At 42.5% G+C, this 64,535-nt stretch overlaps 1 protein-coding gene across 1 annotated transcript; it reads right to left on the bottom strand.

The window, feature by feature from the left end:
* Window positions 1–6,184: 6,184 nt before the first annotated feature.
* Window positions 6,185–40,974, bottom strand: Dbx (homeobox protein Dbx). Its single transcript, XM_080268078.1, is given in 7 exon segments — window positions 6,185–6,399; window positions 6,507–6,565; window positions 6,696–6,907; window positions 17,385–17,460; window positions 18,064–18,214; window positions 19,351–19,464; window positions 40,407–40,974. Coding segments are annotated over 7 exon segments (1,395 nt in total).
* Between the last annotated feature and the right edge of the window lie 23,561 nt (window positions 40,975–64,535).

The raw sequence follows: 64,535 nt of genomic DNA, 5'->3' as shown, positions 1-64,535 counted from the left end.
TACCAGATGGTTTTTATTTTATTATTATTATTTTTTGCTGAATCATAGAAGCCTCTTGGTTTTAAGATTAGAGGTAAGGTTTTAGACAATATATTAAAATAAATTCTGAATGATAATAAAATGATGTACCAGTATGTGGAGAGATAAAATAGTACTTACAGAATATAAATAATTAATAAAGGTACAATTTTTCTGTATGGTGGTGGGGGATGGAGTACAAACGACAGTGGTAATTATGATATGTTTTATTTTTTGCAGGATGACAGAGTGGGTGGGGGCAGGTCTCTCTCTCTCTCTCTCTCTCTCTCTCCCTCTCTCTCTCTCTCTCTCTCTCTCTCTCTCTCTCTCTCTCTCTCTCTCCTTCACCATACACCGAGGAAGTGGAGGAGGAAGAAAAAAAAAGGAACTGGAAGAAGAACACGACTGCACACTTCACCTTCGAATGTAAGTACTATTCTTTATTTTCTATCATCATTATTTTTTCGCCTTCTTATTTTGTCTTAGTTTTTATTTACACGTACAATTGCAGTCAGTTATCTCGTTACTACTTTGGGATTCGAATTAATGAAGTGAGATGCCAACCTATTTAATTACTATTGATCGCATTAGATTTCGCACACTTACTGTCAGGAGTTTGTACAGTTGATATACAAATAATTCCTTTGCATGTTTGGTTTTCTAACTTAATGAAGCGAGATTGGGAAGGCGATTATTAATATTTCTTTTATGAGCAAGATGTCATCGTGTATTGTACAGCCACCGTAAGTAGCCTTTTTCCATCTTTGAAGTTCCGATATTAACAAAACCAGACTCCAGCCCGCTTGATTATAGATGGTTACTTCAGTCAGGGTCCGATTATATTTTGATACGGTTTCGAAGCAGAGTATCGGACTAGTTGACCACGACTGTACAATCAGCAATGGAGGAGGAAGAGTTGTGAGATACAGGTAATTTGTTATATTCATGAACTACATTTTGTTTTATGTCATGTCATTAAAAAAGTGGATATTTATTGCTCATGGCTAATTGTATCGAATCTGTGGGTAAGTACATGTATACATTTTTATTTAATTATTGACATTTTTACATCGAGACAAATTTGATGCCCAGTTTGAAATTTTGCTTTTAATTAATTTTATTCTTTTATTTGATTATTGCATTTTTTTTTCTCGTGCAGGTGTGTTGATTTTATAGATAGCATGGAGAATGATTTTATGGTAACTTATAATGTTTAATTATGAGAGAGAAGTAAAAAATTTTGTGTGCGTCTGTATTGTGGGAGGAGGAGGAGGAGGAGGGGGTAGGTGAAGAATTACTGGTATGTGGACTGGGGTATTGTGTGTGTGTGTGTGTGTGTGTGTGTGTGTGTGTGTGAGAGAGAGAGAGAGAGAGAGAGAGAGAGTCGCCAACCTCCATCATTCCAACCTCACTCCCCACTCCCATTCTGTCACCCACGCTTACACTTATTATTTACAAAAGTGGGAGGAAGCAACACAAGGATAATAACGAAGACAGTGAGCCGTATCCTCGGTGGCTCGGGAGGCTCCGTAGCATCTCGTCCTTAGCGATTTATTTTACCCTCAACACCTAAATATTCGGTTGTAAACTATGTGCATCTTAATCCCTTCTGTCTGCGGATTTTTTTTTTTTTTGCATCTTCCCATTTCCAGACGATTTTCCTCAGCGTAGGAGGAGCTTTAGAGACTGGAGGGGTTAGATATAGCCTTCAGCAACCCCTTCACTACTATAGCGCTTTCCTGGGCTGAGAAAAATCGTCTGAGAGCAACAAGAATGAAAGAAATGATGTCCTGGCTACATTTTTCATTAGTAAAACAAGATGATGATGATGATGATGATGATGATGTTAAGCCCTTCAGTGTGAGGACGCCTTTTTGTCGTTAATTCTTTTTATTGTCTAACGATTTCTTTCAGCGTAGACGATCTGAAAGAAATCGTCTGGTGGCAGCAAGGATTTAGCGAACATTAACGTCCTCGGGCTGAAGGGAAGGGCAAAAGAAATCGCTGAGGAATAGGTGTTAGGAAATTTCTCACGCCATCTGAACAACGGCACCGTAACAGGAGAAAACGGGAAGAGGCGGCGAAACGGGTACCAAGCGTAGAAAGATGATGATAAAGCCACATGATAAACTTGTATCACAATGTATTTTTATTGAAGTTATTTATTATTATTTATTAACATTGCCCTTTTTCTTTTTGTTAACCAGGGAACCAGTCCACACACACACACACACACACACACACACACACACACACACACACACACACACACACACACACACACACACACACACACACACACACACACACACACACACACACACACACACACACACACACACACACACACACACACACACACACACACACACACACACACACACACACACACACACACACACACACACACACACACACACACACACACACACACACACACACACACACACACACACACACACACACACACACACACACACACACACACACACACACACGGCAGGTTCAGGACAGGTATTCACGAAGTCAAGAATATTGCAGTAGGCAATCTGTTCGATAACATAATTTTGACTTAAACCCCCAGTAACTTCTTTTTCCTTTTTTTTTTTTTTCTCTTTTGGCAAATTATTTTCCACGGAGGGAACATTTTTGTCAGTGTTTTTTTATATTGCAAGTCTCGTGAAGAATACTGATCATACTTTCATAATGAATAAGAAGTATAATTTTTTTTTTTTTTTTTTTTTTTTTTTTATAAACTTTAGGCTATACTTTGGCACTGTCGATAAAACAAAGCTTCGATTCTTTAAACCAATCCTTTTTCAACATCACACATTAAGCGATACACTCTTCAACACTGCAAGTAAACATTGTAGCACTGCAGCTTCAACAACCCTGCTATAACGCTAGCCAAGTATACTACTGCTTCAGCCTGGTATAGTGGTGTGTTCAGCCAGCTTCGATATACCGCTACACATTTTCCACCCGTTTTTAAACATGGAAAATTTAACCCTTCGAGGAGTGGAGATTTCCTTAGGCAGAATTAAATCGTCTGGCGCCAATTAAAATAACCCGTCATTTTGCGACACCGATCCCGTAGATGTTAAGTAAATTATTTTAACTCCAGATTAACGTGGTCTGTGGCAGAATTGATCAGGGTTGATTGCTCCTTTTCCGTATCTACAATCAGGTTCTTGTGTTTTCCTCCTGTGCAGAAAAACCCAAACAGTTCCTTTTAACACAGCGAAAGTGTGCAGTTTTTATATATTTATATTTATTTGTATATTTCAGGAAAGTAAACCAACTCTACACGACTAGTTTGGCCTTGTAAATGTAAGCTCGGTATCGCCATACAGTGTTTCATTCGTGCCACCGCCAGACCATTACATACAATTTTAGAAAAGATCATGTGTGTTAATGGGGGATGTGCAGTACCCATTAACTCTTTAAGTACCATCAGGTCTTCTGTAATTTATTCTTCCTATCGCCAAACATTTTATTTAGCCCTGGAGTGACGCCTGTGACTGTGCTTATTCCAGATTTTATTTATTTATTTATTTTGCAGCGATTAACCCCTTCAATTCAGTGCCAGTATTATTTCTCCTGCCAGATAATGTCCTCGTTTTGGGACAGTGTGTAGTGGTGAAGGAGTTACGGTTAATTTCCATGAACCCCGTCAGCATGAGAGGCCTCAGTTAAGTCATGTGATATTGTTTAGTCCTAGCGAGGATAGAACTTAAAAAAAGGGATACTGAATGGATTAAATTAACTTTTAACTGTTGTACAGTAATTAAAGTATTCTTAAATTCTAATTTCAATAAAGTCATTTTAGCAGTACCGAATCAATAAATTTAAAGTAATGCAAATACTCCTATTTTAGTACTGCAGTATAATTTAGTCAATTTATCATTATAAATTAACTAATTCTTTATCATTTCAGAATTATTGTCTTACCATTCAAAATCAAGAAATTTTAACATAACTGAATAATGTAACTTTACGACGTCCGTGGCAACGAATGGGTTAAGGAACCATAAATAATAGGTATTTTTTTTTTCCCCATCAAAATTAGTGCCCCACACATAGCACTCTGTAGCACCCATCCCACCGTACCATAAAATATTAGGTCACGCCAGCACTGACTCCGCAACACCACTGTTCCATGGATATTTTACTTTGATATTGCTGTCTCAGTTTGCAGCGAGTCGAATAATCACCTGGTAGACTTGCCTTAGTATTACGTTGCCTCGTAGCTTGTATTTTCCATTTTGTCCCCTCCAGTACAAATTTATTCATCACACATTGGCATTCTTTTTGCGTGCCAATTGTTGCCAAAGTTGCATCCTGTTATTTCCCACTTTTTATGAAATTATGGTGATGAAGTAGTGCATAGCAATTTATTACACCCCCGCCTGCCATTAAACACACAAACACCCGCCATAACACCCACCCGACACACACCCCGCTCTGCGCTGCCTGAATTTGCGATCAGAGGGGTTAGGATGTTAGGCTAATTGAAGGATAGATCGAGGGGTAGATGACCGGCCTACGTCTATGGTGGCACTGTATGATCCCAAAGCCGCCAGTCGCCTCTTGAGTGGAATTGAGTTCTTCACATCGAAAACCGTAGCATCTATTGTACTAATGGAAGAAAATGAGCTTAATTTTGACCAGCCCTGACCTCTCTCTCTTTCTCTCTCTCTCTCTCTCTCTCTCTCTCTCTCACACACACACACACACACACACACACACACACACACACACACACACACACACACACACACACACACACACACACACACACACACACGGAGTACTGTTAATGTATGTTACAGTAATGGGGAATAACACTTTAAAGGGGGCACGTTCATAGGCCTTCACTATGTACATTATTAAGGACCCTGCTTCGAATGTGTGTGTGTGTGTGTGTGTGTGTGTGTGTGTGTGTGTGTGTGTGTGTGTGTGTGTGTGTGTGTGTGTGGTTGTACTTAAGCTTGCGTGTAGGAGTGCGTGTGTTAGCATGGAATTTATATACATAAGTGTGTATGGGTAGGATGATATTTGTGTGTGTGTGTGCATACCGGGCATGTATGTATGTACTGTGTATACTGAAATTCTTTAGCGTGTACATGTAATAAGTACATGAACCTGACGTAGGGAATGACCTGACCTCAGAAAGTACATAAAAAAGGGGTCACCTCAAAATCAGCCTTAAAGTTTAGGGTCACCCAATGAAAATCACCTATGTACACTTGCTCACTCTCTCACTTTAACTTGATCACTCGCTTTTGCATTTCGTTGTCCCTTCTTCACTCTTGTTTTATCTTAAGTCTGTTTTTAGTCATCGTGTTATTGTCTCTTATTTACACTTTATTTTCTTTTATATATTTTTGCCAATGTGGTTAAACTTCTCATTCTTTAATTATTTCATTTTTTCTTGCTCCGGAATCGTATTTCTTCTCCTTCCGTTGTATTTTTGTGTAATTTCCTGCAAAGTTTGTGTCTCTTCTGACACCGAGCATTTCCTGCGATATTTTGTGTGTTATTCTTTTTTCCTTTTTAGTATTTATATTCCTTATTCACTTCAGTTTTTTTTTCATTATTTTCACTCATATAATCATTTCCCTCCATACTCTGTTCCTTTCCTTTCGTCGTGTATTGATTGTTCATTTTTCCATAATTTTTGTTTGGTATACGTTTTCCTTTTTCATTTTTCATCTCAACTTTACATTTTCTTTTATCCCATTGCATTCTTTCATTCCGTTATTTTATTTATTTTTTTTATGCAACCCAGCGTTTGATCACCATTCTTCATTTTCAGTCTTTCTGTATTTTTCAGCCGTTCATTTGTCCTCTTCTTAATTTTTCCTTTTCCTCTAGAACCTCAGTCATTCCCATTCTCTTACTTTTTCCCACATTTTTCACCGTTTTCCCTGCCATCTTCCATATCTCACGTTTGTTTTCAGTTTCTTTTTATGTCTAACTTTCTCTGATTTATCACAGTTTTTCCATTTCTCGTTCTATATCTTTTGCCATATCGTCCTCAGTTGCTTTTATTTTCCTCTTTCAGAATCATTCGTCATTTTATATTTCTTAATCTTTCGTCCTCAGTCGTTTTTTTAAGCCGGTCGTTCCCATGGTTTTTCTGTTTTATTGGTTCATTTTGTCCTCAATCGTTCTCGCTGTCCTCGTTCGATCCCGCCAGTTCGTCCGTCACGTTAATGTCCTCGTCGGAATACTCGGCCTCGTGATCTCGAAACGCGGCTGCAGCGAGGCCGAACGAGACCGAGGCAGCCAAGGAAGTGAGATCCTTGATTTGGATCTTCGGGGGGAGAGTAGTGGAGGAGGGAGGAGGAAAGGGGTCCATCCTTCCTCCTGTTCCTCCACTTCTTCTCCCTTCAACTCCCTCCAACCCTCCTGCACCCAATCCCAGTCCTCTTGCGTCAATCCCTATCCCTCCCCTTCCCTCCATCCCTATCCCTCCCCTTCCCTCCATCCCTCCTCCTCCTCCTCCTCTCCCCTCCATTCCCTCCCCTATCCCTCCCCTTCCCTCCCCAAACTCAGCCTCCTCTGAATAATCCTCGTATCCATGGTGATGATGGTGGAGGTAAAGATCATCCTTATTTGACGAAGACGCAGAGGAAGATTGGGATCCAGGGGTAATGGAGGAGTTCGAAGACGGCTGAGAAGAGGAGGAGGAGGAAGAGGAAGAGGAAGACGTTGTGGAGCTAGGGATCTGGGTTCTGGCATCCATCTCGCCCACGTCTGAAAGGTCCGGGTTGGGGTTGTTCTTGGTGGGGAGGGTCTGCTCTCTGGTGCCGCCCGAGGCCAAGAGTTCTCGCTCTTTGGAGTTCCGCCACTTCATCCGCCTGTTTTGGAACCAGATTTTGACCTGTTTGGAGGAGAGACGGGTTAGCACGAGACAGACAGACAGACGCACAAGGTACATACAAACGCAGATCGAGAGAGAGAGAGAGACGCACAAGTACCTAAAAACCCATCGAGACAGAGGCGATCATGACGTCTCGGTTACAGGGAAAGCACAAGGCAATCGACTTTTCGAATCGTATGTGACAGAGAGAGAGAGAGAGAGAGAGAGAGAGAGAGAGAGAGAGAGAGAGATGAATATAAAATAAAGATTAGAACAATTTATCTTTTACTGCTATTATACTGATGAAGAATGTAATGATGATACCATCATCACCGCCTGAACTGCTTAATCTTCTCCAGCATAATCATCATCATCATCACCATCCTAATGACCATAACTACCCCACCTAGCAGAGGAGGGGGTAACGACCAGCCATCACCTCTTAACGACCCGTATTCAAGAGGCGATCATGACGACTCGTTAGCGCGATAAATTGGCTAGCGCTCGTTAAGTCCCTACCTGATTACGGCCAAGGACAAGGGAGGGAGGGAGGAAAAATTTGATATCTTGATTAAATGGGGTTAATTGAGGGATGATTGGTGTGGTCTGGTTGGTAGAGTAATGGGCTGCAGATCGTAAGGTTGCGAGTTCGATCCTGACAGTGGAATTCATTAAGATCTGGGGAAAAAATATGGGAGAGAAAGAGAGTGAGTTGGAACTTTTTTTTTCTAGCACTTCACTACGATAACGTCATTCGTATATTAATCTTTGCTATTCCCAGACGATTTTCTTCAAGCTGGGAGAGGCTTTTGAGCTGGAGGGGTTAAATGTCGGCTTCTGTTATCCCTGCAGGAAGAGAGGGCATGTGCAAGGTGAAGAAAATCGTCTGGAGATAGCAAGAATTAACTAAAGGCATCGGATACAGAGAATGCGAAGTAAAGTATGACAATTATATACGGGATGAAGGTACCATTGACGACCAAAAAATGAGAGAGAGAGAGAGAGAGAGAGAGCGTTATGATCGTCGAATTTAAACTCGTAAAAACAATATGGCCGTTATATTCAAATTCGTAAAACCCGTACGACCATTATCATCGAAGTAAAAAAAATCGTTATGACCTATATTATGAAACTTATAAAAAAGGCTATAACCGTTATCAGATAAAAGAATGGTATAATAAATTGGAGGAAATATTATTGGAGTTATTTTCCGATTGTGTGATGCGATGGAGGATAGGGTGTCGTGGCAAGAGGGGTCGTTACTGAATAGGGACAGAAACGCTTGGGGGTCCTTTGGCGAGACCACTTCTCTTAGGATGCTGCGTCAGACAGACAGGCAGACAGACACATTTAGATAGATAGGTATATAGACAGGTGGATGGATGGATGGATAGGCAGACAAAAACATACACCCGTCACGTCGCACCTACCTACATAAATACATACATATTCTTATACAAACACGTATTCGTATTACTGATAAAGATAGATACGTTTGTTGGAAGATAGATAATCAAATTACAAAAAATCCCGATGAACGCCATATTGAAATTTTAAAAACTCGGGAAGACCGGTATAATCACATTTTTTAAAAAACGTTATGACCGTTATAATCGCTCCCTAACCCCCTCCCCCCCTCGTCCTCGACTCGTATTCAAAAATTCTCGTTGAAATAAGAATGTGAAAAAGTTGAGAGAGAGAGAGAGAGAGAGAGAGAGAGAGAGAGAGAGTCCATGATTGGGTGGTAAGAAGCGGGCGGGGTGAAATGGTGGATGTAACAAGGACGCTGATTGGTGGATGAAGTTGTAAGAGTGGCGGTGATTGGTGGCAGGTGGTGGAGAGAGAGAGAGAGAGAGAGAGAGAGAGAGAGAGAGGCGGGGGAAGAAGAGAAAGATCACGAAAGACAGAAACCATCAGGAAGAGAAAGAGGAGATGGTGAGAGAGAACGTGAATTACCGACCAAGAAGACAGGAGAGAGAGAGAGAGAGAGAGAGAGAGAGAGAGAAAACCAAAGACCAAGAGAGGGAGAATCAAGAACGACAGAGACTAAGAGACGAGTGGAATGGAAAATGGGAGAATCCAAGAGAAGAGGGGAAAGAGTGAGTACAGGAGAGAGAGAGAGAGAGAGAGAGAGAGAACTAGGATTGTGTGGGAAGTGTTGTAAGAGGGCGGCTGATTGGTGGATGAAGTTGTAAGGTTGGGTGTGATTGGTGGCAGGTGGCGGGGGTGATGGAGTGGGGCGTTAACGGGAGAAAGGCGTTATTATGACTGGGGGCCTGATTTATAGCGGGGGCAGGGGGAGAAGGAGGAAGTGAGAGTGGAGGAGGAGAGAAAGGAGGAGGAGGAGGAGGGGCGGATTGGGGGAGGAGGAATGAGAGGCGGAAGGAAGGGAAGAGAGGAGATGTGGTGAGATGGAAGGAAAGGAGGAATGAAGGAGAGAATGAGATTGAGAGGAAGATGAAGGAGGAAGTGAAACAGTAGAGGGGAAGGGGCAAGAGGGGAAGAAGCAGAGGAGAGGTACAGACGAAGGAAAAGGGGGAAATGAAGCAAGAGAGATTAGAGAGAAGAAAAGGAAAATGAGGAGGAGGAGGAAGAGAGGTAACTATGAAGTAGAAAGTAAGGAAAGAGCGGAAGGAGTCTGAGAGGAAAGATAGGAGTGTTACAAGGAGAAGTAAACTGAAAGCAGAAGACAAGAAAGGGAGGCAGCGAAAAAGAATAGGAAGAAGCGAAATAAATAAAGATCGGATGCGAGAGCGATAAAAAAAAGAAAAAGGGAAGACTGAGAAAATTGGAGAGAGAGAGAGAGAGAGAGAGAGAGAGGAGAGAGAGAGAGAGAGAGGAAAATTAGTTCATAAAAGAAAAAAAGATAGAACGAAATGGATGATGATGATGATGACGATGATGATGATGATGATGATGATGATGATGATGATGATGATGAGGAGGAGGAGGAGGAGGAGGAGGGGGAGAAGAAGCAGAAAGAGAAGATGGAAGAGGAGAAAGAAAGATAATAGGAAAAAGAAAAAAAAAGAAAGCAAAGGGAGGGCAACAAGAGGGTAAACGAAAGGAAGAGAAACAGAAGAGGAGGAAGCGAGAGAAATTGGAAGACGGAAATGAGAATGAGAGGTGCAGGAAAAATTGATTCCTGGAAGAGAAGGGAGGAAGTGAGGGTGAATCAAGGGAGGAAAGGAGGGAGAAAAAAGGAGATGGAGTGACTATTAAGGAGACAGAAAGGAGGGGAGGCAGGGAGGGAGGGAAGGAGGGTAGGGAAGAGAGAGAGAGAGAGAGAGAGAGAGTGAGAGAGAGGATAAGAAAGCGGATGTTAAAGGAGATAAGAAGGCAAGATAGCACTGAAAAGAGGCAAAGAAAGCACCATGGGAGTATAAAAAAGAAAAAGAAACGCTTAAAAAGACGAGGATAGTGTCGAGAGGAAATATAAGACAGTCAGACGCAGAACAAAGATGAAGAAAAGGAAAATTACAGATTGATGGGGAAGATAACAATATTTATAGAGGAAAAAGAGAATAAAGGAAGACACACAAAATAATAGAATTTAGGAGAAAGGAAACACAGATGAAACGAAAGATTTTAAGTAAGAAATGAAAGACGGAAGAGAGGAAAACAATAATGAACATGAAAAAGACGACACTGTGCCAGAATATATGGCTGAAGAATGAAAGGAAGATAGAGGAAAAAAGACCACAGGAGAAGGAATGAAGAATGAGATCACGAAAGAAAAAAAAAAGTGAAGACTGTAGAAGATGAAGCACGGAAGAAACTTAAGAGAAAAAGCAGTGATACAAACCAAGAAAAAGAAAATAAAAACCGCCATACTAAAGTACCAGAGTCTGGAAGGGCACGACGGCCATTTTGAACAAACTTGCCAACCCTTCCCTGCCACACTGTTCTGCCAAACCCCGCCTTAAATTACACAATAACCACAACAACGCGACTCTGCAGGTGTGTATGCGTGTTGTGCAGCATAGCCAACTGCTATTGCAGGCACCAACACCTGTGTCTGTATGTAATTGTGTAATTTGTTGGGGCTGGTGTGGGGGTTGTGTTGGCAGCCCTGCTCGAGGTAAATAAAGAGCCTTGCAATGGTGTTATGAGGCAAGTTGTGGCGGGAAGCTTGCTCTCTCTCTCTCTCTCTCTCTCTCTCTCTCTTTATAGTCCACCTCTTTCTCTGGATCCGATCCTTCCTTTAATGTACATTTTCTCTACCTTGTGATTCTCTTCACCCCTTCTCTATTTTTTTTTTTTTTTCATCTTTCCTTCACTGTCATCTCTCTCCTCTCTCACTCCCATCCCCATTTCTTTTTAATTCCCCCATCCCTAGTCCTTATTTTCTCCCTTCTTCCTCCCCTTCCCCTCACCCCCACCCCTTCTTCCCTTGTCCCTCAACTCCTCCCTCCTGTTCTATCATCCTCTCCCCTCCTCCCATTTCTCTTCACCCCCTCTTCCCCATCATTTCATCCTTTCTTTTTATCTCGCCCTTTTATAACCCTTCCACGCTCCCTTCCTCCCATTCTCTCTCTCTCTCTCTCTCCTCTTCCTCCTCCTGCTCTTCCTCCTCCTCCTCGTCACATGATCCCACTTCAAAATGGCGGAATGTTGAAATTGCATTGGCTGAGTCGAGAGAGAGAGAGAGAGAGAGAGAGAGAGAGGTAACTTTTTAGAAGGGAAGGAGGGAGATGGGCGGGAAGAGAAGTGAGTAGGAAGGAGATAGTGGGGTGGGGAGGTTAGAGGTGTAAGGAGAGAGATTATGATGAAGGGAAGATAAGGAAGGGGAGGGGAGGAGAGGAGACTCGAATTCTGAGTAGTGAAGAGAAGAGGATTGGCAGATAGAAAAGTTGACAAGACAGAAAAAAATAGAAGTGGATATGTAGATAATTTGATACATTTATATATGCCCTATTTCCTTCATCCCTTACTCCATTTCCTTCTCTCTCTCTCTCTCTCTCTCTCTCTCTCTCTCTCTCTCTCTCTCTCTCTCTTCCTTGTCCCTCCTGTCATTTATTCCTTCTTCCTGTTTCCTCTCTCCTTTCTACATCTCCTCTTTCCCTTTCTCTTCCTTTCCTCACTTGTTTTCCCGTCTTCTTCCTCCTCCTCCTTCCACTTCTTCCTTTATTCTTTCCATTCTTCTACTGCCCGTCCTTTACTACTCCTGTCTTCCTACCTTTCCTTCCTCCTTCGTTTCTTCCCCTCTCTATTCCTTTCTTTCACTCTCCTTTCCCAGTTTTTTCTTTCCTTCTCTCCTTTATTGCAATTCTCCCTTCCTTCCTTCCATCCTTCCCCTCCTCCTCCTCCTTCCCTGCTCAATAAGTAGGTGGAGGAAACATCTGTGTCCTGTACTAATGATCCCTCCCGCTGTTACACCCACATCCACACCCCACCCACATCCACACCCCACCCACATCCGCACCCCACCCACATCCGCACCCCACCCACATCCGCACCCCACCCACATCCACATCCACACCCCACCCACATCCACATCCACACCCCACCCACATCCACATCCACACCCACATCCACACCCCACCCACATCCACATCCACACCCCACCCACATCCACATCCACACCCCACCCACATCCACATCCACACCCTACCCACATCCACATCCCACCCACATCCACACCCACAGCACCCACATCCACATCCACACCCTACCCACATCCACATCCACACCCACACCCTACCCACATCCACACCCACAGCACCCACATCCACACCCACAGCACCCACATCCACATCCCACCCACATCTACACCCCACCCACATCCACACCCCACCCACACCCACAGCACCCACATCCACATCCCACCCAAATCCACACTCTGCCCAGATCCACACCCCACCCACACCCCACCCACAGCCACGCCCCACCCACATCCACACCCCACCCACATCCACGCCCGACCCAGATCCAAACCCCACCCACACCCACAGCACCCACATCCACATCCCACACACATCCACACCCCACCCACATCCACACCCCACCCACACCCACAGCACCCACATCCACATCCCACCCACATCCACACCCCACCCACATCCACACCCCACCCACATCCACACCCCACCCACATCCACATCCACATCCCACCCACATCCACATCCCACCCACATCCACATCCCACCCACATCCCACCCACATCCACATCCACATCCCACCCACATCCCATCCCACCCACATCCACATCCCACCCACATCCACACCCCACCCCTCTCACACTCTACCCACACCCACACATTCCACCCACACCCCACTCACATATCCACATCCACACGTGACCTCCACCCACATTCACAGCCATATCTACACCTACATCCACATCTACACCATCACCTACACCCACACCTATGTCCACACTCACACTCACATCTACGCCCACACTCACACCCACATCTACGCCCACACTCAAACCCACATCTACACCCACACTTACACCCACATCTACGCCCACACTCACATCCATACCTACACCCACACCGACACCCACAATCACACCCACAATCACACCCACATCCACACCCACACCAACACTAACACCCAGACCCAGACCCACACTTACTCGGGATCCACCACATCCTCACCCACACCTCCACCGACACCCACATCACCACACCCACACCAACACCAGACTCACATCTACACCTGTATCCACCACATCCCCACCCATACCCCCACCCACACCCACATCAACACCCAGACCCACACCCACACCTGTATCCACCACATCCCCACCCACACCCACTCACTCCCACCCACACCCACTCACTCCCACCCACACCCACTCACTCCCACCCACACCCACTCACTCCCACCCACATTCACACCGACACCCACACTTACACCCACACACCACACATCATCATTAACTCCATCTCACCAACATACAAACCCATGTACACAAGCGCACACACGCACACGTCTTAATCAATACACAACACTAATACACAGACGCACACGGACAGACACGAGAGAGGGCGGACACACACACACACACACACACACACACACACACACACACACACACACACACACACACACACACAACCCAATAAAACCGCACGATATCTTGTTCTGAGAGAGAGAGAGAGAGAGAGAGAGAGAGAGCAGCGAACAACGAATCCAAAAACATTAACAGCCAATGTCATTATTTTTTCGCTGCGGATAGGGGCCCGAGGCTAGGCTTCCTCAGTCCGATCTATTTTTTGTCTCAAGAAACCAGTAACATTATTATTATTATTATTATTATTATTATTATTATTATTATTATTATGTTATCGGTGTTATTGTTACTGTAAGTAGTAGTACGGTAGTAGTAGTAGTAGTAGTAGTAGTAGTAGTAGTAGTAGTAGAGAGTATATTATTGGTATTATCATCATCATCATTGCAACTTCCAGATGATTTTCCACAGCTTAGAGAAGGCCACTTGTAATGAAGGGGTACGTGAAGGCTATATCTCCTGGGCAGAAGAAAAGTGACAGGAGATAGCCAGAGTGAAATGGAAGTCCTGGGGCTGAAGGGGTGAAGGGTAGGAGACCAGCCTATTTCCCTGGCAGCGTTTTACGTAGGAGGAGTCCATGAAATCATCTCCAGGTTGTTGGAATCATTGCGCTTATGGCTTGGGGAGAAGACGGCCAGATTGCGGCAGATGAGAAGCTTGTCAAATTTCTATGTCCGGATTCGTTTGGGGAGGGGAGTGTCGAAAATAGTCAGCCCCCCCCCCCCTCTCTCTCTCTCATGTGTTCGACTCTGGAGATGGCCTGTACAACCCGCTTACTAAGACCTACATGTCAGACACCTTCACATATCACTACTTAGATGCTTATACCCACAGTCCATTTACCGGGGATTTATTTTCGACATGGTGAGTGTGAAAATTAAATCACACTTCTTTGCTCTAGCGTTGGATCGAACTCGCGTCCATTCAAACAGCAGAATACCTTTCCTAACCACTTGATCACCTCTTACCCCATTTGCCTCCTCTCCCCCCCAAAAAAAAAAAAAAAAAAAAAAAATTACAGTTTGTTGAATATTAAATCCATCGGAGAGTCAGAGGGAGTTGTCGGGTTCCGGAAGAGAGAGAGAGAGAGAGAGAGAGAGAGAGAGAGAGAGAGAGAGAGAGATTACGAGGCCCTAAAATAAAGTGAGCCAGAAAAACGGTTAAGAAATCCACAGGTAGTATACAACTGAAGGGAGAAAAAAGAAAGAAAGATTGGGAGAGAAAGGAAAATGAGAAAGAAAAAGATAGACGAGGAAAGAGAATAAATGGAGAAAGAAAAAAATAGTATGCAAAAAGAATGAAAGCAAAAATGAAAGAAAATCGTTAAAACAGAGTAAGCAAATGAATAAATAAAGTCAAAAAAAGGAAGAAGGAAAAAAAATGAAAAAAGAAAAGAGAGTAGTATGGGAAGGGAAACAAAGAAAAAAAAACAACGAAAAAGAAAGGAAGAAAGAAAAAAGGACAAAGAAAAAGAATGCAAGACAGAAAGGAGGAAGAAAAATCGTCAAAATAAACAAGAAAACGAATAAACAAAACAGGCTAAGAAAAGAGAGAGCTCCTGAAAGTTGGTCTATTATTTAAGAAGGCTCAACAGGTCTTAATTCCCTTCTCCTTGAGCAGACCCCAACCAGCCCGCCTTTCTTTCTCCCCTCGTGTTTACATATTTGGGGTTTGTTTTCCAGGCCGTAAGGACAATAGGCTTTAGGTCTGAATTACGCCTAGGATGCAAAGGAAGACTGGTTCATCATCATCATCATCATCATCATCATCAGAGGGTTGAAGTGGGATTAAGAGAGATGGAAATATGCAGTGCGAAAATAAAACTACATAACAGCGTCTCCAGTTAAATATGTCACAAATATCATCTACACACCATCCAGCTCTTAGAAATTCTTGCATCACGTCAGAGTACAGAATTGCACGCACACACACACACACACACACACACACACACACACACACACACACACACACACACACACACACACACACACACACACACACACACACACGCTGGTGCAGTGGTAACACTCTCGCTTGCCAACTGGTGGACGAGAGTTCGCGCCTCGCTCAGGTTGCGAAAAAGTTTCACTGACGAAGTGGGTGGTTACTGTCCCCCTAGAGCAAGGAGACGGGTGTGTGCGTGTGCCCTTAGATCGGACTATATGAGCTCTCAGCTCCCTTCCGGGAGGGTAAAAGCTGACAATCACGACCATCAAGTGATCCTGACCGACCCGGACCCGGTGAATTAAAATTACACACACACACACACACACACACACACACACACACACACACTGTAGGGTAGAAATTCCATCGACTTTGAAGTTCAAAAGAGAAACACAGCCTTTGGTCTATTCTCCGTGGTTCCTCTTCCTTAGCGATTTATTTTTGGATATGGCTGGTTAATATGCTTGCGTATGTTATTCGTTATTTATGTAGAGTATGGCGATATTGGAGGGACTTGTGCAACACGAAGAGGACAGTAAGGTGTAATAAGCAACATAAATCGCTTAGGGAAAGGTGTTGGTTAGCTTCCACAACCAACGAGAGTACCAGCTGTTATCATGGGCATCTTCATGCATACTTCAATCACTGCTTTAGATCCGTTATCAATACCTAAGCTTTGTCAGTTTTCATACCTCGCATTTTCACACACACATTTGCGATATCCAGTTACCTTCTCGGCCTGCCACGCATCCGTCCACCTTCAGATTCACTCCTTTACATTTTCCAGTGTCCTTTTAAAATCTTTCCCGCCATATGTCCATACCATCAGAACACACACTTCTCTACCCTATCATCAGCAGTCTCCCGTACCCCGGATCCTTCACGAATCTTGTTTTTCATATCCTATCCAGCCCAAGTAGTGAAAAAAATGCGATGGATAGATTGAAAAATATACTGGAACGAACGACGCAATTTGATCAGACTAATGTTTGGGTAATACATAGCCTGGAAAGAAATGAAGGAGTGTAGCTAAGTGAGGATTAGTGAAAGGACATAAACTAGAAGGCTTAGATGGAACGGAGGACACCAGTTAAACCATGAAAAGGTAGAAGAGTATTATGCACTAGATCTGTTATGGATGGAGTGACAGACTGTGGTTAATTGGTCATGTTAGTGGAATGTGGACTAGGGTGGAATGGATGGCTGCTGGCGGGTCAGATTAAATAGGAGAATGCGTAGACTGGATGTGTGCGTGAGGCTGAACAGTTGGAGTTTAGCCATTATTATGCTCACTCATTTTTTTACACCAGTGAACTTTCAGGGGAGAGAGAGAGAGAGAGAGAGAGAGAGAGAGAGAGAGAGAGATCCTAAAAATTCTTGCTGTGTCATTTCTCTGATGATGATGATGAAATACCGTACCCATTTAATCACACGTCGTACACCTCACGGGAAAACTTTACCAGTGAAATGAGATAATAATGATGATGATGATGTTCGATGGCTTTAATAATGTAACTACTTAGATACCTGTGAGTCCTTGAGGCCCAGCTTCTCGGCCAGCTTCTTCCTGTCCGGCTTACTGATGTACTTTTGCACCTGGAACCTGTAAGAAAGTATTCATTAGCGATCTTAGCAAATTTTGGTAATAAACATGTATTCTCAGCTGTGCATTATTAGCTGAAATAGTTTTACGTGTTCATGTTTCTTTATAATATCTACACTGGTTTGGCTGCTGAAGATGAAGGATTAAGAAATTGAACACAACTTAAAATAATAATAATAATAATAATCTCGTGGTGATCAGGTTAATGAAGTCTACAGGTAAAACCTCCAGTTTCAGGAAGTCTCTCCTAAGCTGAATAAAATCGTCCGGAGGTAGGCATTTTAAAAAGATATAATTTGCTTTCTTGGGCTGGAGGGGATAAGCCAGAGTGAATCACAGGGTGGCCCATAAATAGCGCTCCACAAGAAACTCACGTGACGGTATCTTGTGTGTTGCGGGGACTGCTTGGCTAGTGTGGGCGTGGTTGTGGGAATAGGAAACGCACAGAACCGCAGGGTAGGTACTGATAACACTGACAGCCGTCCCCACAACACACGAGTACTGCCCAGCGGAGTGGAGTGGAGCGTTATATATGGATCGCCCTGTAGCAAATACGTCTCCAGTTTCAAAGGTTTAAGTTCAAGGGTAGTCTGAATACTGCACCTGTCTTCGAGGCCCTTTCGCTGGTAGTCGCTGAACACCGCCCGCCGCAGCATGCCCCTCCTCGGCTTTCCCCTCACGCCCACGCCCATCGCAGCCCACGGGAAGCTGCTAGGTAAGGGGACGCCGCCCATACCACCCACGCTACCGTAGACTGGGAGTGGGTGGGGGATAGATTGGTGGGTAGAATGGTAAACTGGGTTGTTAGAGATGGATGTGTGATGGTTAGGTGGTCAGAACTCGTTTTTCATAACAAGGTATTGGAGATGGACAGGGTATTGGTGTGATGGCTATAGAGCTGCCTGGTGACACAAACGTCCCTCACCTCCCTCTCTCTTCCCCAAAACGAGGACGGTGGGCTGCAGGAGAGGGACAGCTTCAGCCTGCAGTCCACTGAGTTCACATTCAGATGAACCTGGCGCTACAACTGCTACTACTACTACTACTTCCTAACATAAATAATATCATCTAATGGAATAATTAATGACAGATGGCGTCGTCGCATTGAAGGGGTTAAAGGTAGAATGGGTGATTAACGAAGTACTGTAATTTGAATGCTAAATTAAGTAACTGAGTTAATTTAAGTGGAGGAAAAATATGAAGGAAGCTAAGCAAGTAGATACAACAATTTGAATTTGAATGCTAAACTGAGTAACAAGGATCTGATGAAAGGAAATTTTAAAAGGAAAGTAAGTGAAGATTTTTGAAAGTAAGTAGGTACAACAGTTTTAATTTCAACGCAAAACTGAGTTACTATGAGGTAATTAGAGTCGAGGAAAATTTTAAAGGAAAGTAAGCAATTGGGTACAACAATTTCCCCTCCCCCTGAATAGCTCCGTGATTCCTAGGTTATGGTGGGTTAATGGCAGTTGTTAATGGGGCCAGGGCTATTAATGGGTAGTTATAGAGACAATTAGGGTGTAACGGTAGGGTGAGGCAGGGTAATGGGCGATAATGGTTGGAAGTGGTGTGCAGTTGATTACCATTTGTTTTGGAATTATTGGTTATTTCATTTATTAGTACTTGGATTTATTGTTTATTGTACTGCCTTTTAACGCCCATTTCATTTTTAATTATTTATACATAATATCCGTGTGTCTGGGTGTCTGTGTATGTTTGTCTATTTATCTGTGTCTGTATATCTGTCTGTCTTTGTCTGTGTCTGTCTGGGTGGCTGACTGTATCTATCTATTTCTGTCTGTCTATCTGTGTATCTGTATCAAGTTGTTTTGTACTTTTCTGTGTACTTAATCCGACTCCTTCGTGCTGTATGTGCTGCTGTGTACTCACCATTCAGGTAGGGCGGTCTGCATGAGAGGAGTGGTTGCAGGGGGGAGTGCAGGATGGGTCTGGGTCTGGCGAGGGGTGGTAGGGGGCCTCGCTCCCCCCCTCCACCCACACACTCTGCAAGGTAAAGAGGCAGGAACACTAGTTACGTAAAGACAGTACTCAACATCGCCGGCACAGAAACTTAGCTATGTTGCGTGTTTAAGGGAGAGTGACATCCTTAATCCACTCTTTCACGCATGCTATCAAAGTACAGACCGGGACGGATACTTGTAACACCGATTACTTAAAGACAGCACTCAGCATCGCCAGTATGGAAACTTAAGGGAGAGTGATAGCCAAGGTCCACTCTTTCACCCATGCCGGCAGTGTAAGAATCAAGAAGTGGTGTCAGTGGTAAAAGCAGCCGTGTCAGTAGGAGTATATGATGGAGGTACAGTCGTAGTCGAAAGTTGTGTCACAAGTCAGTTACAGTGGTGGCATGTAACTCCTGCCATCACTGACTTCCTCCACTGTAAACTCACTGGCGCCGCTTTATGCTCCGCCTGTACATTAAAGGCATCAGTAAACATCGAGGGTACGGAAACAGGTCATGTGTTGGTATTATGTCGAACAGAAATCCCCCAAGAGTATACAAATTTTGTGAAATATCTATCCGTACTTGTAAACATCAGGTGGGAGTGAAATATCTGTTGGGGTAAATCCTTCAGTTATAAGTGAACGCTGTCATTATTACTAAACAACTGTCGGGAATAAACATCGCAGTGGTGAGCATCTATCGTAAGTAAAAACTCTGTTAGTAGTAAACTTCAGTCAGTATTAGATATGTCAGGAATAAACATCTGTTAAGGTTCGATATTAATATAAACATCAGGTAACTGTGTATCCCTTATTATATTAAACACTTATCAGTATCGGTAAGCATTTCTTTAATCATTATTTTTTCCATTTTATATCATTCTTAAGTAGTAATAAACATTGTGGATAAAACCGTGTTGAACTCCTGTCAGTAAAAATGAACAAATAATCCTTTGTCATTGGTAATAAACATCTTATCAACATAAAGAAATTGAGCCAGTGAAATATGTAAATAGTAGTATCCATTTATCACTGACAATATCTGCGTTAGTTAACATTACGTTTATTAAGGACAACAAATGCATTTCTCCTTAGCAGTAAACATATACCGGTAGCTGCTATTAACAGTGGATGTATTATTTTGAAATTTCTCAATATACTGTATCTTTATCAGTAAACATAGAAATTGGTAGTTTACATTGGCGGCCAACAAAAATTAATTAATGAAACAAACATTTACATTTCTCTCTCTCTTTCTCTCTCTCTCATGATTAGATTAACCCCATTTTGCCGCGTCATGAGTGTTCCAATTAAACCTTTTGACAGAACGGGGACGGGAGGGTTAATGACAGCAGCTACAAATTGCTACCGGGGTAATTAAGCCCTGTTATCCCTCCGCTAATGACGCGTCGGGGCCCCATTAAAAGCATGCTGCCTCCCTAATTGCATAACTACCTCCAAGTGCCATTAGAGACAGTCCATCGTTAACCCCTTCAATACGGCGACACTTTATTTTTCCACTACCAGATAGTTTTTTATTTATTTATTTATTTATTTTTTATTATTATTATTATTATTATTTTTGCTGATGGAGTCTCCTAAGCTGAATGGAAATCGTGTGGAGGTGACAGGGGTGTAATAAAGAAGGTGTCATAAGTCACTAATTAAACCCGTGATATTCTCCGCTAATGAAGTGTCAGGGGGTCATTAAAAGGAGGCTGATTCACTAATAACTCGCCTTCTCCCTCCCTAACCACCGCAGTTCCATTAAAAACAGTCCCCGTTAACTGTCAGGCCATGAAGTGGCAAGGAAATCAGTCTGGCGTTAGACGGTGAATAATGTCACTCGTCCCACAAGGTGCAAGGGTTAAACGCATGTCAGTACGATGACATTAGTGTCTGCTCTGAATGGCCACAGTTTTTTTCAAGCTACAATGCTGAATATTTACATTGGCTTCGTCTGTGTACAGCCCAGAGGATAGCGCACTTGTTTGCCGGAGGATGCGCAGACCCAAACCTCGACTTAGTGTACAAGGAAAAGTAGCAAAATCTTCAATCGTCATAAGCAAAGCCAAGAGTAAAGTACTGGCACTACAAAACATACTACTTGGGGGACGGGAAGGAGGCGCCGACCATGACCCCAACCCCCCCAAGAAAGTAATCAAATATTCATAATTTTGTATGATAATGAATGTAGTAACTGGCTTGATGTATTATATGCTATGTGTATGCACTGGATGTTGACATAGTGAAGGAATGGATAGGCGCTCGTTTATCATGGTTGGTGAAGCGTCTGTTCAAGTAATTACCCAACAAGGATTTATCTGTTTAATCACTTTTATTAATTCACAGACACCCAGCAAAACACAGTAAGACCCAGGACAAAAGCTCTTGGGTGGTTAGTGGAATGTTGTCGATGGAATTAACGGCTTCACCAATTGCCCCTAACTTGAATAACCTGAGCCACGCCGGTACCAATGATTGTTATTGTGTTATTGTTCTCCCCACCAGACGATTGTGATTTACCTTGAAGTTCTTTTTTTTATGACTGTAGAGGTTATGTTCTTGTTACATCCAGACGATATTTTTAGTACGGCAAGATGATTTTTATTGCTTACCCCAGTTGAGATTTTCCTTTTTTTTTTCTTTTTTTTGCCTCGATCTTACTAACCCTAAGCGATTTTATTTGTAACGCCACTCGTCTTTGTTCTTGCTACTGCATAAATCTCTCTAGCTGGTCAAACATTTATTGTCGCTACTGTCCAGCTGTTTTATTTTTACTGCCGACAGATTACAGTTCGTTCATTTTCACTTGGTCCAGATTTTTGTCCCAGTGCAGCCTATTTCATGTGGCTCAGTGACAGGAAAAGACGATGCAATGGCTGTACATTATCGCCACAACACTTCTTCATGACTAGCACCATATTCGATTGTTCATCATTTTTTTACAGCTCAGCACTCAAAAAAGAAATGACAGTTTTAGACCAAGTTAAAGTGAACAGAGTAGAGTATTTTTATAGCTCTTGAAGTACTGCTCTGGCCACTCTCAGACCATTTCATTCAGAACAGTCGAAACTTTCACCCCTTCGGTAGCCTACGATGACGCTTTAATTCTTTATTGTCGGACTTAAAAGCGTTAATTTGGAAGTCCGGATTAAGAATAGGTATTTAAAATGTTCAGTTAGGAAACATAAATGAAGCCCTGATTAAAGTCCATATTCTCGTCGGGTAAGGAAACTCCATAACACATTTTCTTCAGCGATTTACTTTCGGATATGGGTGGTTGATATCCATTTGTACATTGTTTATGCAGAATATGGTGTCATCAGAAGGATTTATGCAACAGAAGAGGACAGGTGTAACAGGCAAAATAAATTGATTAGGAAAAGGTATTAGGGAGCTTCCTAAACGTACGAGAATAGGGAAGGCGTAATAACGAACCGCAAGTTAACTCTTTCCCTCCTGTGAAGTACTTTTTAATCTATTTTTGCTACAACCAGATGATTTTATATATCCATGTTAAAGAAAGTTGCCATATAGAAAAGAGGTTAATGAACGCTGTATCGAGTCCCTTTAATACGAAATGTCTTTTACGCTGAGGAAAATCGTCTGAAGGTAGCAGGAAGGTAATAAAGATGACGACCTTGGGCTGCAGGAGTTAAGAAGCCTGAGAAGAATAAGAGTAAGGTTAGAGCCACAGAAAAAAAGAAAAAGCGTAAAACAAGAGGTGCTCAAAAGATGCGTATATTAAGAAGCTCCTATAACCCACTTTTAGCGTAATGAATCGTCCGGCGTGAGATGGAACTGAATATTTGTTGTTCAGACGACAAAAAAGGGTCCTTTGGTACACTAGGCCTCCTGTGACTCCCTCTTATTGGAATAAATTCGCCTCAGGAATATATTACTGGAGTTGCCCCGACCACGAGAGGGTTGGTGGCACCGGTATGAACACTCAGGCTCCTATGACCCACTCACAGCTGAAGGAAATCGTCTGTGATAAGGCGAAAGCGCTAGAGAAGACCCGACCAAGATAAGGTTAAATTCTCTCTCTCTCTCTCTCTCTCTCTCTCTCTCTCTCTCTCTCACACACACACACACACACACACACACACACACACACACACACACACACACACACACACACACACACACACACACACACACACACACACACACACACACACACACACACACACACACACACACACACACACACACACACACACACACACACACACACACACACATATACACACACACACACACACACATATACACACACACACACACACACACACACACACACACACACGACTCGGAACCATAAATAAGCGTATACTAAGAAACGTGTTGCATAATTAAACACATGCGTAATGCAGTGTGATGCGTAACCAAGTCATTCCCTTCGCTCCTTAATACGGCGTAACCCAATTTCCAGCAGTGTGCGTGGGATGCTGCGTAGGTCAATATTGCGTCACAGCGGCCGTGTGTTAATGTTACGCAATATACGCCAGGGGGCAGCTGTCTCCGCATCAACTGGCCGGCGGGGGGGGGAGGGGAGATCAGAGGGTGAGGGATGGGGGATGGGAGAGTGGCGTAAAGATGGAAGAGAGAAGAGGGGGAGGAAATACTGTATAGTGGTGTATACAGACGAGGGGGGGAGGGGGACCTGAAGGGTGATATATTCGGAGATGAAAGAGAGAAGAGGGGGTAGGAGGGGGGGTGATTAGATGGCATATCCAGACAAGGAAGGTGGGGTTAAGGGTGGCGTATTCGGATAGTTAAGAGGGAAGAAGGGGGGAGGGGGGGAGGCAGTGAAGTGGTGTACACAGAGGGGAGGGGGAGAGGGAGGTAGGGCCAGTGTTGGAAGTAGGAAGGGAGGAGGGAAGTGTTAATAAGATGGCGTAGTTAGAGGGGGAGGGGGGGGGAGTGCTAGTAAGTGCCGTATTCGGTGGGGGGTGGGAGGAAGGAAGAGAAAGGGAGGGGAGGGGGTAGCAGTACTATAACTTGGTCAAAAAATTGCCGTCTTGAATGGAGAGCTGCAACAATAGATTACCAATTGAATATGGTGCTAGTCATAAAAAAGTGCTATAGGAAACGAAGAGCCGTAATTTTGCCCCTGAGCTACGTGAAATAGATGAAAAAAGATGAAAATTTGAGCCAAGGTGAGGTGAAAGAACGAAAATCTGGCAGTGTACAAGAAGAGGAGAGAATTTGTGAACGGGATGATTGCTATTGTGGTAAATTTGCGAAGTCGAGGAGGGTGTGAGAAAGAAGAGGTTAAGTTAAGATGGGCTTGGTTAATTTGAGTTAGGTTGGGTTAGATTGAGTTAGGTTAGGGTTTGTCTGGGGAGAGCTAATATACTGGAGTATCGAGAAAGGTAAATAGTGATACTGAGGAAGGAAGGAAAGAATTAAAGAAAAATGAATAAATGGATGAATGTATGAGGGAAGGAAGGAAGAAGAGAAGGAATGAAGTATTTATAAGATGGCGTACAGGAGGGAGGAAGAAGAGATAGCGGAATGGGGCCAGCAGATGCTTTGACGAAACAGGATGGAGGGGAGAGGGGAGCGGGGGGAGAGAGGGGGAGGGGAGAAGGTATACATGGATGCTTCAATGGTGTACCTTGATGTTTAGATCGAGAGGAGAGGGAGGATGGTGATGATGATGATGATTATATATTTACGGTAATGAAGATGATAGTTATACCTTCTGAATATTTTCTCCTGATATTATTATTATCCCCACCATTATTCCATGTGGTGGGGATATAGGAATCGCCCCTGTCCGTCTGTCTGTCCGTCTTTCCGTCCGGGCCTGTATCTCGGAAACTACCGGGCGGACTGGCTTCATATCGCAAAGGTATAGTATGTGTCGTAGTTGATGCCCGTATATGTAAATTTGCCATATTGTCAGTACTTTACGAACTTTGACCATATAAGGAAAAATCTATATTCTTTTATATTTTGGAAGCTTCTTGCTGGATTCACTTCATACTTGACAGAAAGACAGTATGAGTCCTAGTTTATGTCCTTAAATACGAAAATGACACATTGTATTTTACGAGCTATTTCCATATAAGGAAACAAATCTGTAAATAGCTGTATCTTGGAAACTACACGCTGGGTCATCTTCACATCCTAAAGAAAGATATGTTACGAGTCCAAGTTTATGCCCCCGTGAATGAAATTGCCATACCTATTAGTGCATATCTGTATATTCTTTACCATATGGTGGTGATAAATCTTTTCTAAGGGCTTATTATTATTATTATTATCATTACTATTATTATTATTATTATTATTAGTTATTATTATTATTATTATTATTATTATTACTGATTATTATTATTATTATTATTATTACTATTATTATATTGTTTTTATTTTTATTATGATTATGATTAATTATTGTTGTCGTTACTATCAAAGTAATTACCACAGCAAAGATTTATCATATTTTCATTAACTATCATGATGAAAATTTACCCTAGTAATTTGCCACGAATTTAAAATTTCTTTCATAATTTTTAGGTGGGTTATATTTGAGAGAGAGAGAGAGAGAGAGAGAGAGAGAGAGAGCGAGACACCATTGCCAGTATCCCTGTCCTGAAGTCTGCTCACATTAGCACATTTGCGCCTCTCATTAGCACTTAGCTCACCCCCCTTACTGCATTCTCTCTCTCTCTCTCTCTCTCTCTCTCTCTCTCAGTGGTTATAGCGTTAACACCCCGATCGGATGGCCAGAGGCGGGGTTCGAATCCAGCCGCGGGGAACATTGAAGGCCGTATTCATTGGTGGCAGAGGGGAGTTCCTAACACGTTTACTTTAGCGATTTATTTTGCGTATTACGTCTTAGCATTCTGTTGACTGATTTTTATACTCCTTTAAGAACTACATAGTTTCCATTAATAACTTACGAGAGAAGATTGACGCGTAAGATGGAGAATAAATTGCTTAAGAATATGTGTTGCGAAGTCTCCAAAACCACTTAGAATACGATGCAAATGTTGATTCCGTTCCAACCGATGACCTGCAGGGTGATCCGTAATTAACGCTCCATTTGAACATCAGTCTGCTGGTATGGGCGTGGGTATGTCAGTGGGAGTAGGAAATGAATAAATGATGATAGACATTAATAACGCTGAATACATCATGCAGGATAGACACTGATAACGCTGAATAAACGATGGAGGATAGACATTGATAACGCTGACTGAGCCGTACCCGCAACACACGAGAAATCACCCGGCAGTGGAAGAGGAGCGTTATATATGGATCACCCTATATACATCCCTTCCTGTTTCGTACTTTGTCAGCATGTGGAACAGAAAATTTTTGGCTGTCACTCTCCCTCATACAAACTGATACAGAGAACAGAGGAAAGTCTTATGCATTTAAAAATAATAATCGAAAGAGTATTAAAAATATAGTTGTCAAGCACTTGGTGACTGGCGTATTAATATTTCAACCATGATAGGTCAGTGTCAATTATTTCCACATTGATAAACATACATGGATAAAAGTGTGTGTGTGTGTGTGTGTGTGTGTGTGTGTGTGTGTGTGTGTGTGTGTGACATGAAGATTATTTTCAGCGGTAGATTTTTATAATTATGGTGATTGACTATGATAATCCGATGGGTATTGATGGGTGTTTGTGTTGATTATGGTGATCGGTGATTATGGTGAAGGGGATTGGTAATATTTTCTTCTTCTTCTTCTTCTTCTTATCATTATTATTATTATTATTATTATTTTATTATTATTATTATTATTTTATTATTATTATTATTATTATTATTATTATTTTTATCATCATCATCATCACCATCACCATCATCATCGGAGGCAAGTAACGGCACTTCATTACTTGTAAATTTACCAGCAATATTCATTTCTACATCCATACATCCACATAGAAGAGATTTTTTTTTTTTCCCCCGTCTGTCACGCTTTTTCTTCCCTTTTTCTCTGTAGATGCTGTCTCACCCCATTTGGGTGGAAACAAAGTGGGACGATGATGATGGTGTTGGTGGTGGTGGTGGTGGTGGTGGTGATGATTTTTACTCTTAACCCTTTCGTAAAGCGTGATCTCCCCTAAACTGATTCAAAGAATTGTCTGGTGGGAGTAGAATGAAATCAGTTATCTTGCTGAGGGATTAATAGATATTGTGCTTAACCTCTTCAGTGGTGACCATCATCCACTCACTCGATGTACTGTTGTGTCACGTACTTCTTTACCTTTATCATTCTGTGTCTGGTTTCCTCTCTTCCCAGTTCTCATATCCTTTTTTGTCACTTTGCATGTCCCGTCTTTTTGCTTCAGGCGGCTATACGCTGAGTAAAACGCTGGGTAGTAACAAGATAACCAACGACTGATTTCTATAAGCCGAATAAAATCGCCTGGAGTTAATAAGACTGTAATAATAATGATAATAATAATAATAATACCGTTCAGCCGTCCCACAAGAGAACTACATTTCCCAAAAGGAACTACATTTTCACTCAGCAAAATAAAATGGTCTAGCGTCGTCGGAAATAATACCCTTTACGCATTTCCGCATCTGCACGATGTCTTGATCAGGCCCACGATACAGAGAAGAGGCCGTGATTTGCTGGCAGTCGCAAAAATCATGGTGCTTAACCCATGTAGTACAGGAGGTAAATAAATAATGTAAGCAAATCGTATTAATGTAGATACGGTACTGTAGGATTATATTTGACTAAGATAGAAAAGACCTCTTGCGTTTAGGGTAGATAAGGACAGTATCTCATATCGTCTTCTCTACACTGCCTTTTTTCTGTCCTTTTATTTATTTATTTATTTATTTATTTATTTTTTTACTCTGGCTACTACAGGATAGGAATAGGAAGAACCTCTCATTCTCGGAGAGGAAAAGAATATTCTCCCCTTCACTGTGATCTGTCTCCCATAAACTCGATAAAAACTCAAAGATGCCAAGCCCGAAAAGGAAAAAGTAAGAAATCTAGCTTAACAGGCTGTACTCGCTCGCTCGGCACAGTTGTTTACTCTTTTATCCCCGCTGACTCCGGACGATTCATCCACCTAAGGAAAGTCCCTGAGAAGCGAAAGGGTCCAGCAGTCCAAAAAGTCTCACTGAATCTTAATAAAATCGTGTGGAGATTGCAAGACTGGACTAAGATGGCGTCACCATGCCGTAAGAATTAATCAAGACTTTATAAATCCATCGAATTCAATTAAATGTCTCCCAGTCTGAAGGAGGTTGTTTAGAGGTGGTGAATATAGGGGTAGAAAATATAATTGTGTGTAAGGGGATAAGGCTGTTGTTTAGGAAGACTGGTGAGTGTTTTATTATTATTGTTATTATTATTATTATTATTATTATTATTATTATTATTATTATTATTATTATCATCATTATTGTTATTTATTATTATTATTATTATTATTACTCCCGATATATCACAGAATCCTAATATTCCCAGCCTGCCTCTACTAATACAGTAACCAAAGCACATTATTACATTCATCTACATAAATATTACATACGGCACTCCTCCCTCCTTCCCTCCATCCCTCTCTCTCTCCACGCGGTCATTGAAGGGGGGGGGAGCGAGAAGAGGGGAGGAGGAAGTGAGGAAGGAGAAAAGCGGAAGGGTGACGGGGATGGGAGAGAGAGAGAGAGAGAGAGGGGGGGGGAATAATCTTATTTATAACCCTTACATTTGTAGATATGTATTGTTTTTTATCGATTTTTTCATTGTCATTTCAACAATTTTTGTCTGTGCCATTTTAATATTAAAATTCAACCCATTTTTCAAGTTACTATTTGTAGTTATTATTATAGAGCTGTAGTTAATTATATTGCCCTAATTATTATTTCCATCACTAATAAACCCTGAAATAACAGACATCGGTGAAGTTACTGTCTGTCTGTCTTTCTGTCTTAAGTGTTCGACTGAAGCTGTCTGTCTCTGTCTTCTGTGTGTGTATGGATGGATGTGCCTTTTTTCGACTCTGTATGTCTTTTTGCCTTTCCGTCTATCTGTGTCTAATTATTTTTTGCTCTGCACCAGTCCGAGTAAATGTCTCTGTCTGTACGTCTCTTTATAATTATGTCTGTGCGTCTGTATGCTTGTCAGTCATTTTGCGTCCCTATCTGTCTCGTGCCATCTTTTGTCTGTGTCTGTATATGTCTTCCTTCGGCTCTGTCTGTCTGTCTGTTTTCTGTCTCCGTCTGTCCTTATGTCTGTCAGTCTATATGTCTGTCATTTTTTGTCTGGATCTGTCAGTATGTCTTCTTTCGTCTCTGTCTGTTTGTATCATTGTGTTAGTCTGTCCGTCTATCTGTCTGTATCTATCTATCGGTTTTATTTTTCCTATCAATAGAGGGAATCAAGTTACAAAAGGCAAGGCAGGATTGAAGGGTGTTAATTGAGGCTTATTCTAACCTATTAAAAGTCTTCCATTGGTAAAAGAAAATTATATGGCGATCGAGAATAAAATGTGAAAGAAAGAAGTACTTAAAAAATGTATCAGCCAAGACCTCTTGTCTACTATCGTCCTCTTATCTACTATAAATCTATTATCTGCTAGTATCGTATCTACCGTCAACCTCTTATCTACTGTCAACCTCTTATCTACTGTCGACCTCTTATGTACTCTCAACCTCTTGTCAACCATCAACTTCTTATCTACTATCAGCCTCTTACCTACCATAAACCTTTTACCTACTACCATCTTATTTACTATCAACCTCTTTTCTCCGATCAGCCCCTTATTTACCATCAACATCTTATCTACCATCAACCTCTTATCAACTATAAGCCTCTTCTCTGCTATCAACTCCTTATCTGTTATCAAACTCTTATCTTCTGTGAATCTTATCTGCTATGAACCTCTTATCTTCAATCAACCTCTTATTATACTATCAACCTCTTATCATATTATCAATCTCTTATCATATTATCAACCTTTTATTTGCTATCAGCCTTTTATCTACTATCAACCCCTTATCTACTACATCTACTATCAACCTTTTATCATCTATCAACCTCTTATTACGAGTGAGCGAGCTGCAGCGAGCTAAGTGATATATATTTAATCTATGTTCAGCTGAGAAATGAGCGGCCCGACACGACATGGCCCGACCGCGATGGTTTTTAGAGGCTAGTAACTTTTATACTATGTGAGATAAAGAAAAGATTTTTTTTAGCAGGTAGTAGATACATTCAGTAAACTTTGTTTTTTGCTGTATATTTACTCATGAAACAAAAGAAACCCCTTGGAATCCCAGCTTTCCAAAGGAATGTACCGAGGGCTTCAATTGACATGCTTAACTATGAATTCGATTTAAAGCACTAAGAAAGTGACCCATGCGAGGTATGAGTTGTTTTTCACTTTCACATGTTGATTGAGCGCGCGCACGTGTGTGTGTGTGTGTGTGTGTGTGTGTGTGTGTGTGTGTGTGTGTGTGTGTGTGAGAGAGAGAGAGAAAGTAAATATTTTTGCTCAATTATTCTTCTGTTATTGTTCAGCTACCTCGCCCGATATGTTAAAAGTTTACACCAAAATGAAATTATGATGATAGGCGTATATACAACCGCCTGCTCGCTCGTCACGAGCATACACAGCGCACTTTACTGGTCTCCTATCGGCCTCATGTCTACTATCGCGATTTTTATATTCCGCTTTCTCTGCCAACAGACGGTTTTCTTTCTCTACATTGGGAAGACCTTTTGTAGTGAAGGATATGGAAACAGTGTCAGTATAAGTATGGCATTCGTACCTATCTCAATTACCGCCAGACGATTTTCCTCAGCTTTTATAGAGAGGGATGTAGAGTAAAATCCTTGCCTTTCTTAGGACGGTTAATATTCGAGTTTCATTCGTGTAATCTTCAGACGATTTTGATTTGCCTACGCGACACCACAAACAAAGGGTTGAGTACAAAATCGTCTGAGGTAGTCGAGAGAGAGAGAGAGAGAGAGAGAGAGAGAGAGAGAGAGAGAGAGAGAGAGGTAGCAGTGCTGTTAATTTTACTTTAATGAGATTTTCCATTTTACCAAAGTGATTATCAGACGATTTTTTTTTTTCACATTAGGAAGTGTTATTAGTGACGGGTTTAATGAAGGCTGTATCCTACCCCTCTCCCAAGTTCCTAACGTCTCCTTTAAGCTGAATAAAACCGTCTGGAGATAAGGAATTAGTTAAGAAATGTCGCTATCAGGCCGAGCGAATCAGCCCCTTCTAACCAATGACGTGTATTTCCTTCTAATCAGACCATCATTTAGACGATTTTATTCCGCCAACAGGAGGGATTTTTCGAACTGGGAAGGGGGGGGGGTTAGATGTTTCCGTCCTGAACCCTTTGACTTCAAGAAATTTCCATGGAGCTGAGTAAAATCGTATTTAGGTAGCAGGATACAATTAAAAAAAAAAAAGTGTTCTCGGTTTTTAAATTCTACAAGTCTGTTCGGTTGCTCTTCACCCCTTCAGTCCGATGACGTGTTTATCTTCTGTCTATTTCCTGTCTGATTTTTTTCACCTCAGATAGACTCTCGAGGTGGGGAGGATAGATATAGCCTTCATTAACCCTTCCACTTTAAAGCGTCTCCCCCAAACTAAATATAATAATAGACCGGCAAAAATTTACCAGTTAAGCACGACCGGATTTAAGAGGCTCGCCTTTATACACTAAGTCTTCCATCGTTCTGTCCGGGGCTCGTATTCCCTCCGGTTGAGGAAGCTCCCTAACACCCCCTCCTTAGCGATTTATTTTTGGATATGGCTGGCTAATATCCTTTTGTACGCTGTGTATGTCAGGTGATGCGATATTAGAAGGATTTACATAACAAGAGGACAGTAAGGTGTAATAAGCAAAATAAATCGCTTAAGAATGGGTGTTAGGGACGAGAATAAGGGTCCTGTGCTGAATACAATCGCCTGGACGTAGCAGTAGTAAAAGTAAGATGGCGTTGTCGTGTAGGTGGGGTTGGTGGAGTGTGTGTTTAATCCTTCAGCCCGAGGACGTGGTTTCTCTATAAATCTTGCCATCTCCAGACGATTTGATTCAGCTCAGGAGAGACTTCGAACTGGAGGGGTTAGGGACAGCCTTCGTTGACCACTTAACTACTAGACAACCCGCCTAAGATTAGGAAAACCGTCTGTTGGTAGATTGATACACACACACACACACACACACACACACACACACACACACACACACACACACAAACCCTGAAAATATTTTCTACTTTGTGTTACTTTCCTCTTGCTTCCGTCACACCGTTTTATTGCGTTCAAGGAGGCTTTACAGACTGGAAGATTTTTTTTTTTTTTTAATTTTCATTAGCCCCTTCAGCACAACAGGTTATCATTGAGCTGCGTAAAATCATCTCTCGGGTGATAAGAAGAAACAAGAAGAGACGAGGCGGCATTGAAGGTGAGAGTCTAGCCCGGCAATAACAGTTAGGAAAGCGGCCAGTCCAGCGCTGACCCCCGCCACACAGCGCTGAGCCAGGGTTGGGTTAAAGCTGACTCGGTGTCCTTGCCCTTCCCTACCTGCCCTCCCCAAAATTTCATCACCCCGTCCTTGGCTCAGTACGAACATCACAACAAATTTTCATCCTAATCATCTCATCATACAGACAGACAGACGCATAAAAACGAGACCTCTACGTAATTCGTTGACGGAAAACATTAATAAATTGTATCTTTTTAAACTACTTAATTCGAATATTTATGGGTGAAATAGTCAGTGGCAAAATTTCTACGGACTTTCGGTGTCTTTTCGTTCTATTACTTTTTTTTTTTTTTTTTTTTTTAAAGGAGAAATTTGAGGTTCCTATTTGAAATTCGAACCTGTTCAACAAATGAGGGTTTTCCTGTGCTGAATAAAATCGCTTAGATGTGAAAAGAAGAAAATTAGTAAACGTCATTGCATTGGTTAGGTTAATTGTTGTAACTCCCCCGACGGATAAAGAAAATAATAAAGTAATCGGTGAAAAAGAGAGAGTAATAATCAGGTAATCGGTGAGGAGCAAAAGTAATCAAAGTAATCGGTGACGAGGATAAGGAAATAACCAAATAATCGGTGCAGAGTATACCAAAAAATAAGGTAATCAATGAAGAATATAAAGAAATAATCAAGTAATCAATAAAGAGTGAAAGGAAATAATCAAGTAATTCGTGAAGGGTATAAAAAAGTAATAAAATAATCGGTGAAGGGCGATTATATTAGCAAGATTTCACTGTTTACATTATCTTCCCCCCCGTCCTCCCTCCCTCCCTCCCTCCCTCCCCATACGTCCCTTCACTGCCCCCCGTTTCCCCTACACCACCTCAAGTTCTCCTGTTTGTTTTTACCTATATTGCTCTCCTCCTGTCTGTTCCTTTTTATTCGACGGCTTTTGTTTTATTAGTAATTGGAGTAGAGTTTTGATGATGATGATGATGATGACGATGTTGATGATGATGATGATAATACTTTTTTTTTTTTCTTGCGGATCTGATTTTCTCTTGTACATATATCTTTTTTTCTTTTTCCTCTACGCATCCGCTTTCCTTTTACTTCTTTCCCTTACACGTTTTTTTTTTTCTTTTTCTGCTCGAATACCTTTCCCCCTACATCGATCCTTCTTTTTTCCCCACTCTCTCTTTTATTTTTCCCTACACGGTTTGGTTTTTACCCTACGCAGCTTCAGTTTCTCGCCCCATTGTTTTCGCTCTTTCTTCTTTGTTTTCTTTTTTTCTTTTTTACTGCGCATCGGACTTTATTTTCGTTAACCCCTAAAGTCGTCCTCACTTCCTCCCCTACACTTGACACTCTATACTTACGCTGTTAACCAACCCCTTCAGTCCGATGACGTACTGTTGAATTCTTGCTCGACGAGGTTAATTTATGTAGCTGTAGGGAACATGTAAGTGTAAAGTGGCTAATGAAGGCTTTTATCGAACTTCTTCCGCTTGTAAACTTTCCTGAGCTGAGTAAAATCGTCGGAGGTACCAAGAATTCACACAGAAATACGTCATTGGATTGAAAAGGTTAATTATAATCGTCTGACATTAGCTGGAATATAATGCTAAAGGAAAAGGCTATGAAGTAAGGGTAAAACACTTCTATTGACAATTAAATACCTCGCCGCGTATCATTTTCCTACATCTGTCGTGTATACTTTTTTTTTATCCTTCCTTGTGTGTGTTGTCTTCCATTTGCCTAATTGCGCATTTCCCCCTTCCCCTTCCAGATTCCCCTTACCCCTGCACGTCATCTCTTCGCCTACACAGCTACAGATTCCCTTTCCCTAGCAAATTTCCCCTCCGGTTCCGCATCCTTTTTCCCCATTTCCCCAACCCTCCCTCCATTTCCTTTTCCCCCTTTCCCCATCCCATCTTCCATTTCCTTTTCCCTTTTTCTCCCTCCCATTCCCCTTTCCCCTCCCCTAGCCCAGCGCTCTGTCGGCTGGAGTGCATGCTGGTGTGGGTACCGGGGCGTGTGTGTTGTGCTGTTGCGGTGAGGAAAAGTGTGTCAGAGTAAGGCTGCCAGAAAGAGGTTGCCGATAAGGGTGCCAGAGGGAGAGGGTGCCAGAGGGAGAGGGTGCCAGAGACGGTGCCAGAGAGAGGGTGTCAGTAAGTACCAAAGACAGGGTACTGAGAGCGTGTCACAGTATGGGTGCCAAAGAGAGGATGAAAGAAAAAGGATGCCAATAAGGGTGCTGCACTACGGAGGGTTTCAGTGAAGGTGCCACGGAGAGAGAGAGGGTGCCAGAGAAAGGGTGCTGATAAGGGTGCTACAGAGAGGGTGCCACAGTAAGGGTGCCAGTGAGAGGGTGTCAGAGGGTGCATCTATTTACACGTACACCCTCCTGTCTCAGTTTATTCGCCCTTTTATTTATTTTTTTTTTTTAGGGGGATTGTATTGGCTGTGTTGCGGTGGTGATTGGAATTCCGGTAGGGATGTCGATGGGGATGGCGCTGGTTTATTGTTTGGGGCAGAAACGTGTTTTGAGTTGGATTTATTAATTTGTATTTTATTATTTCGAGAATTATTCGATATATATATATATATATATATATATATATATATATATATATATAATATTGTTGCAGATATAGACATGCCTTACAGTAGTATGAATAAATAAATACAGATACATAATAACCCGAAACAGCCTGATTATTGTAATTCCATGCTGAACTAAATATTTTTTAAATTACAAGAATATTGTATGATGTGGATATTCCGCCTTATTCCCCAGTGCGAGAATTCAGAGTTCCGCAATACAGGCGAATGGAATGGAAATACAACTTTGAACTAGTGATTAATTTGTACCAGCATACTTAAATTATATGTATTGTACGGAGAGGGGCCCCTGCGCTGCGATCTGGTCCTTAGTCATGTCAGAACGAAACGATTTTATCCAAACCACAGGCATGTAAGTTCACAATGTTGCTGAGGAACAGAATCACCAGGGCCCCTAATGAACTCATTTATTTTCAGACACGTCGACATGCCTTCTGCGTCAGCATCAGTGGCCCAAGATTGAAAAAAATGAAAGTAAAAAGGACAATATACGTAGCTTAAAAAAAAAAAAAATCCTGAAAAAAATGAAAGTAAAAAGGACAATATACGTAGCTTAAAAAAAAAAAAAATCCTGAAAATATATGCAACAGGACCGCAAACACACGATTGGTAAGAGTAGGGTTCAGTCCTTCGCCAGTGTGGGGTTTCGCTGTGCGGGGTAAAATCGTCGGGTGGTATCCATAACAAAGTACCTCATTTCTACCATTGCAGTGACACCGATGATTTTTTTCTTCTGAATAAAATCGTCTGGCGTTAGCGAGAATAGAATAAATATGATTTTTCGAAGTGAAGGGTTAATCCATCTTAGAAATCTTGATGAGGTGAAAACGATACGCATGGAGCTTGTCTGATTCATGTCTTGGTCGAGATTAAATAGCCGTTACCTGTCATCATCATTAGACTACCGAAACAAAAAAGTTATGACGGAGCGTAACTACCATCTCCTTTTGTGGCTTCCGGTTCTTGTTTCTCGATCTTGCGGCCTCATTTACTAGCAAGAAATAGGAGTTGGGATGAGGATGATGGTGATGATGATGATGATGATAATGATGATGATGATGATGATGATGGTGGTCGTTTTACTGTCTCCTTTATTAGCAAGAAATAAGTGTTGGGATGTTGATGATGATGATGATATAACTGCCTAATTTATTGGCAAGAAATAAGGTCGGGATTGATGATGATGATATTACTGTCTCATTTATTATCAAGAAATAAGGATTGGGATGATGAAGTTGATGATAATATTACACTCCCAGTAATTAACAAGAAGTCGGGGTTGGCATAATGATGATGATGATAACTGACACCAGATGATTTAGGTCAGTCACAGCGTTGAAAAATGTGTGGCGTGTGGCGGTCGGTACAAAGGGGGAGAGAGAGAGGTATCCCGTGGTGGTCTGTGCAGTGTCGCGGAGTTGAGACCTTTGCTGTACTCTTTTTACTCAAAAACCTGGCCTAAAATTGCCGTCCCTCCATCTTCAATACTGAATCCTAGTAAGAGGTTAACAGTAGAATATGTTGCTAGTCATGAAGAAGTGCTCTGGAAAGGGTGTAGAGCCACAGTGAAAGATGCTGCGAAAGGACGAAAATGTGGACCAAGTTAAAGACGGTATTGTATCAACACTTAGCTTCGTATAGTTATCTTTCACTCCGATTATTACTATTTTTTTTTTTAAATATTCCTTTCCTACCATTCAGAGGAGTTTACTAATTGCTACCCCGTCACTCCGATGACGGATTTTCATATTTTTCTTGCTACTTTCGGAGGCTGTCATTAACTATATCCCTTTTTGCTCAGGTAAAGTTTTTTCCTTATATTTTCTTGCGCCTTTCAGAGACATGAGTTCATTATAAGAGACTGTTCGAACCGAAGAAATGAGATAAGGCATTCATTAATCGCTTGAGTACGGGAGGTGCTTTTTCAAGTAAAAAATCAATCAATCAATCAATAAATAAATAGATAAATAAACAAACAAACTTAAGAAAGACGGCGTCGAATCCAAGGGTTTAAACCGACAGTGCGAAATTATAGATAAGCCTCCAGTATCTGACGGAAATTTCTGAAGATAGAGCCTGTCTGAATTTTATATATTTCCTAGCTATGATTTGTAATGTGGGACGCAGGCTAACCACACATAAAAATTAAAGATGTTCCATAAATGACTGAAGAGTTAATCTTCTTTAACACTTTCGAGCGACCCCCTAACACCTTGTCTTTGCTAGTTTATTTATGCATATGGCGTGTTAACTCTTTAATTCCGAGTACGTCATCCATATTTATCGCTGGATGTGAGCTAGAACGAAATAAAATAAAATAAAATAACGTTCAGAGGCTGCGAGAACATTAATACAAACGTGGATTAGATATAAACAAGATCTGTTGCCATCTATCTATCCATCTATAGCCGGACTGCTTAATCCCGAAAGGGGTGGCCACAAACAAATAGCCTCCATGTCATTCTTCACTGCGTCATCAGGCTGCTCTCTTTCCAGATCACACATCCCCTCACGCGTATATCCCTCAACCCAGTCCCTTCGCAGCACACAGCACAGTATTAAGATGCATGAAAATTTTGTTATGCATGTATAATTAATGAAAAACCATGTCCGAAAAAAATATATTATTGAGAAACAAGAGACTGAAGGCATAACAGGCTAAGAAAGAGGAAAGATAAATCGCTAAGGGGTAGGTGTTAGGGTTTCTCGAAGGGCAGGGAACATTAAGCTGTGTTTACTTTACCAGTGCAATACAGGAACTGGGGATTTTGGCGGAAGTGTGTAGGGAGGAGGAGGAAATAGGGGTGGGGTTGTAATGGTGGTGGTGGTGATTGTAATGATAGTGGTTGTGTTGATGGTGATTTTGATGGTAGTTGTTATTGTGGCGATGTTGATAATTGTGGTGATTGGGGTGATGATTATGATGATTGTGGTGATGGTGGCTGTGCTGATATGTAGTGATGTTGATAGTTATGATGGTGGTGGTTGTGCCGGTGATGATTTTGATGATAGTTGTTATTGTGACAGTGTTGATAGTTATGATGAGTGTGATGATGATGATGATTGTGATGATGATAGCGATTATTGCGGCAGTATTGATACTTATGATGATTGTGATGATGTGATAGCGATAATTCTGGCGATGTTGATAGTTATGATGATTGTGTTCATGATTGTGGTGATGGTGGTTGTGGTGATGATTTTGATGATGATAGAGATTATTGTGGCGATGTTGATAGTTATGGTGACATGTTGATGGTTAAGAAGATAATGACTGTGATGTTGATGATGATTGTGATGCGGAAGTACTGGAATTCGATTTTTTTTTTCTTTTGTTCTCTTTTAATTGATGGACCGAAGTTTTCGTCACCGGTACCGTAATTATGAACGAACCATAGTTGTTGTTCACTATTACGAAAGACGAACACATACCGAAACCTATACGGACCTAATGCACATTTACACACACACACACACACACACACACACACACACACACACACACACACACACACAAAACTCCCCTCTGCCCAAGAACGTCATTTTTACTAGATTCCGACTACTGATGAGCGATTTTATTTAGCCCGGGAAGTACTCACTCAGACTCAAGGGACACTTACATACAAAAAAAGTTTTAAATTCCTCGCTTCTGTGACTGTTTTCTGTTTTATTCTTGCTGCCGCCACACGACTGTATAACTTCACAAGAAACTCGTTCTCGTAGGGAAGTGATTGTCTACGCCGACGCTTAACCTTTTTGCTGCGTCTGGTGCACTTTATTTTTATTTATTTGGTTTGTTTTCACCTGAGGGCACTGGACAACCCTCACAGCTTGAGTAGTATGTAGTGGTAGTATAAAACCCGGTAAGTCTTAACTCTGAAGTAGGAAAGAGTCACCTTGGTTACTATTCAAATTGACTCTATTCTCAAACTCTACTTGGCCGTCAGCCGAGCTGAAAGAGATTTGGAATGTTTGTCAGGTAAAAAGGAAAAAAAAAAAAAGCTGAAGAATGAAAGAAAGACTGATGAAGATTTTGTTCAGAAGAAGTAGAAGACTGAAAGAAAGAGATTGTTGAAGATTTTGAGAATTTGATAAGCGGAAAGACATCCAAACAGTGTAATGCATCGATAACTACCTTGACTAACCCTTTCTTTGTACACCCAGGAGTTGTATTTTGGCCACCACCTGACGGTTTTGTTTTTGTCGAAAGAATACTGCCAGTCAAAGGATCAAACATACTATACGGGTACACACTAACTTAAGAACACAGTGACGCGTACGCACACACACTGGCCCATACACACGCGCACACACGTACATACCTCAGTTAACCAATTCGATCGTCTTTAAAATGGTTAGGGGTACTTCACTGGGGTGAGGGAGTGAGGCGTCCGGTGGAGGTGAGGGGGGCGCTGGGGAGGAGAGGGTTAGTATAATGAGGGGGTCGGGAAGGTGAGGGAATGAGCGAGTCAGGAGAGTGAGGGGTGAAAATCAGGAAGATGAGAGATGAAAGGAATAAGGGTGTTATAGCATTGGTTTGAGGGGAGGCTAGGGAGTCAGGAGGACGAAGTGGTCAGGTGTGGAGGGGGTTGCAGCTCTGGGGTTAGGAGGTTAGAGGATCAGATGGGATGTGGGGTGTGGGGTTGCACTGAGGTTAGTGGTATCAGGTCAGGAGAATGGAAGGGCACATCACAGATTTGGCGTAGGCTGGTCACTCGCAGGTCATGGAGTTCATCACACTAGGGTACATTGGATGAGTAGGTGATGGGGTCAGGGCACCGGGGTATGGGGATGAGGAGTGGTATCACGCTGGAGTACAGAGGTGAGGAATTTTAACATTGTAGTACACTGTGCATTGGGGTGCATTGGTCAGGGGGTTAGGACACTATGGTAACAGGGTGAGGGTGTCAGTACCTGGGTCCTGGGGCGGGGCGGGGCGGGCTGGAGGACTAGGGGTGTCGTGCCCCAAGATGGCCGTAACCGAGAACTTGAGGTGAGGCTTGGTGGTGGGGGTGTCCGGAGAGGGGCTGGGGGGCGCCTCACCCTCGCACCCACACCCCGTCCCGCTGTCTTCACTGTCTCTGGGGCGCGGCGGGGAGGGCTGCGGGGCGGGAGGGGTGAGGCGGTCAGGCCCCGCGGGGCGCGCCAGCAGCCCTAGATAGTGTGCGGCGGGGTCGTCCTTGAAGTAGTAGTGGTCGTGGTGTGGGTGTGGGTGCGGGTGTGTGCCGGGGCCGGGGCGTGGGTCGTCGTGCAGCAGAAGGGGCGGCTTAGTGGCCACGGGGCGGGGCAGTGGCCGCTCCCTCAGCAGCGACTCCACCACGTACGGTGCCGCAGCCACACCGCCGCTACCCGCCCCGGCCGTGGAGAAGGGCAACGGCAGAGGCGCCAGGGATCCCAGCAGGCCGTGGGCAGGCAGGGCAGAGTGGCCCAGGGGTCTCAGCCCCCCACCCAAAACGCCGGCGGGGCCCACGCTGGGCAGCATCACTGTGTCGGCAGGGTAGGGCAGGGCAGGGCAACTAGTGGTGTCTCAGGCGGGTCATGTCGGTGCCGGTGCCACCACTGCGTCTCGCCACACACTGCTGACCACCGCCCGGCATCTTTCCGCCCCGCCCCATAGCCCCTCCCAGCCCAGCCCACCAGCCACATCGACGCCCCCGCCCCGCCCCGTCCCACACCCCATTGGTTGAGCGGGTCGGCCCTGGTGACGCTGGTCCAATGGGAGGCGTCCGTTTGGTCATTGGCGGCGGAGCCCTGCCTCAACACACACACCACCTCACTGCTTCTACCTCACAACCTCCTCTACCTCACTCTAACACTCCCACGCTCTACCTCACTTCCTCATCTCCCCTCTCCCCCCTCCTCTCTCTCTCTCTCTCTCCCTACCTCACTTTCCCCGCCCTACCTCATTCCCCCTACTCTACCTCGCTCGTTTTTCTCTACCTCATTCATCCCCATCAACCTCTGTTTTGTCTTTTTCTGCCTTGCTTCTTCTTCCTTATCTCTGCTTCATTTCCCCTCCTCATCTCGTCCACTTCCCTCCCCGTGCACCTAATACTTTCCTCTTCACCCTTTCTCTCACAAACTGAATCTCTCTCTCTCTCTCTCTCTCTCTCTCTCTCTCACGTGCAGTTAACGTCAGTAGTATGCAGAATGTTAGAACCATATTTAGATATTAGGCCTAAATAATTAAGCTCTTAGAAATAAATAATATCGACTCACACCACGAATTCCGGAACAGTCGATCACATTTCCCAAATCCCAGTGAGTTTTGCAAATAACATTACTAATATACATGAAAACTTAGCCCGTCTGTAGAGTTAATCATTATTTCCACAAAGCTTTCTATGGTTTCCCACAAGAGACTTCATGAGAAACGTATAACTTGATGCTTTCAGTGGCAGTGTGTTGGGGTGGATCGAGAACTGACCTGTAGAAAATGAACAGTAGTAGTTGAGGTTGTAGCTCCAGGTTCATCTGAAATATGAACACAGTGGGCTGCAGGCTGAAGCTCCCCTCCTCCTGTAGTCCACCATCTTTCTTCTGGGGGATAGGGAGGGAACTGAGGGACATCTGTATAACCAGGCAGTGGAGCCACCCAGTTACATCGGTGCCACCACTTGAAGGCGTCCCTCTCCAGCACTGGGAAAATAAACAGAAAGTGATGATTAAAGGGAGGGAATCAGACCATAGGTGGAGTGCCACAAGGTGTAATTTTGGTCCAGACTTGCTGACTTCGTAGCCTCTAGACTCCCTACGCCCCGTAATGGTTATAATGGAATGTCTGTCACCACCTGATATGGGCACTGAGTGTATTAGTAGGGGAAGGAGAGAGCTGAGAGAACTAATTATATCGGAATGGCGATTTTTATATTTATTTATTTATGTAACTTTTTTTTTTTTTTTTGAGCGGGTAGATGGATCCATATGCATCATCCTCTCTTGGGATATTCAGTCTACACACGTAAAGGCCGGGAAACCAGTCCCTTTTCCTCTGAGCGGCACTATGTGAATAGTAAGATCTAGCCACCACTAGGAGTTGAACTCATCTGGTCTACACAAAAATTATGCACAATAATGTGATACCACACTAAAAAGACTTTGCAAAGGTGAACTCTTCAGTTTCATTACTTTAGTATCAGATTCTTTTTGTCTCCAGACGATTTCCCTCACTTTACAGAAGATTGTTGAAACTGGATGGATTAAACATTGCCTTCCATTACTAAGGTTCTCTCTTAAGCTAAGTAATATGGCAGAAATAAAAAACAGGGTGTAGAGGGAAGTCATTGTGGCTTGTAGTTGATTAGAGCAGGGCAGGAAAAGTCTGTGGAATCCAGACGCCCTGTTAACATCTGACGAGGCTTAGTATAAAATCAAAGCATAGAAAACGAGAACAGTAAGTAAATAATAAATAAATAAATAAATAAATGTAGCATTAGTATAACGGCTCTCACTTATCTTCGTGGAGGGCATAATTAGATGGTAATGAGAGGGAGACTGTGACTGTTATCTATTTTTTTATTTATTTTCGTCTAGATGTTTCTGTGTAGTCGGGGGACGTGGGGGCGCCTAGCATCCACTCACTCGATGTAGTGCTGTTTTCAGGTGGCTCTTCACTGAGTGATAGGCCAAATGATTTTTTGTAACCAAGGAAACCGTTTACTACATTGAGTGTTAACAATACAAGCAACTCCACGTTAGGTGATTCTCGTGAGTTACAACGCTCCAGCCGGATGGAACTCGTATGGGTTTGCATCTGAGGGAAGGCTGAAGATTATTGCTCACATAATGCCACCCAGGGGCAAGCGACACTGATCACCCTACCATTGTATGTTAGGAGTAAGTAGCCTTGCCCAGGGTCCATACGCTTCGGAGGTGACAAAAAAGCTATATAGACAGATAGATAGTTGGATAGCTAGATGGATAAATTAATAGATTCTGTATTCAAAGATACACGCTGGTCATTGCTCTACACTTCCCTCAGGTAATTAGAGGCGTAATTGAAATTCTCCTAATCCACATTCCAACAAAAATATAATGAGGACAAGAATCATTATCAGTATCAACATTATCCTTCTCCTCCTCATCATCATCATCGTCATCATCATCATCATCATCATCATCATCATTCTCCTCCTCCTCTTCCTCCTCCTCCTTCTCCTCGTCCTCCTCCTCCCAGTCCTTCTCTTCCTTCCCCTTCCTAGCCTATCTTTTTCTCTCTACCCCTCCTCTCTCCCTCCCCGTCTCTTCCCCTGGCAGGACTGTATTAAGTTACTCGTTACACAGATTGCTTGATTAACTGAGTGATGTGTGCTGATGGCTTCAACCTTACCCTCCTCTCTCTCTCTCTCTCTCTCTCTCTCTCTCTCTCTCTGAGGTTTACACATTTTCACTCATGCTTACCTTCACTGCTCTTTGTGTCTTTCCCAGCCAGCTTCATTTTTTTTTATCAATCATTTCCATACGCTTACTCATTGGCATTCATATTTTCTCCTACTCACTCCCATTTTTACTCACTGATTTTCCTCTTTTTTCCCCACACATTCATTCACACACACATTCAGCCGGTATTCCATATTTACTGATATTCACTGACTTATTCATGCACCCTAACTTATGTTTCACCGTTACTTATCAGGTGCCTATGATTTTCACTTTTCCTATCTGCAGTCGTTTCTACTGACCCATGTACACCCCTACACTCATCATGTTACTCGTTCTTACCCACACTATGGTTTCTCCACCTTAACTTGTCCCATATTTTAGTCGTTTTGTACCTTATTTTACGTAGCTCCATACCAGAAAAAGACAGTGTTGCAGCTCTTCATCTTTTCCATATCAGTTCATGGTGACTAGCATCGTATTTTAGTGATGATCTGTTGTCACATATAAGTATTAAAGATGTAGAGATGGCCAAGTTAGAGTAAAAAGAAAACTGACTCCAAATTTATCGAAACTCATGAATATCCCAATCAGTATTTTCCTTCAGAATTATGATGAACTGATATTTGTTTTATTTATTTAATTATTTTTTACTTCTGATATTATTTTATTTCATCATAAAGGTATCTCCTTTTATTTAGTTGTTATTTCATCATTTATTAGAAATGATTAAAGCCATTATCAGTCCTTGTCGTGTCTTCCCACCCTTCTTCCACTTGAACGGTTCTGTTGCTGCCATTTTTCATTTATCGTCCCTCTTCAGTCATAATTATTTCCTTGTTATTGATGTATATTCTAAAGATCATGAGGACAATAATCATTTTCATAATCACAACCATCATCATAGCCATCACCATGTGGGTATCGTGATATTAATTATCATATTCAATTTTCAAATCCTTTATTGGGTGGCAAGATACAGAAACAGGAAAGGGTGCTCAAAAGTAGAATTAGCAGGAGTGGGTCCAATGCAGCATATTCGCCTCATACAGATACTTAACATAAAAAAATATATATTGTTAAGAGTTATGATAATCCTTTATCTTCTGTGCAGGTGTTTCTCTCTAATAAAAAAAAAAAAATGTAAAAATCGTCCAAAGTTATCTAAAATATAGTAACTAAAATATTCCAAAATATATTCGTACACGTGGCCGTCGTTTAGAAAAGTATTAATTGAGAAAGTGCTAACCTCTTACCAGCCCGGGATTTACCTTTGCCGAGTCAGAGTGTGTGGCGGTGACCAAAGTAAAATCCTAAGTGTGTCCATCGCCTGCTTAAGCTTATCTAAATTAACCCCTTGATCCGGCTAATGGTACACGGATTTGCTTAGCCGAGAGAGACACCAGGGACGAACAGGCCTGGAATCCGTCAAGACCCCAGAAAACGCGTCTCTTAATTGATGCTTTTCCTTAGTAAGTCTGGCGTTTGCTCTCATTTGTCGCCACCCAGAAAAGGAGTCACCATTAACAGATCTTCAGGTATTCTCCAGATGTTTTTTTTAGACACACTTTTTCCCTTGATGTTCCTCTAATTGATTCCATCGCCTTCCTGACCCCGTCCTCACTTTCCATCCCTTGTTTTGCCCTTTCTTGCAATATTTCCGTTAATTTTTCTGTCGTGCGTGGAGTTCATTCACACTCAAGTCTGTCAGTTTCAGGTGGAGGGTTTGGTGGGTGGAGGAGAAATCTTAATACTAACTTTCCTTGTTTCATTCTCGTAAATTCAGGCCTTTTAGGGGTTAATTGACCTCCTGCAGTTGATCTCTCTCTCTCTCTCTCTCTCTCTTTTTTTTTTTTTTTTTTTTTTTTTTTTAACGTTTCGATGTTTCCTTCCTCAGGCTGTCTCCCAGCAAATTTTTTTCTTCTCTTTCCCTCCCCCTCCTTATTCCCTTCATAACGAGGAAATCCTAAGTCCCACTCCGTTCAGTTCTACATCACATCCATCGCCTGTAAAGTGTGTGTAAGGACCAGTCTGTTGGTGATTTTCATTTCGTCATAGATTATTACTTCAGTTTATATGGAATCTTTGGTGTAAAACTTTTGCTCTTCCGTCAATCATCGAACTGCCGTAACTCGTCCATTACAGTAGATGTAGCCTACTTAGGTGTTTTGTTCAGGTCATTACTGGACGATTCAGTTCAGCTGGGGAAATCTTAGGAATTAGTGGATTAGGAAAATAAAAATAAAGATATATCAGCCTAGTCCCTCATTGATAAAAAGACATTTGTATAATTTAAGCTGTCCAGCACCAGAGGAATCTATTCATCTTTGCGAATTCCTAGCCTTCAGAGGGTTAAATAAGCCTTATAGAACTCAGACGTTGAAGTTGACAAAACAGTTATGGTCAATTCCCTATAGCAGCTGATTTTTATTTAATTATTATTATTTTTTTTTTTTCCAGAAAGTATAAGACAAGACGAGTGGCTTAGTCCCACGTCTCTCGTTTTTCCTGCAAAAAGAAATCGTTAATATGACAGAGTACTGATTATAAATACGCTGTACTTTCGAATCGCTGCCCTGAGACCGGATTATATAAAAAAAAAAGTTGCGTGTCATGAAAAAGATTTGCTTATCCAGGCAGAACTTGAGACGTGTTAATAATCCGTACTCATGTCCTTCCCACAAACCATTTCGCAGGTAAAAGAGGGACTTGAGCGTAGGATTGTTGTGAGTTTAGGTGCCCTCTTACATTCGTTCTGTTATTATTCATCTTGGTTATATTTTGCTGGAAAGTAAGTGGAAAAGAATGTCAAATATCAGGCTCTATTACCATCACATGACCACACAGTTACTTCCTCCCTAATTCACACACTTTTAAGGAACCTGACCTTATTTTTCAAGTCTGTTACTAGATTTTCTACTTAATTCTTTAGTGCAGTGTTCTTCCTGACTCTCTCTCTCTCTCTCTCTCTCTCACACACACACACACACACACACACACACACACACACACACACACACACACACAAACTTCTGTGGTAAATCAGTCATTAAGAACAGTTGAATCGATTCCATAATAACCGTACCCAAGATTCTCTCTCTCTCTCTCTCTCTCTCTCTCTCTCTCTCTCTCTCTAAAAGATGTAGTGGAGATAGAAAAAAAAGTAGACCAAAAGTGCGTCAGAAGTGAGCATCAAAAAAACATGTAAAATAGAAGGATGGACGTAAGATGAGTATGATGATGCAAGGATGAGAACTGGAGGAAAGAGAGAGAGAGAGAGAGAGAGATGGAGGCATGAACGGTAGGTGGATTAGAGAATGAAGCCAGTGAGAGAAAACAGATGAAGATAAAAGGAAGAGAGGGAGAGAGAGAGAGAGAGAGAGAGAGAGAGAGAGATGGAGGCATGAACGGTAGGTGGATTAGAGAATAAAGCCAGTGAGAGAAACAGATGAAGATAAAAGGAAGAGAGAGAGAGAGTGAGAGAGAGGAAGACGAAGGGAGAGAACAGGAATAAAGAGACAGAGAGATATACAGGGAGAAGGGAGAGAGAAGGAGAGATCAGAGAGAGGGAGAGAGAAAGAGAGATCAGAGAGAGGGAGAGAGAAAGAGAGATCAGAGAGAGGGAGAGAAAGAGAGATCAGAGGGAGGGAGAGAGAAAGAGAGATCAGAGAGAAAGCAGGGAGGGAGGGGAGGGGGAAGAGCTTCATGATCTGTTTTGCATTTTTTATTAAACAATTTGGAATGAACGTCTAAAGTTTCCTCTCAGTGTCGTCAGAGAGAGGGAGGAGGGGAGGGAGGGATGGAGAAATGAGGGAGAGAGAGTGGAAGGGGTGATGAGGTAAGGAGATAGAGAGAGAGAGAGAGAGAGAGAGAGACTAATAAATGGCCTTGCAAAATGGTTACTAGTGGTATTGCAGAATAGCCACAATACTGTTACTAAATAGTGTTACAGGGTTGGCTTTTTACATATGTGTTGAAATTGGAGTTACATATTGCACAAGTATAATTGCTACATAAAGTAACAAAATAGTGCTGTAAAGTGTTGTCATGAGATTGTTAAATGACAAGAAAACAGTGTTAAAAGTTGTTTTTCCAAAGCGAGTACCGACAACAGAAATGAAATTCTGTTTTGGAGATGAGTGAAAGTACAGGTTAATATTGCCTTAAGGACATTTTGCACAGTCAGATGCCTGGATAATCGTACTGTGGATAATCATGTACCTGGATAGAAAGATTGGAGGATTATATACCTGGATATATAGACTGGTTGACTGGAGTGTCGAAAATCGTAAGAGGTTCCAGCAATACACCTTACAGCACATCAGTTAGAGTTCTTTTTCCTTAACTTGGCCCAGATTTTTGTCCTTCTGTAGCTTATTTCACATACCTGAGTGGCAGAATGAGACATTGCTACGGGAATGCATCCTTCCCATAGCACTTCTTCGTGACAAGCATCATATTCTGGTTTTAGTCCATTTTAACAGCTCGTCGTTTAAAGTAAGGGAGATGGCAGTTTTAGGCCAATTTAATGTAAAAACAGTTGTCAACACAGAAACTCTCATCGACTTGATACGTTTGATTTTGACAGTATTGTTTCCAGACGATTTTCTTCAGTTTTAGCAGAGGTTCCTTGGAGTGATGGGCTTAGAAAATCTCTCTTAAGCTTTCACAACGATGACTCACTTTAAGCTCGATTATATTTGCATTGTTTGTACTGAAGGGATGAAAGTGATACATGACTGACAAGGAGTTATGGGATTTGAGTTTGATGACCGATTGATAGATAGATAGCCAGATAGATAGACTCGCTGTTTGAGTTGTATCTGTGTCATTACGTCATTTTACATCCTCTTCTCACTATTCCCCCTTCCACCGTCTCTCCCCGGCCTCCTCCCTTCCTGCCTCAGTTCTGTTTCCTTTCACTTCCCCTTTCCATTCCCCATATCCTATATTTTCTTCTACCTTCGCTTTCTTCTCTCTCTCCCCTCGTTCTTTCCTTTCCCCTAGCATTTCCTTCCCCTTCCCCATTTCCTCATTCTCCCTTCACGCTCCCCACCCTCCGTCTCTCTTGCCCTCCCTTCAAACTTCCCTCTTCTCTCCAGTCGTCTTCCCTTTTCTCTTCTCTTCCGTTTTTCCTTTTAAGCTTCCTTCCTCTCCCTCTTTCTCCCTTCACTATCCCCCTCCCCTCTCCCTCTTCCCTCTCCTCTGTCTCCTCTTTTTTCCTCCTCCATTCCCATATTTTCCCTCCTCTTCCCCTCCCATATATCTTTACTACCATTATTTCTCACTCCTCCTCTCCCCTCCATCATTAAAGTGTCCTTCCTTCCCTTTACCCTCCTTTATTACTCCTCTCTCTCTCTCTCTCTCTCTCTCTCTCTCTCTCTCTCTCATTAATCCCCCTTTCATGTCTTCCTACTATTCTCTCCATTCCATTAATCTTTATCACTATTTTTTTTGCCTCCTATCTCCTCCCTTTCTCTCTTCCCTCCTTCCTTTCATCACCTTTTCATACCTCATTTCACACCCTTCCCTCCCCTCCCTTCCTTCCCTCCATCCCTTTCATCCTTTCCCTTCAGCCTTTTTCTCCCTTTATCATCCTCTCTCTCTCTCTCTCTCTCTCTCTCTCTCTCTCTCTCTCTCTCTCTCTCTCTCTCTCAAAAATACCCTACACATTGAGTTAAAACGAAGCTTGCTAAACAATTAATGATATCCACCTCGGGAATTAAGTGAAATTCAAGGTATACGGAACTCGAATTATAGGCAACTGAACCATCACTGTATAGAAGCAATTGAAAACTGCAAACTAATTCGAGATGTAGGTTCAGTCCGCATACAAACAATTATCATTCTCATCTTGTGCACCACCCTAGTACGCCCTTTTGCTGTGTCCAGTATTGATCACTGTATTAAAAGAAAAAAAAAAAGAAAAAACGCCATTACACCCACACGGGGGCACACACGAGTAAAAATTTATCTTTATATTTTCCCGTCTTCACTTTTTGACACAGTGGAGCCTTTGACCCATTCATCTTCAGTCACTTTTCAGTTATGTGTATGCCTGTTATTATTATCAACACCTTGTACTGGATGGAAGTTATACTGTACAATATAAACTGTCACTAAAAACTATTTGCCTTGGAAAGAATGCGTTACCAGCAGCAGCGATTATTATGAAACCATTGTTCACTGGCGTAAAGATGGTTCTTTGATCGAGACTACAAGCCATGCAGGGAACGTTTAGAACAAGGGTATCCATTCTGAGTATGGGGAAAAAAAAAATCGGGGGACGCGCTATGGAAATTATGAACACACTGCAGTAGTTTGGAGGTATTGGTAAACATTTGTTATGAAATGATGCCAACAACTTCCATGGCGTTGTAAGTATAGGGAAGAGTATGCGTCGCGATGTAGGTATGGACTATATGGCAGCACCAGCATTTGAAACTTGCTCAGACAAAAATGAGTTCCTAATCCGCACCCAGAAATATTCATACCTGAATGATAAGAAGCAGAAATCCCCAGTCCAAGTCACAGAATAAAATCCCTGCACAAAATTGCATTGCACTTCACGTTATCAATCCCGCGTTTCCATACAGGTGTGGATATTATATAAAACACCCTTCTCATTCATCACTTCCTATGAAATTTCCCTGACAGTTTTTCAGTACTACCTGGTGGCTTTTCTTTCTTTTTATTGCCGGGTTCGACTGGAGAGAGGGGGGAGGGAGGGAGGGAGAACCTTCTTATTATCATCCTTGATTCAAGGGCAGTATTCTTGTTCCCATAGGACACCTCGTAACACATATTCTTGAGCGATTTATTCTGTAACCTAAACTTTAATATTATTTTGTATTTATTTATGTCTTTCTAATATTGACATAGTTTGCACCAGTAACGTACAAGAGGATAATAACGTGTAGTATGCAAAATAAATCGCCGAGGATGAGGTGTTACGCAAGCCCCAAGCGAACGAAACGATATCTTAGTTATAATGCATACCAAACGGCCTCGAAAGGTGGGATAAATCTGTTGCTGTTCCCTAATCCTTCGTTTCATTTTCCTCCTGTTGCTTTCTCTTCTTCCCCTGCTTCCGTTCCTCCTCCTGATTCCGTATTTTCTTCGTCTTCCTTCTCTCGTCTCTTCCTTACTTTCGTTAATAGTTTTTATCATCATCATTTTTCCTTCCTCCTCCTCCTCCTCCTCCTCCTCCCATGTCATATCGTCGTTTCCTTACCATATATATATTCATTTTTCCGTCATCAGCTTCCTCTTCTTATTTTTTCTTTTTCCTCCTCCTCCTCCTCCTCCTCTGTTATCATCTTTTTCCTATCTTTCCTCCTCCTTTTTTCTTCCTGTCTTCTTTCCTCCCTCCATTTTTCTTTCTCCTTTTTCCTCCTCCCTCTCCTCTTACCCCCTCTTTCTCCCGACTGGCTCTCAAACACCGATCCTTCTTATTCTCCCTCCAAGTTTATGTATATATAGATTATGCTCCCTTGCCTACCTCCTACATCTTTTCCCTCCGCTCCTCCTCCCCCTCCTCCCTCTCCCTTCCTCCACCCTCTCCCTCATTTTCTCTCTCTCCCTCCCACACACTTCCTCCATATCTTTCTTCCCGAGTTTCTTTCTCCATCTCTTAGTCTTCTTAGTGCCTCCTCTTCTGTGTGTGTGTGTGTGTGTGTGTGTGTGTGTGTGTGTGTGTGTGTGTGTGTGTGTGTGTGTGTGTGTAGGTAAATAGATAGATAGATAGATGCATATCTTTCTCTTTTCTTTCACTGTTTGTCTCCTATCTTAATTTTCTTTGAGTCCTTTCTCTTCCCTATCTTGTCTCTCTTTTCTGTTCCCAGTTTTTTTTTTTTTTTATTTCTCCCCCCTCACTAAACACACACACACACACACACACACACACACACACACACACACACACACACACACACACAGTGGGGGGGAGGGGGGGACATAGAGTTGGGCACTTAACCTGGCTCACACACACCACCTGCCTCACCACATTATGCTAATACTGGCCTGCCCCTCTCTCTCTCTCTCTCTCTCTCTCTCTCTCTCTCTCTCTCTCTCTCTCTCTCACTTTTGGTTCTATTTTTCTTTGCTTCTTTCCCCATTCTTCTTGTTCTCCTTTCTTCTCTTTTCATCATGCTTTTTCCCTCTTTTACTCCTTTTTGCCTACCTGCCTTCTAACTTCAATATTCCCTTTTCACTGCTTACTTATCTATCTTATCATTTTGTGTCTATACCTCCATATCTTTGTCTTTGTTTTATCTATCTGTTTCCTGCTTTCATTTTTCCTCTTTTCGTGTCTTAATTTCCTCTCATTCTTTCCTTACAGTCTGCCACCTCTCTGTTTATTTATTCGTCAGCAACCTCATTCATTTATTCATTCACCACCTTTGTACTCTCTACTCATTCACCAATTCATCACTCATCTTCACATCTACCCACCTACCCACTCATCACCCGTCTTATTCACCCACCCATTCGCTTACCTTCTCATCTTTGCACACTCTCCGTCACTCATTCAACCATCCGTCTTCCGTATCTGCCCAGCCTCTCATCCTTACAGCCATCCATCCACTCGTACTTCCATCCTCTCATCCGTTGATCCATCCATCCATCCTCTCATACTTTCATCCATCTACTTATCCATCCATACTTCCGTACATCCATCCACTCATTCATCCACCCATCCATCCATCCATCCACCCACCCACCCATTCATTCATTCATTCATTCATCCATCCATCCATCCATCTACGTATTCACCCACTTATCCAACAGTCCATCCACCCATCCCTAACATCCAGTCATCCACATATCCAGCCCAACCACCAAAAAATGGTCAAAATTCCAAAAATCATATATACATAAAAGCTTTCTCCCCTTACTCCCCTTCTCCCCTCCCCATTCCCCTCCTCTCCCCTTCCCCCTCCTCTTTTCCTCCCTCTCCCCCTCCCCCTCTATCCACCCCACCCTTAATATATCCCCATTTAATATATTGGCCGGAAAAAAATGCCAATATAATTAAACGTTGAGGTAAAATGAATTTGAATTTGTATTTTCCATTTCAATTTCGAGAGATCCAAAAAATAAAACACGGGTATTAATTAAGTTGCTTTTATTTTTTCATTATTATGTGTTTGTGCCTTTGAAATAATTGAGTATTGCTCGTTTTGTATTGCTGGAAATGTTGTTGTCATTGTTGGAAATGTTTGAATAATGTTGTTAGGAAAGTGATGGGATTAGTGGTGTCATTTTTGCCAGTGCGGAATATGTTGGCAGTTGTAGTGTTGGCTTGTGGTGTCCCTGTTGTGTTGGTAGTGGGTTGTTTTTGTGTAGTGTTGGTATAAGTTGTCAGCGTATTTTGTAGTAGTGACAGGGTAAGCAAATCTGTTTTCTTAATGTTGTCAGTGAGTTGTAGTGTCGGCCTGTGTTGTCAGTCAGTACCATTTGCAGTGTTGTCAGTGTGTGTGTGTGTGTTTTTTTTTCAGTATGTTAGTGTTGTCAGTGAGTTCGTGTGATCAGAATGCTTGATTATACCATCGTATTTTTAACCGGTGTCATTTTTGCTGCTGTGTTATTGGAAGCTTGCGGTGTTGTCCGTATGGTGAGCATTGCTTGCTATGGTGGCAGAGGGGTGCTGTTGTCAGGGTGTTGTGGTGGAAGAGTGATGGTATTGTATGAGTTTTATTTATTTATTTCGTGGCAGAGTGATGTTGTCAGGGTGTTGTGAGTACTGGGTGCTGTGATGGCAGAGTGGTGGTGTTGTCAGAGTTGTGAGTATTGAGTGTGAGTGTTGCAGAGTGTTGATATTGTCAGGGTGTTGAGTGTTGTGATGGCAGAGTGATGGTGTTGTCAGAGTGTTGTGTGTACTGCGTGTTGCGGTGGCTCAGGAACGACTTTTTAGACTGAAGGGGAGTTTCATATAGCCTTCATGAACCCCTTCACACATAGAGGTACGGCCTAAGTTGATTAAAATCGTGTCGGTAGAAAAAAAAAAAAAAAAAAAAAAAAATTCGGAGATGCAAAAATTGATTCTGGTGGTCTGTATAAATGTCATATGCAACTGTATATTTTCGCCCTGTTGGTTGATGCGTACGACATGTACAGACTTCTGACTTGCTCAAACACAGGGTCGTCCATATATTACGCATCACAGTTTTCATGTATTACGGGGACGGTCCAGCCAACGTTTGCTATAGTTGGTTCACTTTAACTTGTCCCACAGTGTCGTCCTTTGCAGCTTCTTTCACGTGTCTCGGTGGCAGAAAAAGACAATTCTGTGGCATTACTTCCTTCCAATACCACTTCCTTGTGACTAATATCATATTCTAATTTTCATCTGTTGCTATAACAGCATTCAAGATGGAGAGATGTCATTATTAGGCCAAAGTAAAGTGAACAGTGTCTACCCAGCATCATTTCATACATCACAGAACTCTCTTCATGCTGTATGGTGGCACCCTCCTTATTTTTTCTTTTAGTCCAATGATCACATGGCTAATTAATGATCCGTCATGAGGCAGCCAGTATATCAGCTTCTAAGTAATCAGCCTGAACCATCCTTACAACACACACAATATGGAGTACCTGTTTACCAACCATCCTGAATATCTAGTGGAACCCTTTACTTTCACGTCCACTTCTCTCACCACAGACTCCCTTATTTTTTTTTTTTATCTGTACTTAGCCAGCATGGAGCAGGATTAATTTTGACTATCACTCTCCCTTTTAACAAAAGGCTCATCTTGCAATGGGACCCTCATACCGACTGATACTTGATACAGACTTTGGTTGTTGAAATGTTGTCAGTGTTGTGGTGATGTTGTCAGTGTTGTGGTGTTGTTGTCTTTGTTGTAGTGGTGTTGTCTTTGTTGTGGTGGTGTTGTCAGTGTTGTGGTGGTGTCGTTTTTGTGGTGATGTCAGTGTTGAGGTGGTGTTGTCAGTGTTGAGGTGGTGGTGTCAGTGTTGTGGTAGTATTGTGGTAGTGATTGCAGTGATGTGGCAGTGTTGGCAAAAGATTGTTAGTGTAGGTAAAAGATTATTAAGTGTTGGGAGAAGTTAGTGTTGGTATGTTCGAAGGAGGTTGTCAGTGTTGGCAAGATGCTGTCAGTGTCGGCAGAGATTGTGAGTGTTGGCGGGGTGTTGTCACAGTGTTGACAGGGGACTGTCATAATGTGACTGCAGATTGTCATAATGTTCCGGGAGTTGTCATAGTGATGGCAGTGTTGACGGAGGATTTTCAACGTTGTTAGTGTTATCAGTTTTTTGTAGAGGATAATCGTTATGCTGGTATGGGATTATCATGGTGTTGGCAGGGGGTTGTCACAGTGTTGGCAAGGAGTTTTCAGTGTTGGCAGGGGGTTGTCATAGTGCTGCCAGGGAGTTGTCAGTTTTGGCAAGAGGTTGTTGCAGTGTTGGCAAGGGGCTGTCACGGTGTTAGCAGGGGGTTGTCACAGTTTTTTTTTTTTTTTTTTTTTTTTTTTTTCCCAATATTGGCCTGATGTTTTTGATGTCAGTGTTGGTAGAAGTTTCCTAATCGTCACAGTTAGTAGGTTTTTAGTACTGTCACTGTTGGCAGAAGATATTCAGTGTTTGGCAGAAGTAAGGATTCAGTGTTCCGGTGCAGGCAGGAAGTTGTCAGTGTTGTCACGATGTTGGCACGAGAATTTTAGAGTTAGGTTTTCGGAGTTACCACAGTGATGACAACTGGTTTTACGTGTTGTTAGTGGCACCAGAGGTAGTTCTTAAGTGTCATCACAGTGTTGGCAGGAAGTTAGTGTTGTCATAATGATACGGTGTTGGGAGGATGTTGGGTGTTGTCAGGGTGTTGCCGTTGTGTAGTGAATTATCAAGTGTTGTAGATTGTCGGTGTAGGTAGTGTCGTGGTGGTGGTGGTGGTGGTGTCAGTATGTCATGGTGCCAGTGTTGTCATGGCTGTGTTGTCAGTGTTGTTATAGTGTTGTCAGTGTTATAGTGTTATCAGTGTTATAGTGCTGTCAGTGTTATAGTGTTATCAGTGTTATAGTGTTGTCAGTTTTATTATAGTGTTGTTATTGTGTTGTTATAGTGTAGATATTGTAGTGTTGGCAGTGTAATAGTGCTAGTGCTGTAATACTATTAATGTTGTGTTAATGTTTTCAGTTTTATGGTGTTGCGGTGGTGTTGTAGTGTTCTCAGTGTTGTTATAGTGTGCCCAGTGTTGTCAGGGTGTAGGTAGTGTGGTGGTGGTAGTGATGTCAGTGTTGGCAGGAGGTGTGGCGTGGCGGGCTCGTTGGCCATGCAAATGTTACCTTAACGACCCGATATTTTTTCATCACGACCCCCTCCTTGTTCACCCTCTCCCCCCTCCCCTCCGTGTTCTTCCCCTCCCATCCCCTCCATCCTTTCATCCTCCCCCATCCCCTCATCCTCCCCCATCCCCTCATCCTCCCCCATCCCCTCATCCTCACCCCTCCCCTCATCCTCCCCCATCCCCTCATCCTCACCCCTCCCCTCATCCTCACCCCTTCCTTGTTCATTCTCTCTCTCCTCCCCCTACCTTCCTTTTTCATCCCCCCCCCTCTTCTCCTCCCCCTTCCTCTATCCCTTCTTTGTTCACTTCCCGTTCCTCTGCCCTTGGTTGTTCCTCCTCTTCCTCCTCCTCTCTCCTTCCTTATTCAACCCCTCCCTCCTCCCCTCCCCTTCTCCCCCAGTCTGTCTGTCTGTCTGTCTGTCTGTGTCTTGTCTGTCTGTCTGTTTGTCTGTCTGTGTCTTGTCTGTCTGTCTGTTTGTCTGTGCCTGTCAATCTCTGCCTGTTTGTTTGTCTGTCTGCAGGGTTATGAAAAAAAAAAACTAATGGATGGGATCGTGATGAAAATTTATGGGATTATTCATAATTGACCCACCCTTCTTTTTGCACCCCACTTCACTCTCCCTTTCTTCCCTCACCCTTCCTGCCAGTCCCCCTTTATCCTCTCTCTCTCTCTCTCTCTCTCTCTCTCTCTCTCTCTCTCATTGTCTTTCGCCTTTCCACCCTCCAGCTCCTTTTCCACGCCCTCCCTATCAGTCTCCCTTTCCCCTCATCTCGCTCCAATTCCCTCTCTCCCCTTTCCACCCTTAACCACCTTTTCCCTCCCCTCAGGTTCCTTTTCCTCATTCTCCCTACTTGTCTCCCTTCTCACCTCACTTTCATTTCCTCCCTCTCTCCACACTCACTCTTCCTTTTCTCCTTCACCCTTTTCTTTCTCCAACTTCTCTTCCTTCCCTCCCCGTTCTCTCTCTCTCTTTCACCTCTCTCTTCCACTATCATCTTTTCCCTCCAGTCTTCCTTCCCTCCTTTACTCCCTCCCCCTCCTCTCCTACCTCCCTCCCCCTCCTCCTACCTCCCTCCCCCTCCTCTCCCACCTCCCTCCCCCTCCTCTCCCACCTCCCTCCCCTCCCTCCCCACTCCCGCCTCCCCTCTCACCTCTCTTCCTCATCATCATCCCCCTCCCCCCCTCGGCAGTTTGTTATACCCGTGCTTGTGTGTAGAAACTCCCTCCTTGCCTCCCTTCCGTCCTTGCTTGCTCACCTTCTTACCTTCTTGCTTGCTTGCTTGCTTGCCTTCTTGCTTGCCTTCTTGCTTGTTTGTTTGCTTACAATCTTTTTTTCTTGCTTGCTTACGTCTATCCTTCATTCATTCATTCGTTCATTCATTCCTGAGTCACTTCTTATTTTTTCTTCCAGTTTCCTCTTATTTTTTTTTCATTTTCGTTCGTTACCATGTACTTTGTCTTTCCTCTCCTTTTTTTGTATGTTTTCCAATTTTTTTCTCTTGTGAGTTTCCTTGTCTTTCTCTTCTCCCCCCGCATCATTCTCCTCCTTCCTCTCATTACGGTACCTCCTCTTTTCTTCTTGTCTTTTCATCTTCTCATTTCATTTTTGACCCTCCTTTCCTCCCTGTCTTCCCTTCCCGTCCTTCTTCTTCTTCTCCTCTCCCCTGTCTCTCTTCTCTCCCTGTCTCCCCTCCTCTCCTCCCCTCTCCCCCCCTCTCCCCCCCTCTCCCCTTCCTCTCTTCTACCCCTCTGACCCCTTCCTCTCCCCTCCCTCTCCGCCCACCCTTTCCCCTCCTTCTCCCCCCCCTCTTTCCCCTCCCCCTACCCCCCGTTCCGGCAGTTTGTTATACCCGTGCATGTGTGTAGAAACTCCCCTCCCTCTCTCCCTCCCTCCCTCCTTCGGTCCCTCCTTACCTCCCTCCCTCCGTCCCTCCCTCCTTCGGTCCCTCCGTCCCTCCAACCTTACTTGTTTCCTTGCTTGGACACATTTTGCCGTTTTCTTCATGCTTTCTTTGCTTCTCGTTTTCTGTTTTTCGGGGACCAACCTGTTAACAGTATCTCAATTTCTTCCTGTTTGTTTTTTATATTTGTACAGTTGCATGTTTTCTTATGGTCTTAGTATTTTGTTTGTTTTGCTTGTCCATAGTCTTTAGTTTTTAGTTTCTCTTTGCTTGGTGATCCTTTTTTTTATTTTCTTTACTGATTTTCGCGTTTTTCTAGTCAGTTTCTCTGTTTTTTCATATTTATTGCTGAGTTTTCTTTCTTTTTTTACTAATACTTGTTTTATTGCTGGTATTTTCAACTTTCTTTATTGCTTTATCTTTACCTTCTGACAGGATTGCTTCATTACTCTATATCTTTGCTTGTTTCTTATTGTTTTTCCTTGTTTGCCGCGTTTTTCTTTGCTACGTTTGTTTCTTGTCTTACTTATTTTCACTGCCTGCTTATCTACTTGGTTTACTTCGAATAGCCATTTTTATTGTTTTTATTTTATTTTCTTTCTAATAAATTTTTCTCTTCCCAACGTTTTACTCATTTTTTCGTGGAGTTTGCGTCTGTCTGTTTTGGTTTTACTGTTTATCTTCTTATTTTCTTTCTCAGTTTTTGTATTTTTTTTTTGTTTTCTTTGTTTTTTTTTTCTCTGTGTACCCTTTTTCTTTGCTCATGTGTACCTATGTCTTCTGTGTTTTCATTTCTTTGTATGTTCTTTGTATGCTGCCCTTCCTTTTCTTGATTTCTCTGTTTTCTTTGTTTTTTCTTTGCTGTTTTTTCTTGTTTTATTTTTTCTTTGCTTATTAAATTTTCCTGTTTTCGTTGTCTTTAGTTTGCCCCCCCCCTTTAGTTCACTGTTTTTCTGCGTACGTGTTTTCGTCTTTAAATTTTTTCTTAGTCATTTCTTTGCTTATTTTTCTTTCCTTGTGGCTGCCCTTTTCTTTACTTAATTTCTTTTTTTTTTCTTTAATTTTCCACGCTCCTTTTTTTACTGTTTTTTGTTCTTTTCTCTTTTTTTTTTTTAAATTCTTTGCCGGTTTTCTTTCTCTTCTTTCTTGGTGGAATTTTGTTTTTCTTTGCTTAGTCTGTATAAGTGCCTTGAGATGATCTGGTGATGTGGAGAGAATGAAGAATGAGAGATTGACTAGGAGAGTGTATGTGAGTGAGGTGGAAGGGGGAGCGGGACACCGAGGATGAGATGAGGGGATTGAGAGATGGATGTGAGTTGGAGAAAAGACAACCTTATGGGGGAGGAAAGGGTGACATGGAGGCGATTTCTTTACGAGCATCCTTACCTACCTCAAGACGTCTGGTTAGAGAGAGAGAGAGAGAGAGAGAGAGAGAGAGAGACAGGATGGTCAGTGTAGCTTTGATGATCTGCACTACCCCATCCCAGCTTCGGGCCCTCCGTCGGTAAAGAGGAGTAATAAGCGATTGTTTTGTCTGGTGTTTTTATTTTACTCCTGTGTGTGTGTGTGTGTGTGTGTGTGTGTGTGTGTGTGTGTGTGTGCGCGCATGCTAAAATGTGCCTGCATATGTTCTTATGTTTGTAATTTAGCACATTTATGTGTGTATGTACACATTTTGAGCATTTGTGTGTTTATTTGTATTTATGTATGTGTAGGTATATTTGTGTATGTATATGAATTGAATATAAATGTGTATATTTATGTGTATGAACGTTATACATTTACGAGTATGTATCCGTATAAGTATGTATTTGTGTATCTGTATGTGTATATACTCGTATGTGTGTAACTGAATGTATGTATATATGTACGTATGTATGTGTATGTATATTTGTATGCATGCTTGTATATGTATCTTAATATCCCACCACCACGAAATTGCTGGAAAAAATCTGTTCATTATATACACAAACCACACACACCTACTGGGGTATGTTCATGTATGTTACTCGTGGTGTATGAGAGAGAGAGAGAGAGAGAGAGAGAGAGAGAGAGAGAGAGAATCAATCATTTTCTTTCCTCCTCTTCCCTCTACCATAATACTTTCTTCCTCATTCCTTTTCCCATCACTGTTATGGCCCTCCGACCCTCTCTCTCTCTCTCTCTCTCTTACAGATACCACTTTCTTTCCTCTCTGTGTTCTGAGTACTTTTCTTGCTGTTTTTCTCTGCATTCACTTTCATTATCTCATTCATATTTTTAGCATTTTTCCATCGTCGCCAAATTGATCTTTTCATTCCACCTTTTCTCATTACACTTAGTTTCCTCTTTAATTTTGTTTTTCTTTTTAGCAAAGGATCGTATATTTTAGTATGGAGTTAGAGAGAGAGAGAGAGAGAGAGAGAGAGATTGGGAGGGGGGAGAAATTGGCCTGAGGAAACAAGAGAATAAACACTAAAAAACAATTTAACAGACTCAGGTGATAAGTTAACATTTTTGTCATCGCTCACCATCAGTAAATAGTTGTATAAAATCAGATATATTCACATTAATTTTCTTATTCTATAGTGTTATTCAGTAGTCACATAAAAGCAAATAAATTAATTCACGTTATCTTTCGTATCATCATACAGCATCAGTCGATAGTCGTATAAAATGGTGGCAGCGGTGGGATTATTTCTTATCTTCTCATTTTATAGTAGTCAAGCTGGCCGGAAACTGTGAATGGGCTTAATCTGTCAGTGTATGGCCCAAGGAAATTTGAAATCGAGGTTGAATGGTCGCTATATTCCCCCTCTGTCCCTCCTTCCCTTCCTCCCTGGAGAGAAAATCAGGGTACGCGTTTGGAGAGGGAGGGAGGGAGGGAGAGAGCGAGAGGGAGGGGAAAAAACTTTGCAATGATTATCCAACATAAGCAACTCCGATAAAAGTCGCCGATAAGCACGCGAGAACGCACCCTGGGGATTTTTCAGGGCTTCCGATTGGCCGATGTAATGGTGACGTAATGGGCGCTTGGAGAGGTGATTGGCTGAGGGGGCGAGAGGCGGGAACAGATGTTATTGGCAGGCCGGGCGTCAGTCACCCGCAGGCGCTGAAGGGGGGAGGATGTTATGGCTATATCCTCGGCGATCAAGATTATTATGGGGGTTATCGACTGATGTTATTGCGTTATTGATTTTCGTTCATGTATATTTTGTCGGCGCTGATGGCTGCTGTACTTGAGATCATGCGTGTGTGTAAAGAGGGCTAGTTTTACGTTTTTCATGGGCATCATAACAGTTTTAATATACTTTATATACCGGACATTGCTGTTTAAAATGACTTGAAGTGCTAGGTATCACCCACCAAGTGTTATTCTCTAAGTAGATTTATTATGAACTCTGTTTCTCATCCTTTCCCCCACCCTCTCCCCGTCCACATCCTCTCCCTCTTTCACCCCCCTCCTCTTCCCCCTTCTCTCACCATCCTACCTTCCTCCATCTATTCATCTTTCCTCCTTCCCTCCCTCCCTCCCTCCAGCCTTACCCATGCATATATGCCAGTATTGTGGAAGCGGAGGAGTAGGAGGAGGAGAGGGAGGGCCAACGGGTGGAGGAAGAGGGAAAGAGAAAGAAGGAACTAGGCGAGAGATGGAGACAGGAACCGAAGAACAAAGAATTATTATTATTTTTTTCTTACATGTCCAACCCTGGGCAAAGGCTTCAGTGCCTATTCCCAAGTCCAAGTAGTCCTCCTTGGGGCCCAGTAGTCCTCCTACATCTCCACATATCACCACTTCGGCGCTAACACCCACCATCCATATTGAATACATGCTAGGGCTGTCTCATACAGGACTGGTGTACTGGTAAATGGAAAATGGGGAGAAAACTGAGAACGATGAATGTGTGAGAGAGAGAGAGAGGAGAGGGAGGAGGAACGACAAAGATGAAGCATAGTGAGGGGGATATACGAGGAAAATGGAAGAAGAAGCCGGAGAAAGAGGCAGGGAGTAATAAAGAAGATCTAGGTTGGAGAACTACAAGGGGAGGAGGGAAAGTCAGAGGTATTGAGAAAGAAAGAACCAAGAGGGAAGGAAGAGGACGAAGGGCAAATGTAAGAGACATGGAAAGAGAATTATGAAACAGGAACAGAAAGAAAACGAAAATGGGTAGGGAATAGAGACAGAGAAAGAAGGAATTGAGAGCGAGACAGAAAAAAAAATGAGGAAAAAGGAAAGGGAGGAAGGAATACCGGCCGAATGGAAGAAAGAAGAGAGAGAAAAAGTCTGGGGAAAGAATCGCGAAAAGGTAAAGGGAAAAACGTGGGAGGGAGGGGGGATAGGGAAAAATTGGAAGGAGAGAGAGAGAGAGTCAGGGAAAGGAACTGAGGAAACTGTGCGAGAGAGAGGATATGAAATATACATCAGTTGAAAATCTTGGTCCAGAAGGAGATTCAAACCCCAAGCCACCTCGCACCCACCATATACAAAACCATAGTCTGTTGGGCTTAGGGGCTTTTCTAAGTGGCCTTTGGTATATCGTAACACCTTAACGATAGCGGTTTATTTTGCTCATTACACCTCAGTATCCCCTTATGTGTTACTGATGCAAACTGCAATATATATATATATATATATATATATATATATATGCTTAATTAGCGCACTAGAGGATGTTAAGCTGTATGCAAAAATAAACCGCAAAGAGAGAGATGTCACGACCCATGCCACCTAGAATCCATCATTTGGCAGAGTCTGTAGCGCATCTTCTCACCAGGTTATTTGTCCGTACTGCACGTTATTTTCCACGTGTGTGTTTTGTCGATATTTATGGGGTATCGGTAACGAACGATAATGCCAATCTTTCCCTGTGGATACTCACTCCCAAGCTGAATAAAATCGTCTGGCGTTCGTAGGAAAAAAAAAAAAGTCAAAGCTGTGGGGTTTATTGAAGACTACTGTATTTCTAACCCCCTTCGCTGAGAGAGTAGTGGGGGGCAGAGGGAGAAGGAGAGGAGGAAGAGTCAGCGGAGTAAGAAGCTGAGAGGATTAGGATATATAAAACGAAAGACCAGAGGAATGGAGGAGAGCCAAAGAAGGGAGGGTGAGGGAGAAGGAAATACTGATGATGAAGGCGGGAGAGTACTTACAGAACAGAGAGATAAGGCACCTTTAGTCGTGTGGAAAGTGTGATAGTTTTTCTTTATGTTTGTATCGAAGTCCATTATTATTGTTATTATTATTATTATATTTATTATTATTATTAGTATTATGAGGAACACACTGAGGTGGTTTGGCCATGTGGAGAGGATGGAGGGTGAAAGACTGACGAAGAGAGTGTATGTGAGTGAGGTGGAGAGGGGAAGAGGGAGGGGGAGGCCGAGGATGAGATGAGGGATGGGGTGGAGAGGTATATGAGAGAGGGGGGTGTGAGTTGGTAGCAGGGCAGTGAAATGGCGGGGGACAGGGCGACATGGAGGCGATTTGTTTGTGGCCACCCCAAACGGGATTGAGGCGTCTGGCAATAGATAGATAGTTAAATTATTATTATTATTTGGTTCTTTGTTTCCTTGTTTCTGGATCCTACCTCACCTCATCCTTAGTTGCGCAAAAAAAGATGATGATGATGATTTTTATCTGGGTGCAGAAAAGATACTGGTAAAAGAAGAGAGAGGTGTTGAAGAGACATTAGGAAACTTAGACAGAAGGGCTTAGAAAAACTGGGATATAGGTTGGGGGGGGGGGATGAAGGAGACAGCTCAATAATGAAAGAAGAATAAAAATTAAGAATAGATTTTGGTAGTAAACAGGAACAGAGGTGAGATAAAGATGAAACGTAGACACAGATAAAGAGGAAAATATAGAAGCTAGAGAAATTATTAACAATATCTAGAGAAATGAAATTTTAAATATCGTATAAGGAAAATCAGAGGAATCAAGGAATCAAAACAAAGGAAGTGAGGAGGCAATAGAGAGCGATAAACTGAGGAAGAAGAAAAATGGAGAATAAAAATGGGTGAGTGGGAATATAAATGATACCCATGAGAGAGAACTGAATAGAAAATGAGAATGGGAAAGAGGAGGATTATGGAGGAAGGAGAAAAGCCAGAGCGGTAGCGGAGGGAGGGGGAAGGAAGGAAAGGATGGAAGAAGGAAGGGAGGGAAGAAGGGAGTGAGAGGCGTAAAGGCGCGATACAAAGAACGGAGGAAAACAAGGAGGAAGAAAAGGAGTCAGATTAAACAGAGACATAGGGAGAGAGGGAAGGAAGGAAGAGGGAAGAGAAGTAGGGAATGAAGGAGGGAAAGGAGGAAGGAGTTAAGGAAAGACGAAATGGGGAAGAAGGGGAGAAGGACGTATAGAGGGTTTTATAGAAGGAAGGAAAAAAAGAGAAGGAAGTAAAGAATCAGAAAGCCAGAGGAGGAAGAAGGAAGAAATGAAAGGAGAGAGAGAAAAGGAGAGAATGAAACTGAATGAAAGGGA

Source organism: Coenobita brevimanus, chromosome 26 (assembly GCF_032717465.1).
Source record: "Coenobita brevimanus isolate Jiangsu-jjx chromosome 26, ASM3271746v2, whole genome shotgun sequence".
In the NCBI taxonomy this organism is placed as follows: domain Eukaryota; kingdom Metazoa; phylum Arthropoda; class Malacostraca; order Decapoda; family Coenobitidae; genus Coenobita; species Coenobita brevimanus.
This window is presented reverse-complemented; position numbering and strand designations above follow the sequence as displayed.